The sequence below is a fragment of the Juglans regia genome, chromosome 3, assembly GCF_001411555.2.
Source record: "Juglans regia cultivar Chandler chromosome 3, Walnut 2.0, whole genome shotgun sequence".
Lineage (NCBI taxonomy): Eukaryota > Viridiplantae > Streptophyta > Magnoliopsida > Fagales > Juglandaceae > Juglans > Juglans regia.
Window position 1 is genome coordinate 27,599,807 of NC_049903.1, and position 72,089 is coordinate 27,671,895.

Consider the following 72,089-nt stretch of genomic DNA (forward strand, 5'->3'; position numbering starts at 1 on the left):
CTTTTCAATAAAATCATTGTGCATGCTGTTAAGCATGGTAAAGTGAGTGCATCGATCTTTTTTTGTCCAAACCTGATATGCTTCTATATCACGAAGATGTTAGAAAGTATTTCTTTCCTTAGATTGTATCTTAAGGTGGGACTAATTTTCTAGGATCTCTTGTTCATTAAGCAGATATTAAATCTTCCGATGTCACATGTCATAATTGGTCCCATCCAGTTTTTTTTATTTAGTAAAGTCAACAATTATGTTCTTAGTAACTATTATTATTACATTCATTACGTGAAATTGATATTAGCATACATTTATTTTTATTCCCGAATTTAACTAGACCAAAGAATTCAATCCTACATAGTAAGATTGAGAATTTCATGAAAATGTAATAATCATTTCCCATTATATAAGTCAAAATACCACATCTAATTAATTTTGAATAAAATTTACAGAGGAATCTTAAAAAACTCATAACCCAAGCAGATATAATTCATTCATCAAGTATGAAAAATAAATAATTATTGCACTAAACACATTGTACATAAGCTCCACCTAAAACCCCATTGGTAATTTGATGTATCGTGTTAAGGTGATCTTAAAGTATATCGATAGACATAAAAAAAAAAAATCATTTTACACAGCCTGAATAATAAACTTACATTCCCGATATTACATTTCTAAACAAAATATTACTACAAGTCTTGTACAAAAATAATAAATAAATATAGATGATACGTAAGCGATATACTTATAAGTTATACTTTATCTATCTACATAAGAATAAATATATTTAATTTACACATGAGCCCAACAAATTACCAATATCAACTCTATCCAATTTTGTTTTTCAAAAAATACCAATGAATTCAAACATTTAATCATAGTGGTATGTATGATGGTTCAATGGATAGAAGACCTATATGCTCGACTAATTAGAAGAGTTTAATATGTTATCAAATCTTAGGACACATTCAATATGAAAATGCATTTAACAATAACAATTCAATATATGTATCCACAAATAATAATCTGTATAAATGTTTATGTAGTACTAAAAACTTGATTTAAGAAAGTATGAAAAGCATCCCAAAAATAACTTTTATTATCATCATTCTTTTTTAAGCATTTTACTAAAATTGATTTTTAAAAAATATTCTCTACCCTTGGTCTAATATATATATATATATATATATATATATATATATATACATATATGAATTTTGTAGACCAACCCAAGAGTACATGTGCCACACCTCAAAAAAGATGGACACCAAAATTTGCCGCACATGCCCCCATCTACATCTTGTGCATGTGGGCATCATTTTCTCTCAAAAGAGTATCTTGCCTCTATTTCACTCATCATGATGGAGAGTGTATATCACCTTCGCCATTTCCAACATTTTCGAGTGTCAAAACACAAAGTTTCTTCATCCAAATGTGTATATGTGTTTATATCATGAGAAAAAAGGATCATAAGTGCAAGGGTGAATCAAACACTCTAAGCTTAAAAGTGGGACTGGTAAAAAACATATTACCATTCATCGCCTTCTTCCATCACCAATTTTTCTAGTTTTTTCCAAATTCGTCCACCCATTTTCAATTGGTTATAATTTATTCATATTAAATCCAAATCAAGCGTATGATATGTCAATTTAAAGCTCATGAACCCAGATTTCGAACCATATAAAATTTATTTTCAGAAAATAATATTTTGATTGATTAAGAATAGGCTCAAAGTAACGCTCCAAGCATGAAATTTATAATTAGGGTTTCGTATTTCTCCATTTCCATGCAACAAAATTTCACCAAATTTGAATATGATACTCAAATACAAGAAATATTGAGAAATGTTAGTGAGGTCAACATCTCATTATATGTTGTATTGTGCAGCCCATGGTACAAAATTAATCAAATGGTATTTGGGTTGAAAGTTTTTTATAGAAAGAATTGGACAATCAACTAACGAAAGGGTTAAGGACATCTTCAATTGGTTGTATGATAAATATGTTCATTTTTATTGAGTAATGTTGGGATCCTAATTTTCTATCATTTACTATCACGCTTCTACTACTGAAGACATGTTGAAAAAAAAAAAAAGCAGGGTTTAAAGATTGTCTAATATCCTTATTTTCATCGTAACCTCATAGTTCACCTTTAACATTGGGAGGCATATATTAAATCCATTATAAAACTCATTGCCTTCTAACACCCTCGAGACTTTATTTGTTCACAATTAGATAACGAGCAAACCAATTAACATTCAAGATTCAATAGATTTTATGAAGAGTTGTTTTGAGTATGATGAAAGCGATAAGCGCTTGTCACTCGCAATTAACTATTTCTATTTTTTAATATTTGTTATAAATCTTATATTTTAACTCAAATTGTTTTTTATTGTAAGGATGTATTTGAAAAAAAAAAAGATACTTAATTTACTTTAGCCGAACCATATTGAAAGAAATTAGTTTTATTGGAGGTAAATACACCAAGCTCAAGACGCACCTGACCCAATCCACCTATAAAGTATTCACCAAGATGCAAGTAGGAAAAATAAGGAAGTGAATAGAAAAAGGGATAAAAAGTGACATAAAACTGATTTTCTCATCTACCATTGACTGGGCCACAATAAAAGGGATTTGATTGGTTGAAAAAGAGGACTTATGGGTGACTTATGCTGAAGGAAAGAGCTTCTTCAACCTTACGAGGCAAGGTACCATTCTTTTTATCTTCTCTCGGCTAAAAGGGTCTTCAATCTTATTGTACAGTGAGGTATGAGAAACCATAAAAGACTATAAAATATTTATTTCATAATGAATTTTTCCTCTAAACAACCCGTGGATGTAGGCCCTGTGCTAAACTACGTAAATTTGTGTGTCACATTCTCTATTTATATTTTCTATATTTTTTATCTATTTACTGGTATTGATGTACGTAGGGGTACCGTACCAACACCCCGAACCACCATCGTGGGCTTCAGACAACATTGATCAGGCCTGGGTCACCACCGCGGGTCAGGAATGATTATTTCTCTTGTTTCGGCTTATTGGACGATTTTATGCACCAACATGTTTGTTAATTTAAGTTATTATATGTATTTCTTAATTCAAATTCTTTTATTGTGAGGTATCAAACATGTGTTTTTTTTTAGGTTCTTATTTGGGAATCAATATTAAAAATTTCACGAGATGTTCGGGGAATGAGATGAGATGAGAAATCTATGAATAAGAGTGAAATGATTTGTAAATAATAGTGAAATAGTTTGAGTTATGGTGTTTTATGAGATTCTGGGAAAGGAGAGAGAAAAAATTGAAGAAAATATTAAAATATTATTAGAATATATATTTTTAATATTATTTTTATGGGTTAATTACATTTTGCCCTTCGAACTTTCACTCAATTCACAATGTGCTTCGAAACTAATAATTGCTTCAAAGTGGACTTGCTTACTTTCAAAACTTATCAATCTCTCATTCCGTTTACCAGCAGCATCAAATCTAATGGTAACTGCCTCCACGTGCTGCTTATGTTCATAACATTCACTACAAAGATGTAATTTTTATCTAATTTATTATCATTGACCATATAAAATAATATATGCTATTAATTAATAATAAATCATAAATTATGTGATAATTTATGTCATTATATGTAAATAATTAATACATCATATATGAATAATCATATATAAAATTATTTGATACCTAAGTTTCAAGCAAGTATGAATAATCTATGTACACAATAAAATTATTTGATATTCATTAACCATATATAAAATGCATGATATTATTAATAATTATGCATATTAAAGAGTAAAGTCTAAATTAGTAAGTAGCAACATCAACAATATAATTATAGTAAAATATTTTTTTAATGAGTTAGTTACATAATCCACATTAATAATTCAATTAATTTTAATTTAGTAATTTAAATAATTTTTTATTAATTTATTTGAAAAACAAAAAGATAAAAAAATAATAATAATTAGGCCGAAACGGACCGATCGGACCGGACTAACGTCGGTCTGGAGAAAATGATGGATAGTTACTATTTACTAACTTAGACTTTACTCTTTAGCATGCATAATTATTAATCATATCATGCATTTTATATATGGTTAATGAATATCAAATAATTTCATTGTGTACATAGATTATTCATACTTGCTTGTAACTTAGGTATGAAATAATTTTATATATGGTTATTCATGTATGATTTATTATTAATTGATAGTATATATTATTTTATATTTTATATGGTCAATGATAATAAATTAGAAGAAAATTATATTTTTACAGTGAATGTTATGAACATGAGCAGCACGCAGAGACAGTTTTTGTTAGATTTAATGCTGTTGATAGATGTAAGAGGGGGATTGGTAAGTTTTGAAAGTAAGCAGGTCCACTTTGATGTAATTATTAGTTTAGTGGCACATTATGAATTGAGTGAAAGCTCGAAGGGCAAAATGTAATTAACCTTATTTTTATTTTGAGATTTGAAAATTTTGAACTGTTTTTGTATTTTATTTGAAATTTTGAAAAAGTTGTTATAATTAAGTAATGATTAGATAAAAAAGTTAAAAATCTGAAATTGAAAAATATTTATATTTGAGTGATATTTGAGAATGAAACAAGATAAGATTAAATTAGATGATATAGGATGAAATGAAACCATTTCATGTTTCAAACAGCCCCTTAGAGTAGAAATTTAGGGATTTGGATTGAAGTTTGGTTGGGTTGAAGACTTGGAAGTTGAATAAGCATATGGGAATGGATGTTAGTTACTTTTGGGTTGAAGACTCTTGTTAAGTTAAAAGCTTTGGTTTGGACAATGATATTCTTAATTCTAATTACTTCTATATCTTTTTAGAAGACTTTTATACATTTTTGTTAATATTATTGAAATCATAATTGCTTTTTTATATGTATCATAGTTTTTTTTTTTGTAGCTATTATATGTAATTAGGTATCTATTCTTCTAAATTCATTCAGTTATATCTATTCTTCTAAATTCATTCAGTTACATTAAATTATTAAAATTGTACAACAAATAAATTAAAAATAAAAAAAAAGTATGGGTGATGAATTGGGCTAAAAAGGCCTTAAAATGGGAAAACGGGCCTTTCAAGGCCCAAAACCATACTATCCAATTCTAGTGGACAGGAATGGGGCGGTTGGACTTCCTCACTTGATCATTGGGATGGGATCAACCAACCTGCTGATGCTGCGCGGGTGGTGTGTAGCACTCCTAACACATGTAATTGGGGGTGACAATATGATACGATTAATTAGATTTGAGTTTGATATAAATGGACTTGAATCAAAACGAGTTCCTCTGATAAAATGCGATTAATAAATGAGTCAATTACAGGTTAACCTGCTAAGCTGAAAATTAACCGGTATAACACAAATAAATTATATTTTAAAATTTTATAAATATTTAGTCTTATATGTCTTTTTTGTTGTTGAGAATATGCAATATTAATATTAGTATTTGACTACTTATCTCTCAAACTCTTAAACTTTTTTTGGTCAATATGTAATTTATTTTATGAAAATATTAATTGTCTTATATATTATTGGCTTAGATATTGATAATAAAATATTTTATCATGAATCCAATTGTAATTGTGAATGATTTATATAATTAGCCTGATATTATATATAAAATTATATTAATTTTGTTTAAAAATAAATATACGGGCTAGCTCAACCCATTTATTTGAAATGGGTTAAACGAGTTGAATTGGATTAAACGAATTAAAATAAGCTAAATGGTCGTGTTCAGATTAATCCAATAAAATTTAATTATTAAATGGGTAAAACAGGTCATACCATGTCTAATACTCATGACTTGACACGACAGAAACATGATCAATGAACACGAACTACCACTCCTACTCGTCACATACAAATAAAAAATTCAACTTAAATAAAAAAATAAAAATAAAAAGAATTAGACTTAATTGAAATTGCAAACTAAAAATAAAAAACCTTAAATATTAAGCAAACCAAATATTGAAAAATATTAAAAAAACTTACAACATAATAAAATTAGGAAAAAATTATAATTATAATTAAAACATAGGAAAAATAAATTGTTTACCCTTTAGAGGTCGCCCTCGTGTGTGGCCACCTCTTGGACAAAACCAAATCACGGTTGGCCAATATTAGTTTGATTTGATAAGAAGAATATTGGTTATTTTTTGTTTTATTGATTTCAATTTTTTTTTTAATTTTTATGTGCTTTTTATTTTTTTTTTAAATTTGATTTATTTTTTTTTTTAGTTTTATATTTTTTTGCTAACTGAGCATGTTGTTGGTTAGGTATTTTTTAAGAGTAATAGTATACGTATAATACTTTTATAACTCTTTATATGATTATATTTGAAAATAATGATATTTTTATAATATTTTTTATAACTCTTTATATGATTATATTTTAAAATAATGATATTTTTAATTATGTAAAAGATATGTGTTTATCTTTTTCTAATTTTTTCTATGCAGTGAAAGAATACCATGTATATATGACATGTGTTTGTTCATGATTCATTATTAATTGGGAAATGGATATCAATTTAGCAATTAATAAATTAAGTTAATAATAATTGATGATAATAATTTTAAGTTAATAATAATTTTAGAGTACAATATGTGATATTTTAATTTGAGTAATATTATTTATTATTTTAATTTTTATTATCCTCTCATCATCTCATAATGTGATATTAAATGATAAGTTTATAAGAGAAATATAATAAATAATTTATAATTACCTAATATCATATTATATGATGATGGAAAGATAATAAAAATTAGAATAATAAATAGTATTACTCTTTAATTTTATTACATAATTTTATATTATTAAAAATTAATTATTATATAAAAATATATAAAATGCGATCGGACGAGAATATCGGCAATTCAACGTTACCTTAAGCAAAAGAGAGAAAAGAAGAGAAAGGAAAAGAGGAAAACGGTATTTATCGGTAACCGGTAATGGTAGGCGGTCCAACCCTCACCCCTTATTTCTGCAAAGAACGGACCCAACCGCTGTATTTCTGTCTGCTTCTCTGTACAAGACCCAACCTATTCTCTCTCTTTCTCTCTCTTGCGCTCTCTGTTATTTCATCTACGGCTGTTCTTCCATCGGCGCCGACCTTTTTTCGGTATTTCTTTGATCAAGGTATGCTTTTCCGACAAAACTTTCTTCTCTTTGAATTTTCTGTATTTTCTCGATCGATCATCGTTTGACAGTTTTACGTCAATATGGACGTTTCTCCCTGTATAGATGTTTTTTTTATCCGATCGTGCAAAGCACTTGATGGTTTTGTGTTTTTACCTTTTGATCTCCCTATAGATGGTTTTATTGCGCTATTTCCGGCTTTTGGTCGTCAATATTTGCTCCTTTTGTCGTTATGGCTGTTTGGAGAAAGTTTTATTATTTGCAATATTGCTTTTTGGGTGCTTTAAAAATCTTGGGTGTTGCTTCTTTTGGAAGCCAAGTCTGAATTTGACATGAAGAAATTTTGGGTTGCGCTCTTCTCTTTGGTAATCTATCATTGTTTTTTTTTTTTTTTTTTATATATTAATTTTTTATGCATTAAAAGCTGGACGCTTGATCATTACTGATGATGAGATCATCGGCTGCATTTCCCAGCTACTTTTTTTTTCGGTGGAGATTGTTTTGTATTGCATACTGCCCCACCATCACTTGTGTTCTTGCTAATATTATCCTGGTAACATTGTAACATATTCATTATATATGGGGTAGATATCTCATATGCCATAGATACGAAGGCCTCGCCCTTTTCCCTATTGGGTCGTTTGTTATCATGTCTTTGCCTTCCGAGTCACATAAAAAAATGGTAAAAATCTAAAATAAACGTCTTTGTTTTTCAAATTTATTATAAAACTGAACCTGTTGTGTATCAGGCTTATATGGAACTGAACTCCTTAATACAGTTCCTATGCCATCTTCCTTGTTTCAATGCATGCCTCTTTCCTAATTTATTGAACATGGGTAGTATGCAGTTATTTGACACTAACTTCACCATCAGATGCATCGATTATGGTGGTCTTGCTGCTTGAATTGCACTTCTCATTTTTCAATGGAGTAAACTCACCAGAATTTATATGGCTTTCATGTTCAGGGGACAATATTTAATTGGTGGAAAGTTATAACCTAAGTAATTATGATCTGAAGCTTAATCATATCTATGATGACTCTTGTTACAAGAGCTGTTTGTTGCATAGAGGAATTGTTAGATATAGCTATCGTGCTAGTTTTCTGTGGATTACCCTAGCATCAACTACTAGGTTCAGATGGTTTTTATGATGCAGGTTTGGGGTGTGATCTATCATTACTTCTCACTTGTATTGAGTATGAACTTGAAAAAGGATTTTATTCAGTATGGAAGTTTTGGAATGATGCCCTGTTTGCACTAGCAGGTGAGAAGTTTTTTATTATTACAAGATCTCTCCATCTCTGAATGAGACATACCCTTCTCCATGCTTTCTTACATTTTGAGGTTGATTGGATCATTTTATTTTCACAGCATCCTTGACCTTAACTTCCTAGTTATCTTATAATATATTTGGCAATATTTCAAATCTTTATTTCTTGGATTTTACAGCTTCTAAGCTCCATAGGGATTTTGATTTAGCTAGCACTAAGATTGTCATATTTAGGATGTGGAAGTTGTCGGGTGGCTTAGATTTTGTGGCTTCAGTTTTCATTCTGAACTGCGATTGGTTTGCAGGCACTTTTTAAATTGGGCAACTGGAGAGCGGGTTTGAACTGAGGTCCTGATTTCTCTTAAGGGTTTAGTAGCATGATCTGCTGCTACATTGAAGTGCTATAATCCAGTATTCATGTAGGCAGAACAAAGTATATGGCGCTAACTGCAGAATTGGTTAGTTGTTGTTCTATCGGAATTCTTTTTTAGAACGGGTCATTATGCCTCAGGATTCAGCCTTTGTTGACTTAAATGACCTAGGGGATGTCACTGCACGGGAGTGTACTTACTGGCATTTGGGCCATCATCACATGCCATTTCTTTTATGCTTATTTGGTGGTGCTGAGGGGATTATACATAGCTTCTTCTGTGGATCAATATTAGTTTTTGTTTCCTGGCAGTTTATCCAGTAGTCGGAATCACATGAATCAACTGGATGATTCGGGTCAATGGATTTAGTGACATCTGAGCTGTTTGCTAAGAATTAGGTGGTCAAATCTTACAAATTGTACTAAGTGCCTCGAGTGAAGCACAAATGTTACCAGCAGCATTTGGTTACTTATGCTGTTTTTGAATATAAGGCTTTGTTTCCAGTTTAATATATTTTTTCAGGAGGGAGGAAAACTACAATGTTGAGACTTGTTACGATATAGTTGTTGAGATGGAGGAAAGGGGATTCTCTTGGCAGGGAGGCTGATTACTCAATTGGTGAAAAGGGTTGCTCAGTTTCTGACAAATATTCTTTGTAGCTTGATTCCAAATGGCATTGCCTGAGTTTTGATCATCGAGTCTATCTCATTAACCTGTTAGGTTTTTATTTTTTCTGATCAGGACCTCTCTGAGGGAGAGTATTATGAATGTGTTTGAATCTCTATTTATTTGGATGTCCTTTTATAAGGTACTTGTAAGCCTTGTAATGCGTGTTATCATATATTGTAAAGAATGTGTTTCATAAGAATCCATAATTTTTTATGAGACTTGTTGTAGTATAAAAAGGATTGCACCTGGAAGTAATGTGTAAAAATTTCGTTTATGCCTAATATATATGTATGGGTTGTGTAATTTTACAGCAGCGCAACCTATAAAAGAATATTTACAGCAGTGTTGTGTAATTGTTTTAATGATGTTTAATGAAATGATGTAAAGTTTCAAATGAAAAACTTATGAAGTTGGGATTTTTATCTTCCAAATGATGGAATATTTTCTATACTTTAAAGATATTCTCCAAATTTGCTTAACATGCTGTTGTCCTCATTAAGGAGCTAAGAAAGAAACCTTAAATCAATTTTGCAGCTCAAAATTAAGCATGTGGGAATTAAATGCATGCAACCGTTATAACCGCAAGGGGTTGGCCCAAGTGGTGAAGGCCTTGGTCTTGGGGTATAACTCCCTTCAAGGTCCAATGTTCAACATCTCATGGGTGCAAACAATCCTTTGGGGCCACATTCCTGGTGAAAAGTCAACGATTTAACCAGTTTAGTGTAGGGAAACTTCGGAGGGTGCGGTGCATGGGACTGGGGTTTACTCTACAGGGGTGGGTCCGAAGTGCCTTGCCTTGGAGAGGTTCCCCGACATAAAAAAAAAAAGAAGCATGCAACCGTTAAAGAAATTTTTTCACTAACTGTGACGAAAATTAGGGTCTCTTCTATTCAATGGTTTTCTCATCTACTTCCTTCTCTCTCACTAGTAAATTTGATTTTCTTTTTGAAATGAGGATTTTAAGCAAGAGGCTGAGAGCTTCAGAAGTTTTAAGTAATTTGATTTTCTTTTTGAAATGAGGATTTTAAGCAAGAGGCTGAGAGCTTCAGAAGTTTTAAGTGCCTCTTCTATGGTTCTACCACACTTGTTTCTGCTCTACTTTATGACTTCAATTTTACTTGTCTAGTAGGAGGCTGAGTCATAAGTTTTAACGAGTCAACTGAAGTAATTTAACTGCTACAGATAAGGCCTCTACTTTCTTATTTGGCCTAGCTAATGAAATTGCAATCATGTCTTCACATGATTGGTATGCCTTGTTGACAACTTCATAAGCTTTATAAGTCAATTGAAGTAACTGACTGCTATATGTTATGACTCGGATTCCTCATTTGGTCTGTATTGAAGTTGGGATCTCCTTGCATGACTGGTATGCCTTCCTTTGTTGGGAATATTCTTATTTTTAGGCAAGCATGAATTTCAAGCTGGTGGTGATTGATTTACACTGTTGGGAAGGGTATCATCTAATTTTCTATTGCATTCTCGCTGGTTGTTCAACTGTTTATCACTAATTATCTTATGTTATAGACTTGATCATTACAAAAATTGTATAGTGGTTTTCTAAAGTTGGTAGCGAGGAGTATGATGGATAGTGGTTTATTCTAGATTTACAGCTGATTATGGGTTTCAGGGGAGGTTTCTCAGTCTTTCTAGAACCCGTCATTGAGCCACCGAGCAGTTGATGAGATTCATCTATCTTAGTTATGGCATCAGTCAACTTGACTTCGTGTTTACAGTTGCTACTAATACAGCTCTGTTCACTGTCTCTGTTAAGGTATATATCTATGTGCCTTGTTGATATTAGTTAGTTTGACCACTGTTGGATCTCGTTGTTTTGATGTCATGGGTGAATAAGAGTTGAAATTAATTCTTGGGAAAGTTTGATCTCTTGGATTTTCTTAAATCATTAGGGCAACTCATCCCAAATAATTCTTGGGTGATCTGAAATTAACCCTTGAGTATTTTATTCCATCATTTCCATCCCAATATGTTTTAGAAAGAAGAGTTTTGGGGTTGAATTTCAGATTTAGTTCAATTTCTCATTTACCCCTATATTAATTTAAGTTGATCCTTTGGTTCCTTGATTACTCTTCAGAAGGTGGATAGGAAGAGCTCTCTTTTTTCTTCCACCGGTGTACCTTTACCAACTTCTATGCCCTTTTGTGGGGGATTACTCTTTTCAGGTCCAGGAAAAAGAAAAGGTTCTGCCAATTATTTCTAGGATAAAGAAAGTTCATACATGATGACTGTTACCCCTCTTACACCTGCTAAGTGGATCCTCTGATCCAAACCCAGGTAATGTCCTTCCTATGAGTAGTTTTTCCCCTATTCCTTCCACCGTTTCCGAGCATTAATTATTATAATATCCTATTGCTATTTGTGAGGGGTAAAGTGTGTAGTGAGCATTAATTTCACTTCCAAATTTAATTTATTAATCTTGTTTCCTTGTCATGCCTTTACTTTTAGCGTCTCCTTTTTTATAGCAAAGAAAAAAATTTCTCCTTTTTGTCTCTTTGCCTCAATTTGTCAGGAGACGAACGCATGGGGTGATTGACTTAACAATTGGGAGACTGGGGCTGCCAAGTATATTTTCATTGTTTCTATTCCGGTTATTATAGAAGCTTAAATGCACAAAGCATCCTAGTTTATGATGCGTTGCTTGCAGCATAAACTTTTTACATTCTTTGCTGCTTGAAATACTGTGGAGATCTGGTGAGTCACGATGTGAAACTTATTAGCCTGGCTGTCTGGGTCAAGCTACAATAAGTTCTTACTTTGTTTTGTACCAAATACTTGATTTACTTTGTAACATCTTGGGATTTTGCAGTTGCTATATGAAGAGTATAGCAGAATCCGGGTGGGAAAATCTGTTCCCATCACCACATATTACCATGTCCGTTGATTCTTTGAGCTAACTTGTTACTTTAGTTGATTGTGATTTATGTAACTGTATTATTGAGTGCTGTATTGATCCTTCTTTTGTTAGGTGGGATTTATGCTCAATTTAATCTCTCTCTCTCTCTCTCTCTCACACACACACACGCGCGCGCGCGCACACACATTTTTAATGACTACTTGAATTGTGGCATTTGTTTGTTCTCAAGACCTTGGTCCTTACTGGTAAACAGATCTATAATTTCTTGTGGCCTGAGAACTTACCTCCCATGTGTCCAAGATCTATAGGGGTGGGTGGAAAGGGTGAAAGCTAACAAAATAATGCATGAAAAACCTTGGGATTATACATGTTGACATTGACATTGAGAAAACTGGAGTTGGTTGCGTGCGCGAAAGACTAGAGGAAGGTTGGAATTGACACCATTTTAGTTATCTATTGCTTACTTTAGATAGAAATGTCACAGGTGAAACCTGTAGAGCAGGATCATAATGCGAAATTGATAGTATTGATAGAAGGTTCTGTGGATGATGCTATAATAAATTATGGATCTTTTTGGAAGTTTAAAAGTTCCATATCAAATAGGTGCCAGTCCATATCATGCAGACAAGGCTGATCTAACTGAACTCATATAACCCGTCTCTGTAGGTTCTTTAATTCTATTGTGCTGCTATTCCATTTCTAATTATAAGTTCCTATTAATAGTTCCAATCAATAGTTTTTTTTTTTTTTTAATTTAGAAGTCCTTCCCCACTTGTGAAAACATGATGGATCTCAATTTTATATTAGAAGGCCAGAGGCCAAAGGGCATGATTCATTGGACTGACACATGCGAGACCTTATATTTTATACACCTTAATTAATAACCCAAACTCGTGATTTTGAAATTGAATCAGAGACTTTTAATTATGGTTATGTGTGGTCACATATGTATGACCTGGCAGCTATAGCACCCTCGTTGGGGTACTAATGGTTGAAAACAGTTGCAGTCCAAAAAACTATCTTCGAAGTCCACTAGTCAAAATAAAATAACGATAAACAATAAATATTCTAATGATGCTCTATGAAAATGGAATGTGAGAGAATTTGTAAATGCGATGCTAATCATCCTTGGACCAAGTGTCATCACGCTCTTCTATAACCAGGGTGGAGGAAGGATCATGGGTTTAATCCAATGGGATGCATGAGATGTGTATTTTACTATTCTAAACAAAGAAAATGTAAATGTGATACTTATCAAAAAAAGAAAAAAATGTATTTGTGATGACGAAAAAGGGGCTCCACCTTTTTTTTTAATTAATTTGGCATGGATGCGTACATGACTTTCACCCTTTATTAAATTCTTTAGTAATTTTCAGTACTCTACTAATGTTTAGAATACTTTTCTTCATGTGCAGGTTGTTTTCTGGCAGATTCCGGTTTAAGCACTTAATCTTTGTAGCTTTTTGGTGCTTGTTATGGGGCATAGACATTTATTCAGCACATCCCAATCATTAGAGAACGAGCATGATCAGAACTGGAACCATATACATGCCGAGCAACATTTTGTGAATCTTGGTATTGTGACTTTGAATGCCTTGCACAATTGTTTTTAGGGACTAAGATCAATAATGTGATCATTTAATGTGCAAGATAATGGTTATGAGATGTTCCTTGACTGCTTTGGGCACCACATACCCCTAAATTTCCTTCTGTTTATATTACTTATTCTCTGGTTTATAATATCTCAGATTTAGCATAGAGTAATGAATGAGATTCCATATTATGTAGAAGGGAGAAGTTCTTGCAGTTTATAATTATTTCAAGGGGAAGATGCAATCTCGGAGCATGGAGGAGGATTTTCTGCTGCCTCGAATGTCCACGAAGACCCAAAAATTACACAGATCATCACGATGGAAGTTATTGACGCACAGACAACTTCGCCGATGCCAATGGCGACGTCTGCGAGTAGTGGAAAGGTTGGGAGTTCCACCTTAGAGGAAGGGGAAATTTCGGGACAAAAAGGCGAGGATGCTCAGGTTACTGTGGGCGAGCCTTTGCCTTCTAATTAGACACAGATAGTGTCGACTGAAGTGAAGGAAGTTATGGGTGGGCCAAACGAGAGGTTTTTGGGGCCGGAAGTGGAGAACATGGTCTCATTTTTGGCGGGAGGGGACTTTGTCGATGGATAGGAGATGGGTACCAATCAGTTGGATCTTGTTATGGATTCCATGTGCAGTGAGGAAGAGAATATGGGGAGCCCGTCACTCTTATAGATGCTCCCACCGCTAATAGCACCTTAGGCATCAGATTGGGTACTAAAAAAAGTAAAGGAGCTTCATGGTTGGGTGAGAATTTCCTGTGATGGGTATGAAGACCAATTCATGGCCCTTCTAGTAGCCATGGAAGCTGGTAGATCCACAATAATGAAGTCAGCTGTTAAAAAGGAGAGAGAGTTGAAACGGTTGCAATGCTCCATTAACTATGATAATAAGGAGGGTGCTTCAGGGAGAGATAGAACAAAAGGGAGGGATGTTTCTTCTGTTAATGAAGCCTAAAATAATGTCTTGGAATGTGAGAGGGATCAATGAAGTAAATAAAAGACTATATATTAGTCAGACTGTTCATCCGGGTTCCGGACCGGATTTCCGGGTATACCCGGCCCGGAACCCGGCTTCAAACCCGGGCCGGGTTTCGGCCCGGATACACCCGGGTTATGACCCTGGCCGGAACCCGGGTTTCTACAACCCGGAAATCCGGGTTCCAGCTTCAACCCGGGTTTTTTTTTTTAAATTTATTTATTTTTAATAAAGGACATATTATTTTAAATACAGTATGTTCCAACTTCAACCAAATTTTTTTTTTTCTACAGTATCTATTTTTTTCAAAAAAAAATATAAAGCTCAAAAAGTTTTCTTGGTGAAACTATCGGCTATCTTAAGCCTTACTCTGCTACTCAATTGGAGAATTCATGGAGAAACACATATCAAGGTAAAACCACACTCTACACCCACAAAATAAGAAGACCCTAAAACCGAAACTAATTGTTTGGAGAGCCAACAATCGTCTCGGCAGATGAAACTAATTTTAAGTCAATGTAGTTTGTGAATTAACAAACTAATCCAAATACTGCACATTGTACTGGTTATAAACTAATTTATATTTAAAGCATGGATTTAAGTGATAAATTCCTACAATGCACTTAATAACTAATTCCTTCATCATTAGCTTCGGACGGTCAAAGGTTTATTCAAACCCAGATCAAGCCGAGTCCTAGAATCGGGCTCTCTCCAAAGTAAACTTGCCAGAGATTAACCAAACCCAGAAGCCCGCTTATGGAAAACTCAACAATATATAGTTTCTAATAATCCAAACCCAGAAATCCAATGGAGAGAGAGAGAGAGGGAGATAGAGATAGAGAGAGTGAGAGAGAGACAGACTCACGGGGTCACGGTGACGGCGACGAAGATGCGGCGGCGGCGATGGGGTCGCGGCGAGAAGGCACGGATTTAGGGTTTCTCCTTTCGCAAGCGGCAAGCGTAACGAGAGAGAGAGAGATAGCGAGAGAGACAGACTCGGGGAAGGGGGGGGATTGTGGTTTTCGTTTAGACCTGGGTACCGGGTTTAAAACCCGGTACCCGGATTTGTAACCCGTATCCGGGCCGGATGGATCCGGGTTTTTCAACCCGGATTTCGGCCCGGATTTTTCCGGGTTCCGGACCGGGCCGGGAAAAAACCCGGCCCAGTTGAACAGTCCTATATATTAGATCCCTCCTCCAAAGTTGGAAAGTAGACATTGTTTGCCTACAAGAAACTAAATTGGCAGTTATTTCTCTTCGCATCATTAGGAGCTTGTGGAGCTGTTTGCAAGTGGGATGGCATTACTTACCATCCAATGGAGCATCCGGGGGTATATTAGTTATGTGGGACAAAAGAGTGGTGGAAAATAAGGAAAATTTCATGGGGAATTATGTGGTGGCATGTTCGTTTAAGAATGTCATGGATGGCTATCAGTGGGCTTTTGTAGGCATATATAGGCCTAATCTTGATCGGTCTCGAAGCTTACTTTGGGATGAGTTGGCCGGTATTAGTAGTATTTGGGACTTACCTTGGTGTATTGGAGGTGATTTCAATGTCACCCGTTTTCCGAGTGAGAGATCGGGTGGAGTGGGCTTCAACCAACCCATGGTAGAATTTTCTAACTTCATTTCTGAGCAGAATTTACAGGATATACCTCTTGCAGGTGGTTCCTTCACTTGGTCTAACAACCGAGATCTTCCATCTTGGCATCTTGGTCAAGGATAGACAGATTTCTAATTTCACCGGATTGGGAGGCACACTATCCGAAGCTTATTCAGAAGAGACTACCCAGGTTGTGTTCAGATCATTTCCCTATTCTATTGAATTGTGGGGGCATTAGAAGTGGCTCAAGGCACTTCAAATTTGAGAACATGTGGTTGAAGTCAGAGGGTTTTTTGGACAGAATAAGCCAATGGTGGTCTTCCTACCACTTCCATGGAACTGCTAGTCACAAGATGGCTTGCAAATTAAAGTCGTTGAAAAAGGATTTAAAGGAGTGGAATACACAAGAGTTCGGTAATGTGGAAAGCCAGAAATCTGTTCTAATGGAGGAGCTTAAGGCTTTGGAAGGTGTGGAAGAGGTGAGGCTTTTTTCTGAAACCGAGCGGGCTCGCAAATCCCAAGTGGTTGCAGACATTGAATGGTTGTCTCTATTGGAAGAAATATCATTGCGTCAGAAATCACGAGCTTTATGGTTGAAGGAAGGGGATAGAAGCACCAAGTTCTTTCACCAAGTGGCCAATTCACATAGGCGGAACAATGCGATAGATACCTTATTGATAGACAGGGTGGTCTCATCCAACCATACCGAGATCTCAAACCACATTGTTCATTTCTATGGTACGTTGCTTTTGGAACAATTTGAGTGGAGGCCGAGACTTGACGGGATGGCCTTTGATGTTAGGTAGGTCCGATCGGTGATCAAGGGTATGGCGAGTGATAAAGCTCCAGGTCTGGCTGGTTTCTCCATGGCTTTTTTTTTCAGATGTGTTGGGATGTGCTTAGAGATGATATCATGGGGGTTTTTAAGGAATTTCATAGAAGCGGGTGGTTTGAGAAAAGTCTTAATGCTACTCTCTTAGCACTCATTCCCAAAAAGCCAGGCGTGGAAGAAGTGAAAGATTTCTGTCCCATTAGTTTGGTGAGTGGTATGTACAAAATTTTATCTAAAGTATTGGCAAACAGATTGAGTAAGGTGATGGAAAAATTGATTTCGAAGCCTCAAAATGCATTTGTTCAAGGTAGGCAAATCCTTGATTCGGTACTGATAGCCAATGAATGTCTGGAGAGTCGAGTTAAATCGGGAGAGCCTGGACTCCTTTGTAAGTTAGACATGGAGAAAGCTTACGATCACGTCAATTGGAGTTTCTTAATTTATATGTTGGAGAGATGTGGCTTTTGTTCTAAATGGTGTTCTTGGATCCTTCATTGTATTTCCACAACCTGTTTTTCTGTATTGGTGAATGGGACGTCCAAAGGTTTTTTTAAAAGCTCCCGAGGTTTGCGACAAGGAGACCCCCTTTCTCCTCTTCTATTTGTTTTTGTGATGGAAGAGTTCAACAAGATGATTTCAGGGGCGGTAGAGGGAGGGTTCATATCAGGATTCTCAGTAGGAGAGGCAAGTTCAGGTTCGCTTAACATTTCCCACCTATTGTTTGCTGACGATACTCTAATCTTTTGTGAAGCCAGACATGAGCAAATTCGAGCTGTGAGAGCTCTTTTATTATGCTTTGAAGCTGTGTCAGGTTTGAAGGTGAATTTGGCTAACTCAGAGATAGTGCCAGTGGGACATGTACCCAATGTGGAGAGTCTGGCGTCCATCCTGGAGTGCAAGATATCTCAGTTGCCTATGAAATATCTTGGTCTTCTGCTGGGGGCGGCGTTCAAATCGAAAGCTATTTGGGATGATATAATAGAAAAAATGGAAAGGAAACTAGCTGGTTGGAAGATGATGTACTTATCTAAAGGGGGCCGGTTAACTCTCATAAAAAGTATTCTTTCTAACTTACCAACATACTTCCTTTCACTATTTCCACTTCCCGCCAAGGTGGCTCATCGCATGGAGAAAATTCAACGTGATTTCCTGTGGGGAGGGATCAAGGAAGAGTTTAAATTTCACTTGGTGAAATGGGCCACAATTTGCTCCCCCATTAAGGAAGGAGGATTGGGTATACGGAATTTGAGATCATTCAACCAAGCCTTGCTTGGCAAATGGTTATGGAGATATCACCATGAACGGGAGGCCTTGTGGCGAACCGTCATTGCCTTGAAGCACGGGGAATCATGGGGAGGGTGGTGTTCCAATGAGGTGAGTGGACCCCACGGAGTAGGGCTTTGGAAACATATCAGAAGAGGATGGGACATCTATGCAGCACACACTTGCTTCAAAGTCGGCAACAGTGTTAAGGTAAAATTTTGGCATGACTTATGGTGTGGTGATCGGGCACTCAAGGATGTTTATCCAGGAGTTTACAGCTTAGCAAGACGGAAAGAAGCATCCATTGCTGATCTAGTTAGCTTTTCCAATGGCTCCTCCCAATGGAACCTTACTTTCAATAGAAATGCACAAAACTGGGAGATGGATGACATTTCGGCCTTTTTTGACCTTGTGTACTCCACTCGGGTGTCGGGGGAAGGAGAAGACAAGTTATATTGGTGTCCCTCTAAGAAAGGAGCTTTTACGGCCCGTTCTTTTTATCATTCCTTAAATGTGCACAACTTAGTCCCGTTCCCATGGAAGAGCATTTGGAAGACAAAGGCACCTCTAAAGGCAGCTTTCTTTGTTTGGACAGCCTCTTGGGGAAAGATTCTTACTGTAGATAACCTGAGGAAACGCGGCATCATAGCTATGAATTGGTGTTACATGTGTAAGAAGAGTGGTGAGTCCATAGACCATCTCTTACTATATTGTGAGATTGCCATGTCCTTATGGACTGAAGTCTTAGCACGGGTGGGGTTAGCATGGGTGATGCCGGAAAATGTACGTGAGTTTTTAGCCTCTTGGAGAGGTATTAGGGGCAACTCTCAAATTGCATCCATATGGAAGATGTTACCTATTTGTCTATGGTGGTGCATTTGGAGGGAGCGGAACGCAAGATGCTTTGAAGATCAAGAGAGATCAACGGAAGAGCTTAGAACTTTGTTTTTCAATACTTTACTCCATTGGTCAATTGTAATTGATTTTCAGGGCAGGTCTTTTCACGATTTCCTTGTATCCCTAAGTATATGTCTCGTGTACTTGGGCATCCTTTGTATCACTTTTGATCAATAAAATTTTGTTTACCGATAAAAAAAAAATTATTTCAAGGGGTTTCAATTGTGACTTAGACTTTTCATTTTGGAGCATAATCCTATAGGTGGTTTGCCTTTCCTTTGGTTTTTACAAATATTTGAGTCAATTCACAGCATTAAGTGCGGGACTTGAGTAATGCCACCTACAATGGAATGGCCTAATGAGGATATTAGAGATTTAAATTTTCTTTTTTTTTCGGGGGTGGGAGGGGGTTGTAACACTTCATATTCAATATGAGAGGATGTTGAATGGGATCTCAAATTACTTGTGAAGGAGTTCTCGTGGCATAAAATGATTACATGGGCTTCAATTGTAACTTTGCTAGGTCTTTTGATGTTGGGCCCAGATGTGGTTTGGGATTTTTTTTTCTTGTTATATGTTTTACCCAGGTAAGTGGGTGGAATTTTTTGCTTGGGGGCTTCTTATACTACTACCATGGCGTAATGGTTTGGATGCCCTGTCCTTGGGCCAAAGGGGAGTCGGTCACATTTTTGCCACTTTGCTCTTCAGAAATTGGAAACCTTTTGATAGCAAAGTTGCAAACCTACGAGGGTGGGGCTTTTTGCTCGGGGCTTCCTATACTACTACCATGGCCTAAGTTTATCAGGATATGCATTGTAGTGGCCTCATAGTTGCATTTGAAGCATGGAAAATTTCTTAAACAAACATTTAATGGGTAGAAAACTGCTAATGAGAATTGAAAGATGTTATTCTTTTATATGGTGCTGACAATGGTTCTACTTAGTGTATAACCTCTGCTCTTGTGCCTATTCTAATTCTGGACTTTTTATTGCAGCTGGGGCTGGCACATCAGACAATGGTTCATTCTTTTATCCTGTGGAAAATATGTCTCTAGATGGAACACATTTTGCTTCTCACTGGAGCCCTCCACCACGGTCAACTGCAAATCCTTCCTCAAGTCACAATGCAGAAGTACTACCTTATCAGCCAGATGCATCAGGCCCATCTCATGATCCTTTTGTGCATCTGCCAACTGCTGGAATGTTCTCTACAGTTCCGGATTCTTATGCACAACATGCATCTTCTTCTAATTATGAGTGGCCGACATTCCATGGCGTTGAGGGCAGTTTTGTTGATCTTACAGTGCCAAGCGGAAGGGGGCCTCACAAGCGAAAAAGTCCTGGAATTCCTTCAGTCTGTGAGAGAGGCAGTACAAGCAGATACTACAATGCTGGAAGTTCTCCCGATCTTCCATCATCTTCAGAACTGCGGCTGGAGAAATCAAGTATTGATTCTCAGTACATGCCTTGGGATCACATTACCATGAATCCCATTTATAGAGGCAGTGGCCTTTCAATTAGGGGTGAGGGTTCTTTGAGGAATGTCAGAAGCCGGTCTGCACTTGATTTGGAATCAAACCTCACTAGGACCCATCTGTCGACCAACCCTTCCTATTCTGTAAGCCACCCCATTGACCATTCCAGCCCTGTGGATGTTTTGGTTCAGGGTTCTAGTGCTTTGACACGGGATCGGAGTCTAATTAACATGTCTCCTGCACCTGGAAGGGTTATAGTTTCTGGTAAGTTTTATGTTGTTGGATGTCTTTGTTTTATGTTGTTGGATGTCTTTGTTTCTATCCAGTTTGCCATTGTTTCTAAGAGATTCCTAGTTGTAAATGGCAGATACGAGCAGCTTCAACCATGAGACAGATCAATTCCTTGTTGGAAGCAGTTCTGGAAACCCTTCTGCTGAGATTGGGGGATATCATCATAATTTTATTACAAGCAGAAATCCTGTTGCTCCTCAAAATTTTCATGCTAATTCAACCCAGTCTGTGAGGGGTGTTCGTAGTAGTAGCTTTAGTCAAAGATCTAGCCCGGCTTTCAGGGCTTCTTCAAGCAGCTTACGCCTGGGGCATGCGGCACCTTCTGATGGAGGACTACAGTTGGTGGCCGAAAGTTACTCCCCAAGACATCCAAGGCCATTGCCCACCATAGGGTGGCGTAATGGTGACCGCAATGGGAGGTCGAGGATATCTACTGGAAGATATAGGTCACTGCCTAATGAAGCAGGTGTCCATGATCGGTTTTCATCTGAGGTTCGTCTTTTATCTGATATAGGACTATGCCACAGTTGGGAGAGGGGTACCACTCCTCTACATCAATCGAACACTTTTTAATGTCGTTTTATTAAGCTATTGAGAGTCATTTTAGGAGACAATTGGTCGAGTTGGAATACTTATAGCTATTGTTATAAATATATCCTTTGGCTATGGCATATATAGGTACAATGATGTATAACTGATATCACTGAGTCTCTTATTTCTATTGTACTCCTAGTTGGAATCCTTAATATCTGAGAAATAATTGTTGTTCATTTCATACTGTCATTACTTGCTGAATGCTGTAATTTATTATCACTTTGCAGGGTTTTATGATTGTGGATCGCTCAACTTGGTATGGGCCCAGAAATATGTTTGATCAGCATAGAGACATGATGCTAGACATAGACAACATGAGCTATGAGGTTATTAATGCAGTTTCTTTTTCTTCTAATCTTTTCTTCCTGTTATAGTCGGGCTTAAGATTTTTCTTCTTTTTGAAATTTTGTCTCGTGCAGGACCTTCTTGCACTGGGGGAAAGGATTGGGAATGTGAGCACAGGTCTGTCTGAAGACTTAATATCAAAATGTTTGATAGAAACAATTTATTGTTCATCGGATCAGACCCAAGAGGAAGAAACTTGTGTGATCTGCCTGGTAAGTATTTTTTTTTTCCCTATTTGAAACAGGGAAACCAACTGGGGTTCCAAATGCTCTGGTTTTCGATTTGGGAATATATTGATTTGAACAATGATGTCATACACCCACCCTTATTTAGTGTTGAGCATTCTAGTTAATGTTGCTGATTACTTCTCTGGACTAGTGTGTCTAGAAACTCTGACCAGCTGAATCCGACTTCCTGTAAGAGCATTCTCATCCCAGTTGCTAAATTGGCTCCTTGGGTATTTTATTGGCAAAAGAACTCTACGTACATTCATGCTACATCCCTAGCTACAAAATGGAGAACACTTTAGCTTCGCTACAGTTACTCTCCAAATCAACTGTATCAAAGTTGATCTTACTTTTTCTTTTTCTTTTTGATTGCTTCTTTACTTCTATTTAAAGGTTTTTTTGTTTGGTTCTAATAGTTTGTTTTATATATTTAATATCAAACTACGACACCTGAATGATTATATCACAGTAATTTTGTTTATTACTGGGCATCGGGGAAAAATAGAAGAAAGGCATTTAAAGAACAATCACCCCTCAACTGCATTCATAGATATCACCCCTTGTTATATTTAAACGTCTTTTACATGGATAAAAAACAACCTCAGCCCTTTTTGTTCTGTTATAAAAATATGATTATTGAATGATGAATAAAGAAAAGAATATTTAAGTAATGTAGAGAAAGAATAGAGGGAGATGTATGATGCTTTGAAAATGGAGGAGGCCTTCTTTATTTAAAATTTAGCTGAACTTTTGAAGAGGTCAAACTGAATGGCTCTAATTGAATCTATTTGGAATCTACAGGAAGAGTACAGGGATAGGGATGGTGTTGGGACTCTGAAAGCTTGCGGCCATGACTACCATGTTAGCTGCATCAAGAAATGGTTGTCTATGAAGAATTCATGCCCAGTATGCAAAGCTTCTGCTCTGGCTGATAATATGAAGGACAAATAACTGAGTAATGTCTCATGTTGTTTAATATATTCTCATTCTTGTATATAAATATATTTATATTTATATTTATATATATATTCGGAGATAATCCCTCAAAAAGGGGAGACATTTGCTCTACCAGCCGATGCCAATTCATTGTTGGTCTTCCATCTTGATCATGAGGAGCCTTTAAATGTTATTTTGGTTTTTGGACTTTCATTCAATGAAAAGTTACAGTCTTCTTATCTCCTCCCTAGTCGACTCTTGCTTTTTCATATTTGGCCAAATGATGGAACGAGCCCTTCCATTTGGTGTCAGAGTACGGATACGTGGTCATTCTATATAATCAAGAATTTTACATGTAGTAACTTTTACGTAATCTTTTGTGTATTTTATTAATGTGATTGGATGTGTCATTTTTATAATATAAAATAAATTACCAAGAATACTCTTATACCATTTATACTTTGGGATTCCCTAAGATTTCTTCTATGATTCATGTTACCTAGACTATCATTTTAGGTATATTACAATCTCAATCCCAACATAGGAATTCATTAAATATTTTTGGTAATTTAAGGCTCAATATGTTAAAAGTTTACAGGGACGTTTGGATGTTAGACCTTTTCAAAGATTTTAGAACTTTTTAAGATAGGTTTTGTGGAGTTGTATGTCGTGGAATCCTTAAAGATATACCTGTATTAAAAAAAGTTGTTGAGATAGGTTTTGTGGAGTTTTATGAAAGTTGTGGAATCCTTAAAATATGAGTAACACTAAAGCCACCATTGGGGCTCCCACTCAGAGCTCTTGGTAGTATATTTTGTGTTGTTTTTTTTTTTTGCTTTTTTTTTTTACATATATTTTTTAAACACTTTTAAATATTTTTAAAAAATAAAAAAAAATTTACATCATTAAAAAATATCAACAGGAGCCCTCAGCGGGATTTGCGGGAAGACGAGTATTGATTTAAAGATATATTTGTATTAAAAAATGTTGTTGCGAAATGTTTTATTGGGATTTTAAAAGGTCAAGTACAAGTCTAAAGTATGCAAGTTTTTTTCAAATTTTTTATAAAAGAAAAAATATTCTCATCATACATACATCACACATTTAATAAAAAAAATAAAAATAAAAATTATGTACGGTATATAATATGAGAATGATAAGTAAAATTTTTCATTTCAAAATAAATATTTTTACTATAAGTCGATGTGCAAAACACTCTTAATACTATTGACATTGCATGATTTAATTAGGAAGATATTTGAATTTTAAATTTTTCAAATTTTGTCATATGAAGTGTTCACCCACCAACTTATAAATATAATTTTCTTCTTAAATACTACAATAATTGTGATCAAGAAAAAGAGGAGGACCGAGTCCGAGTGTGGGTTCTCTTGCCACCCCGTTCAAGTTCTTGGGATGGGGGTGGAGCCTCACGGGGAATGCTACATCCTTCCCAACTGTGCTTTCCTCATAAATTATTCCGAGTTAGGCAATTTGGAAATTTGGATTCGGAGAGGTCGTATCATTTAATTATTATAATTTTTTTAAAATTTTATATAAAATATAATAAATAATTTAATTTTTAAAATTTTAAAATAATAAAATATTTTAAAAAAATAATATTCTAACAATATTTTATTTAAATTTTAACTTTCATTTCAATTCATCTTATCTCAACTCACTATTCAAACTTTACCTTAATTTTGAAGTTACTAAAAAATTGTTGACTCAACATTTGTTTATTGGGATAAATTTCACCGGGCTGAAAGAGTCTATTTATTTCTTTGATAAATTTCATTTAATTTATTCTTTATATATAATTTTCTATTTTTATTTGTTCATTATTTTTGAGCAATGTCTGTAAAAATCCCAATTATACATGTTGTCTTTTTGTAAAACAGTGAATCCATTGTAAAAATATATAACAAAATTATTATTATTATTTTTTACATAGAGGCTACACAAAACTTACACAACTTAAGGCCTGATTGAGATTTCATTAGGAGTCTTAAAAAGTGTTTAAAATTCTTAAATAACCTTAAAAACTATTCAATATAAAAAATAAGTTGTTTGGATGTTACATATACAAGTATTTTTTAATTTTAAATAAGATAAAAAAATATGTTTAAAGAAAAACATCATTTGATGCTTTTCCTCAAACGTGTTTTTTCATATAATCCGGAATGTACTTTAAATTTTAAAAAAATGTCAATAGGCAAAAATACCTATACACCTTTAAGATAATTACAACTTTTACATTTTTAAGAATACGATTATAATCTTTAGAAAATCAAATAATCGTCATTTCTTTAAAGATTATGATCATATCCTTAAAAATTTAAAAATCAAATAATCGTCATTTCTACCTCAAAAAATATATTTTTAATTTATTTCAAACAAATATAACATATTTTAAAATACTTTAAATATATAGTAACCAAACTAAAAATATTTTTTTAATAATAAAACTTATTACTTAAGCTATAAGTTATAAATCCAAAAACTATATATATTATATTTCTCACCCAATCTCAAACATGCACTTAAACTTTATCTAACATTTACTTTTTTCTAATAGTTGGCATCATCATTTTTTGTCATTCAATTAACATATATAATTGGATGATGCTACTTTATCCCTAAAGCATTGGATGAGTGTAAAGCCTAAAGTTGCTCTATCCCTTTTGTGGAGGAGTGAGGGTCAGCTCTCGGCTATCCGAAGAACGGAATTACCACAAACGGAATCTACATCAGCAACTTACCTCCCCACGAGGTGAAATAGATGAGTGTAAAGCCTAAAGTTGCTCTATCCCTCTCACGGAAGAGTGCAGGTCAGCCCTCGGCTACATGAAGAACATGATCTCCAATAACAGAATGCCCAACGGATAGTGCCTTAGACCTTCACCGCATCCTGGCAAACCGGCTCAGGTTTGCGAATTCGCTAACAGGTTTGACTGGTGTGACATCTCCTACTTACCTTCCTGGGAGGATCAACGGGTGAGACTAGCCTTAGGGCGGCTCGACCTGCCTCAAGGCAAAGTGCGGGATCAGTCTTTTGGCTGCTCGACATTACTTTTGAGACGACATATCATGGCTGGACATCTTCTACATACCTTTCCAGGATGATCAACAAGCGAGACCTGCCTTAGGGTGGCCTGACCTGCCTTACGACGAAGTGCGGGTTCAATCTTTCGACTGCCCTACATTACTTATTGAGGCAGTATCTCCACCGGCAAACACCGAGTGTTCACACTCTCTTATTAACAACAACCACATCAGAAAGAGAAATTTCACCAACATCATAAAAAACCAAAACGCCGGAAGAAAGTATGCTTCTTGACAAGACATAGGGCGGATCCAGTTTTCCAATCTGCCCACCCCATCTTTATAAAAGCCAGTGGGTTGAGCTTGCCAGGCATTTGAATAGGCAAACAGATCGCTCGACTGCCTGGCCAACTGTCGTACGTGCTCCATGCTAGCGAACTCACCTCCCCCCGTAAGACCAAAGGGACCAGTCGCGATGAAGGTGGCCCAGCCCCCTTGGTGGAGGAGTGCGGGTTGGCCCTCGGCCACTTGACAAATTTATTGGCGGAATCTCCATTTACAAAAAAAAGCGAATGGAAACAAATGGAGGCTAAAAGCGACAGGAGCTAAAAGAAAGATGGCTAAGAAACAAAAATGATAGAAAAAGTGGGTTCAACCCCTTACCCGGTGAAAATGAAGCCGATCCTACAGGCCACTCAAACAATAAAAGTGGGTGATGAAAACGTCATCGTCTGCCAAAGAAATGCAGTATAAAGAAGTTGCCGACAGGTAAGGTCACTGGCCACGACCAAACGTTGGCGAGGTAAACAACGGGGAATTGCAAAAGAAGAAAGGCGGGAGGTACGAAAATAATACGACTAAACGCCGATAAAGTACAACCATAAAATCAATTTATTACTTTTGACGGATTACAACATAAGGTCGCAAAGCACCTAGGAACAAATTACATCATGAAGCCGGACTACAGCGAAAGGTCACATCGCAAGGCCGTGCAAAACCACTGAACTACAAAGAATGGTTCAGATTGAGAAGCTTATATATTCCACAAAACAACCTATAGTACCACCTACCCCATGCATACACGTATAAAAGAAAAGTCCTTGGCAGGGTCCGGGACCACAAATCTTATTGAGACCGACTCGTCGACCATGAACAACGACCACATAACCATAGAACCCCATCACAACAACCAAGTTTGATCGGGTCAATCTTCTGGGTGCGGTAGGTGTCAAGGGCATCCACCATTATGAAGTGTCGATAATGCCAGAAATTCTCTTAAGACGTCAACAGGGATGTAATGAGGCAATTAATGGAATATGCGTGAAAATCTCGCCCTCATAAATCAGGCTTGATTCTAGCATAATCACTGCCAAGCTTCTGAGATGGCCCATCGACCAGGGAATATGGTGGCGAAATTGAGGCATAATAAGCAAAAGGGCGAGGACGAAAACAGGAGGTCTGGGACTCCTATAGTAGGCAATTGGTGAGGAAATCCCCCCAGAGAACCGCCACCAAGGCCACTCGAGATCATACCCTCCTCGAGCATGTTGCGTCACTTCAAGGACACCTCATATGGAGAAAAGTCGCTCACGCTCATGGCCCGAAGGTCACACTGGGGATTCTGAAGGAGGAAGGTTTTCATCTACTTTAGGCCTTTGTCATAACCAAACCTTAATGCATCGTCACGAACCCCCCGGACATAAGACAATTCGTTGTGCAGGCTGCGAACGATTGCTTCCCGACCCTCAAGCACCAGCTGGTTCATGGACAGGGCGGCCTCCACATCTTGTCTCTGCTGCCTTTCCCCTTCAAGGTCTGTCTCTTTGCCGCCAGTGAGTTGTTGGCCTATCTGGCCTTAGATTCAAGCCATCTGATCGACCGGCCATCTGTGTCCCACTGCTGACGAAGCTCTAGAATGGTTGCTTGCAATCTCTTTAGTTCCGATTGACACTGGTCTAGGTATCATTGCAGCGTGTCCCTAGCCTCAATGCGAAGTTGGCCGACTTCCCCTTGGGACTTGACCAGATCGGCTAGGGCTCTTTCAGCCCCCTCCCTCCACTCCCACTCAAAGGCCATGCTCTCCGCAGTCGCCTTAACTAGAGAATGAAGGTTTCGGCTCTCTCTCACTAGCTCTGCCAGGCTATCCACAAAGAAGGCAGTCAGACGCTCCAACCCCTGCAACGAAAGACGGGTTTAAAAAAGAAAAAGAGAGAGAGAGAGAGAGAGAGAGAGAGAAAGCAGAGTGGCAGGAGAATAAAGTCTACCCTGGTAAGTAGCCTCCGGCCTTCCCCTCCACTCTACAAGCACGATCGGCATGGCCTTGCCGTGCGGTCATAGGTAGGTCCTCGAGAACCTCCCTGACGGCTTCCCCACTACCATCTGGAACACTAATGGCTCCCTCACCAGGGACATCGCCTACTGTACTCGCGACACCACTAGAAAAGGTCGCTTCAGCTGCAAAAGGTTTGTCAACAAAAGCTCTTTGGGCCAATGACGCGGCACAACACGGAATAACGAATGACGCTGACCCTACGAACGCTCTCAAGGGTCTAGGAAGACGAAGCACCAACACAGATGACCCTCCAGAAGGAAGGGCGACAACACTATCTGAGTCAGTCGGAGGGGGAGAGGCACTGCGAGGTCTTTTTCCCTTCCCCACAATCGGCGAGCTCACAGGACGACTAGGAACATGGGCGGTCATTCGACTCATGGGAATCCCCTCATTAGAACGCTGGCTAGCGGGGGGAACTAGGTATCGACGAAGACTTTCATCTAACAAAGGGCCTCTGAATGCACGTCATTTGGATGCGCCACCACCTAGGACATGACGATCCCAAGTCTCGCCTGCTTACGGGGGCTCTGTTTGGGACGGCAGATCGAGGTGTCAGAAATAGTACCCCAGTTAGCACGAACAAAAACCAACTGCCTAACGGCCTACCTAGTTGGATACTCCCACCCGTCGACTGGCAAAAAGAACTTGCAGTTGTATCTCTTCACCACCTTATGCGGCCTCTTTATTCGAACCAGCTTTCGAATGGGCTGGAAACTGAAGATATGCCAACCATTCCACACTAAAGTATGGGTAATAAAGAATTCACGGGCGATTAGGTCCGAGTAGTCCAACCTGGCCTCCTCCAAGGCATGATGTTAGATGACACAACACGATATCAAAATCCTCCATGCTAGGGGGAGAATCTGAGCAGGCGCCAACACAAAGAAAGCCAGTACTTCATGTACGGGTCGGGGAACTAGCAACCTAAGGCCGCATGAGAAAATTGCAGGATATGTTGCAACTCTAGTACCATAGCCCTCCTCATCCACCGCTCTGCTAGTGGGAGTATAGACTTCAAGCTCCAACTTTGGAGGAATACCGTAGGTCGCTTTCAGTTCCTACAATTCTTTTGGAGTAACTGTCGATCGCCATAAAAATCCTGCGAAAGCATTCGTAAGAGAGTTGTCTTGGGCGGCACAAGTTGAACGATGCTAGAGGGCGCCGCACGAGCACTAGAGCGTGAGGTTTTCTTTGGGGCCATGAAGAGTAGGAGAGACTTGCGAAACACTTCAAAAGAAATGCAAGAAAGTGAAGACTATGGAGAAACAGAGCAAAATCGGAGGTTATGATGGGCCTCTCAACTAAAGAGGAAGTACTCAAAACATAGCAAAATCGGAGGTTATGATGGGCCTCTCAACTGAAGAGGAAGTACTCATATATATATATAGCCAGGTGAAAGATCCCCTAATCGAGGCATCATAACTCCACATATCTCACACGTGTCCCACTTATATACCATAATCCCTCGATTAATGCAACTGCTATAAAGTGTATCCTTTTAGAATGACGTGTGAGTTAATGATTGCAAAATAAGAGATGTGGTGAGGAAGCTGGAGAGGCGATGTTCAAAGCAGAGGCATGGCTGACATTGTGCGGCCTGCAGGCATAACACAAACGAACGCTCAACATGCGCCCAGGTGGGCTGAGAACTTAATCAAGCCTAAGGTCTAAGGATATGAAAGAAAATTCCTCCCAGATTTGTCCGGAAAGAATTAGCGAGATAACTGTGAGGGGAATTTTTTCCTCAAAAAAGGCCAATAGGATCTTAGCCCAGAGACCCAGCCCAATGAGATCCTTATCCAAGCAAGAAGGGAACTGACAACCAGGGAGAGGCGTCGCTTGGACGATAAGATAACTCAACCTGACACGATGGCAGCCTCCCTTGAGATAGAATGTGTACAGGATACACAGGAAATGCGGGGAGCCCTTGATTCATCAACATCAAAGCATCAACGACTCACATGAAACAGACTAAGGCTTAGGGACCCGCCCCACATTAATAGTGCTGCTAATCAAGTCACACTCCGCCATTATGAAGTGGTGACAGAGTCACACTATATTTAAAGGTTCTGACAAAATGAACAGTACGAGGAACCCGGACTGCATAGTAGCAGGCACAATCAACACTTCAAATTTGCGGTATAAATAGCTGATCCCAAGTACGAGAAAACTCTTAGATCCCTAGACTTTCTTACTTATTTACTAAACTCTGAGAGCATTTACTGACTTTGACATCGGAGGCTCCTCGACCCTGAGGTCGCTCCCTCAAAGTCGCATTGCATTCTCGTCTGCGCAGGGCTCACTGTAGAAGAACTAAGTTGTTGAACCTTGGCCCAAAACTGTGCGAAACACGACATTTACACCCATATTTAACAGATGTGCCTATTTATATATATATATATATATTTTTTTTTTTTCTTAATGGTTAAGTAAGTGAGTATTAGTGAATTTATATATATTTTTATTTTTTTTAATGATTAAGGATGTTTTAAAAATGCTTAAAGAAAAGAAAAGAAAATTTATTTTTACTATCTCATTTAGGTGAGGTTTGGATAGTGAGATGAGATGAGATGCTTTTAGATAAAAGTTGAATAAAATATTATTAGAATATTTTTTTTTAATATTATTATTAGTTTTAGATTAAAAAAAATTAAATTATTTATTATATTTTATATAAAAATTTGTAAAAGAGAAGTGCTTCTCCCACATAAGGTGGATGGTGGCCACTGATTGCACTTTTTTATTTTTATTTTTTTACTTAACTTTTAAGTAATTATTTTAAAATGAATTTATATTTTTTATTTTATTAAAATATTTAATAAATTTAAAAAAATGTTTGGAAAACAAAAGAAAAAGATAATTTTTTTTGTTTATTTAGTGGTTGTTTTGGTGGACTTTTTTTGTGAGAATAATATTATTTTTTGTAAAAATTATAATAATAAAATAAAATAAAATGATATAATTTTATTATACAAACCTAATTTAATATGATCCTAATATTGTCCTTTTAAAAAATGTAAATTAAATATACATTTAAAAAAAATTAAATTCATTTCAAGAATTATAATATAATTATTTTTGTGAGAGTCTTGCAAAAAAGTAATCCGAATCATTTCATCAAATAGTATATTTTATTTTTTTATTTTATTTTATTTTTATATTTTTTCAATCATCATAAATATTTAAAAAAAATAAAAAATTTATAATATAATTAAAAAACATTTTTTTAATTATTAAATAATAATAAAAAAAAAATTCGAGATCGAAAACATTTTCTGTGATCATCAATTTAGGCTTCGTTTGGTTCCTTAACTACTCTCAACTCATCTCAATTCATCATTACAATTTTTTTAAATCCCAATACAAAATATAATAAATAATTTAATTTTTTCAAATTTCAAAATAATAATAATATTAAAAAATAATATTCTACCAATATTTTATCATCTCAACTCAACTCAACTCAACTCACTTCAACATCCAAACACAACCTTAGTAGGTAGAAAAGACAGAGCAGAAGCGTCGACAGCCACAAAATTTATTGGAAATCCCTGGAGAGATCGAGAGGTCAGGACTCAGGAGAGACATTTTATCCTTCTTCTCGTAATTTCCGGATCATTTCGTTGTACGCAATACGCATCGCCTTACGTCATTGAGTCGTCTAAGCTCTTCTATATATACTCTTCCTCTCCCTCTTCCTCCTCATTCCTCTTACCATAAACTCTCTCTCTCTCTCTCTCTCTCTCTCATAATTTCATTCACTGCGACGCTACTTTAGAATTTCTGAAACATGCAGATCTTCGTCAAAACCCTCACCGGCAAGACCATCACTCTCGAGGTCGAGAGCTCCGACACCATTGACAACGTTAAGGCCAAGATCCAGGACAAGGAAGGTATTCCTCCGGATCAGCAGCGTTTGATCTTCGCCGGGAAGCAGTTGGAGGACGGTCGCACCCTTGCCGACTACAATATTCAGAAGGAGTCCACGCTCCATCTCGTCCTCCGTCTCCGTGGTGGGATGCAGATCTTCGTCAAAACCCTCACCGGGAAGACCATCACCCTCGAGGTCGAGAGTTCCGACACCATCGATAACGTTAAGGCCAAGATCCAGGACAAGGAAGGTATCCCTCCGGATCAGCAGCGTTTGATCTTCGCCGGGAAGCAGTTGGAGGACGGTCGCACCCTTGCCGACTACAATATCCAGAAGGAGTCCACGCTCCATCTCGTCCTCCGTCTCCGTGGTGGGATGCAGATCTTCGTCAAAACCCTCACCGGGAAGACCATCACCCTCGAGGTCGAGAGTTCCGACACCATCGATAACGTTAAGGCCAAGATCCAGGACAAGGAAGGTATCCCTCCGGATCAGCAGCGTTTGATCTTCGCCGGGAAGCAGTTGGAGGACGGTCGCACCCTTGCCGACTACAATATCCAGAAGGAGTCCACGCTCCATCTCGTCCTCCGTCTCCGTGGTGGGATGCAGATCTTCGTCAAAACCCTCACCGGGAAGACCATCACCCTCGAGGTCGAGAGTTCCGACACCATCGACAACGTCAAGGCCAAGATCCAGGACAAGGAAGGTATCCCTCCCGATCAGCAGCGTCTGATCTTCGCCGGCAAGCAATTGGAGGATGGTCGCACCCTTGCCGACTATAACATTCAGAAGGAGTCCACCCTCCATCTCGTCCTACGTCTCCGCGGTGGCATGCAGATCTTCGTCAAAACCCTCACCGGGAAGACCATCACCCTCGAGGTCGAGAGTTCCGATACCATCGACAACGTAAAGGCCAAGATCCAAGACAAGGAAGGCATTCCTCCTGATCAGCAGAGGCTCATCTTCGCCGGGAAGCAATTGGAGGATGGGCGTACCCTCGCCGATTACAACATACAGAAGGAGTCGACTTTGCACCTGGTGCTCCGATTGAGGGGAGGGATGCAGATCTTTGTTAAGACCTTGACAGGAAAAACCATCACTCTGGAGGTGGAGAGCTCGGACACCATCGACAACGTGAAGGCTAAGATTCAGGACAAGGAAGGCATTCCTCCGGACCAGCAAAGGCTCATCTTTGCCGGGAAGCAATTGGAGGATGGGCGTACCCTAGCTGATTACAACATTCAAAAGGAGTCAACCCTCCACCTCGTCCTTCGCCTCCGTGGTGGTGATTTCTAGATGCTTTTTCTTTATGGTGATATTATGTCGGCTGTGTCTCGCCTGCCTTTCTGTTGGAAGTATTTTTCAGTGTATTTGTTCGGTCCCTTGGTTGTTCTCCTTAAATAAGTAAGAACATTAGTAGTTAAATCGAGTCTTTGGACAAATGTAATTCCCTTTTCCATACCTAAATGAAAAATAGTGACTTAGTTTGTTCAAATTCCTGCGTTCATCTTGATTTAATTCCTGGAAATGGATAAGACTCTTGATTTTTCAATTGAATATGATATCAAGGAGCACAATGCTGTGTGTGTCTTGTATTTATCCACCAGATTGTCGTTAAGTTTTAAGGGTCGCAGGAAATTGCTCGACTTTAGACTAACTATTCATGGATGAGATGCTGCTGAGATTTGGAGATTGAGAGATTCATCTTAAGTTCTCAATCTAATTGTCCAGATTGAGAGACCTGGTCCTTCCTGGTAGATAATATCTCATTCAGAAGCGCTATGCTTACTTGTCTTCAAGCTCGCCAAGCTCTTCCAATTGTTTCTCTTTAAACTTCCTGCTTCTGTGGAAACCAGAGATTCATGTGATTTTTATTTATGCATTATTCAATTGGTTATTTCTTTTGCTGAATTCAAATGTTCTATTATGTTTTGTTCAAGATTTCTGCACGGTGCATTCACTAGAAAAATACAATCAAAAGGGTAAAAAGCTGTGTGCAACTCCTTGTTCAAAGTGTTGCCACTTGAATTTCAAGTGCCATTCACGCCATGTTTCTCTCGACGGCCACATAAAGTGATTGGTAGGGTTTGGAATGCTTCATGTTGATTCAGTAAGGTATTTGGTGGATCTGCTCTCCAATCTCCATGTTGGTTTTGAAGCAACATATGAATAGCAAATTAAATACTGGGTTGAGATGTTCTGGAGCCTAAAAGCTTTCTCTGTTTATAGAGGGGAGGAGTTTTCAAACGATGTCTTAATGGCTATTTGGATGGGTCTGTTTTTTTCAATTTCTATCCGATCTTTAAAAGCCAGTATTAGCTTTGAATATTTTTTGTTCATGAGAATCTTATTGACTGAGGCATATTATGATCAATATACGTGTTTGGGCGGCTGGAAATTTAGGAGCATGGTTTGAAACTTGGACTGGTCAGGGTAGATGAATTTATACTCTTAACGATTCTAGATCTTCTCGACATACTTGGAACAAAACTTCAAATTCAAAGGAAGAAGTTAGAATTGGTCAAATGACAAGACCAAGTTATTGTTGTTAATTGATTCGTGGTAGTGGGTTCCAGAGTCACTAGGATTCAAGATTCTCATTCTTGGTCTATTGGTAGTTTCAAGCGAGAGTTTGTACACTTGCTCTGCTCTTTCTTGTGTCTTTTTCATTTCTTTTGTTTTATTTTCTGTTTCTTGCTCTAACATAATAAAATTTGGCCTGCTCTGATTTAAATAATGTCCATTGAGAACTGTGGTGGACAGAGTCATCAATTCAAGGGAAGAAAAGATTTAGGTTTTAGAGACCTTCATTTTCAGAAGATGTGCTGTAGTCAAGATTGTTAAAACTTTGGAGGTGCGTGGTTTCTTTCCTCAAAAGCTCCAGCTGAATTTTCTCACTTTTAAGATTGAACAATGTTATTCATATCATCACCTCTTCAGCACCATCAAAAGCTTCACAAATCAGTGAAACATATCATAAATAATTGAGAAACGAGATTAGAAGTCACTGTTGATATTAATAGGTGACCCTTGAGAGTCGCATTTACATTTGCAAATCCCTGAAAATTTGTGCCTCTTATTTCTCCTTGTCCTTTTCCTTTCTTTTACTCAAACCATCAATGCTTTAATTCACCCAGTCTTTGCTGAATGAGAAATCCTTTGAGGGAATTTCAATTTCAATATGATCACGTGCATGGTTTGTATTATTCTTAGACCATTTTAGATCATCATGGAGTACTTGGGCAGGTGACTGGGGAGCACCCATCTCGCAATCTCCATTGTTGAAATTGGACATCCTTGGTGATGTATGAATGCTGTCTGGATCAGCTTGGTAGTGACGCAGAAGATGGACAGGGGACATTGAGTGCAATGGCGTGGTTGGCGTACTGTTTGATTGCCGGTTTTGTTTTACGTTCTTCTTTGCTGTCTGATGCCATTTTCTTAGTGCATTTGCCACCCTATCGTTGAAGATTGTTGGCTTCATACTCGAACCCATCTGTCATTTTGTATGTTCTTTAAGCCAATGAAAAAAAGAATACTCGCATTCAACATGGAATAGTCGACTGGGAGACTGTTCTATTCATTATTATTCAATATTGGTTCATTAATTTTTTATTATTATTCACAGAATACTTGAGATTATCTCACTATTCAAACACAACTTAAAGGTATGAAGTTATAGTCCTACCTGTGTTACCAAGGCATATAGAGGAAGAGTGACATAGCTGCATAGTATCTGTATGAGCACCCTGCTCAAATGGTAATATTACTGGCATTAGTTAATCACCCAGCCTATAGCACTCATGTCATTTGCACACAATCATGTGGTTAGGAAACTCACTCACCCCATAGATATTCTGATTATGAAATCTTCCATCTTGTCATGGAAGCAAGACTTTATGCCAAATTCATACTGCTAAACAAAAATAAGAAAATAATACAAGTCAATTTGAGGGATTTCTTTTCTTATATCTGAAAATTACTGATCAGTGACTGAATGGTTTACCCAAGTCCAGGCAAAGAAGGCCAGCTGAAAGGCATTCTGCAAGAACAAAAGAAAAATAAAAGTGTATGGAAAATAATATGAAATTGATTGGTGGAATTACAGAAATCTGTGTGACATATAGAGATACCTGAAAGAGAACGAAGTGGATGAGATAAAGAATGAGGCGAGGGCGATTGAACCAGAAAAGATCATCCCCAGGTTGTACCACTGGGTTTCCTTTGACTACCTCTCCTCTGTCTTGAATTCTCAGACCCATCTTGGTTATGATGACCTGTAGCTTTGTCCCCACCAATAGAATTATCTGCAAATGCCACGTCAGCCATGCATTAGCTGGACCCTCCAAAACAGAAGTACTACGAGCGTATAAAAACCATGGGACCAAGATCATATCATGCTTACAAACAGTGGGAGGAAGGGCAACCATAGATAGGAATACCAGCCTGTGTGCAAAGTGAATATTATTAGGAATACGACATTTAAAAAAAAAAATGTTAAATAAAAAGCAGAGTAATACAAGTGAGATGATAAGGATCTTTGTAATTGTCAAATAAAAGCTTACCATGAGTATTAAATAATAGAAACACTACCGCAAAAAGCCAGATTGTTGGGCTGCAAGTGTTGGATCAGAGGCATGAAATAAGTCTTATAATATGTATATAAAATCAACATATATAAACGAGCACCACTGCAGAAGGAAAAAAAGAAGAGGTTCAAGAGCCAATTAGAGTCACACACCTGATCCCAACAACAACTTTGAAATCCTCTTCAAGCGATCTTTTGATGTAGTTTTGGAAATTGAACTTTGTTTGACTCTGAGGTGCCAGATGTGCCTGTGGTTAAATTTGATCCCATTATTAAAACATCGGGCTTGAGTACTTCTTTTATATATATTCCGTTTGGATGTTGAGTTGAGTTCTTTATGAATAGTAGTGAGTTTTATGAGATCCACCTAAAATGAATTTAAATGTATTTAGATGTTAAGATGAGTTTAGATGTATTTATGAGAAGTTAAAAAAGATTTTAGATCTCACGTGTAAAGAGGTTTTGAGTTGAGATCAATTTTGTGATTTGTGATTTAAGAATTGAGTGTTAGAATGTTAGACTCAGTTTAAAATTAAACTGAACTAAGTTGATCTCAGTTCAGTTTAAGTTCCAAACAGGGCTTAATGTGTTCATCATAAGTACTGCTGTATATAACATATATATAATGAAAGTCGATCTGTTTATCAAAATTATATATAGAGAAAGTTAAGAGTTACAATATAAATAAACTATTTTATTGAAATTAAATAGTTCATGATCAAGTTTGAATTCCCTCGAATAATAAAAGAGTTATTCACGAACATAAAATGTAATATAAAACCAATTTTGACTTGTGACAATCAATATTCTATCACCCACTGTTCAATTCAACTCAACTCAATTTAATTGCCTGTCTATTTTGTTAACTGCAAGAGGGGAAGACACAGCTTACAATAATGAATCCATGGCGCAGGGTCAAGTAATCGACCTTGGGCACTGATCTGACAAACTGTCTGAAGAAACAAACCTGCAAAGTTCATATATGGTGTACGTACGCGGTTTGCAATATATGAGTATTCTGAGTAACAATAATATTACTAGATTTGAGATCCTCTTTAACTTTATATTCAAATAAGATGATCCATGCAATTATTTGAGGTCTATCCAAATAAATGTTGTAAGACTTATATATCATGTCTATATGCTTATTAAAAAACTCCTAAAGATCATCTTTAAACAGTACTTACTATCCATAGGAGAGCGGATGAGCGACTCCAGAAGCTCAAGTGCCTTCGTCCAAAGGATGTATCTCTGGCAAATCTAAATCTCTCCGGGTCTGCATATTGCAAGTACACAAACCCACCCCACAAATATTACTTTCAGATATTTGACTGTGTCAATATCGATCCAATCCTGATAATTATATATATATATATATTTGCTCAAGAAAAAGTTAATACGTACACGATATTTCTGATCTCTTGTCTTATTCTATTAATGAATATTTGCATAATGCATGATATAATTTGACAGTTTATAATATTCCAGCAAAATTATAAGCATGTGAGACAGACATTTGATTCGTTAGGAATAAAATATTCAAGAACAATACTACTTTTTTAATTATAATAGGATTTAATTAATTTGTTAGCTAGGGAAATTTAAAATATAGAATCAAGGCCGAGATCATCTAGCAAATTCGAAGAGCTATACGTAAAGACGTATAGTTGCTTGCTTGCTTGGTCCCATGATTATGCGTATGGAAAAGCTATAATACCATGTGAGAATTGGTAGTCGACTGTTCTTGTTTCCATTTCCCACTTCTTCCACTTACTCATCTGCAAACGGCCACACGTACGTACAATTAGTTGATCAGCAGACTTAATGTTGTTTTGATAATGAGAGAGAGAGAGAGAGAGATTTCAGATTGATACCTTTGCTCTGCCGAAAGCTAGAGTGGTTATACAATAAAGCACATGGAAGACTGCAAGCACAAAGATGAAGATATGGAGTTGGTGAATGCCATCGGCCGACACCAACGCAACTTTATCCTGCCAAATATATATATATATATATATATATATTCACCATGAAACTCACGTCAAATTTGACGTTACATATTACAGATCGAAAGTTAATGATCATGAATTATAATAAACTCAACATGCCTTCTCTGCGCATTTGTCATAGTATCCTGCAGCGGCCAAAGCACGTCGAGTACTAGTAGTACTACTACTACTACCTAAATCTGAAATACTTAGAAGTCTTCTATGGCCATTATTGTCGTCAGAATTACTACTGTTATTTTCCTTCTTGTTTAATTCTCTCCCTTGCTCTTTGTTGCATGGATGCCATGTTGCCCCGACAGCCTTTGATATACATATATTCGAAATGGGTCCTTGCCCTACTGTCAGCAGCAAGGATATGAATCCCAACAGCATAAGCTCTGAGAAATTAAGAGATCATGAAAACCCAGACATATATAAAAAAGAAGCAAAAACTATATGTTTTGTAAGCGATCATCAAATTATTAACCTGATTTTATCTTCTCAAGTGCTTCGTAAAGAGCTCGCTTGTTTCTCTTTGTCAACAACTGCATGCAGGCCGGGCATGCACAGACCAAAACCTCATTGTGATATATAGATTATAAGATATCCCATACAATTACCCAACTTAATTATAAAGCATATACATCTATCTAACTCGTACGTAATTAGCTAGAAGATCATAACCTTTACCTTTGCAACTAAGTGAATGACATGTTCAATGAGGATAGAAACTACAACCAGCACAAAACACACAACTGCCACTGCCCAAGTTGGCGTTTCTTCCAGAGATCGCTCCCCCTTGGCCCCTCCTCCTGCCATTTATATTATAATATTTGCTTCGATTTCTAGTCTTTTAAGGGAAGCTGCCACTCACTGTAAGCAGAGGAAATTAAGAACAAAAGGATATATATTGCTTAAGCAATGTTGATCTGAAGTCGTGTGTATATAACAGTATGGTTATTTAAGCAAAAAACAAAAGGGTCACCCGCTGGGAAAGAGAGAGGAAGCTGGCTATTTCAACACTTGAAATCAACTTGCCGTCCTACAGATGTGATCAAGACTAGTTTTTAGAGTAAGCAAGGCGGGGGAGTTGGCCAGGAGAGACTTTGACTTGGGACGTGTTTTAAGGAAATGGAGAAGATAGAGATCACTGGGTTTGATTCATAGGAATTATATGATCTATGGCTAAGATTAAAAATTTCTCTTCCCACTCACTCATCATGTATTAACAATTACCCAGATCAGAAGCATTCTCTTGTGTTGGACTATGAACACTAAATGTAATAAATGTTTGACCGTGTACATAACGCATGCAATTTGTCAAACCCGCGTCTATATGATTATATATAGGTTAATTTATTATATCCTTTTTAATATGGTGGATGTACAGTGATTTTAATCACTCCAAAAATTAAGATTTGAGTATACGCGAATTAGGTAATGAACAGAATCTCTTGACCATGATACGGAGAATTTCTTACTCTTAATTATAAGAGTTTAATTGGTTTTAATTTTAATATCGAGTAGTGATTTTAGAATATAAGTTAGATATATATCGTTTGGGCTTTTCTTAAATCATTATGAATAACATTAACGGCTTGTTTAGATAGTGAGATAAGATGCGATGATTTTAGATAAGTTGAATAAAATATTATTTTTTAATATTATTATTGTTTTGAGATTTAAAAAAATTGAATTATTTATTATATTTTATATAAGAGTTTGAAAAAATTATAATGATAAGATGAGATGAGATGAGATAAAATGAGTTGAAAGTGTTTGATCTGTATCCAAACAGGGTCTAAAACTATTATATATATATATATATATATATATATATATATATCCAATCAAAAGTGTGAGACTTGAATTGTTACATCTATAATGAAATAACCACTAAAATATGGGGAGGTTATGACACCCCTTGAGAAGGAGAAGTTATATTAAGTCACATGATTAATATTAATTAATTTTCAATTTTGCTGATTTAAAAAATCTTATTCGTCGTTGTGGGTATTGAATTAAAATTCAAAGCAAATAATATTACAAATAATATTAGATCATGTGTACAACAGAAATTGAAATACTAATACTAATACAAATAACCAATATATATATATATATATATATATATATATATATTTATATATATCATGCATGCATACATGTGATATATATTGAACTAGTCTACCTAGCTAGCTAGCGCATATTAAGGAATTGATCTTAATTTGGACCATAGTTAATGTTACTTACACAATGTTCCAATTGAAAAGGCCAAATTAATCAGTGATTAAATTATAGGCCAAGCAATCCATGTGTGTGTATATATATATATATATATATATATATATACACACGCTTTATAATTGATCATTTTAATACTATGCCGGTGGCCACCCGTGAACTTTTTAATAAACCATGCATATTATATACTTAATTTGCTTGCTTTAAATCCGTTAAAGTTAACGCATTGCTTTAAGAGTATTGCTACACAACCTCCACTACACTCCACACTCCATACTTTTTTAAATTTTTTAAATTTTTCATATTTTTTTTAAATTTTTTTTTGAGTTTATTCTTTTTAAATTATTTCAAAATTTTTATTCATTATTCATATAATAAATATTTAATAAAAGAAAAAAATAATAAAAATTAAAAATAATGTAGAGTGTGGAGTGTTAGGAGGTTGTGAAGATTTTTTGTTGCTTTAAATCCGTTTGTTAACAGTGAATGTTCTTCAATACAGTGTCAGCGAATTGCGGGGGTTCTATTTCATTTTAATTTTAGTCCACTAAAAATTATTATTGCGATATAAATATATCATTATTTTATTTAAATCTCTATGTTATCCCCCTACTGCCCACGAAATATCAAAGTTACCCTTCAACGAGCGGAGAAATCGAGGGGCCTAAAGACATGGTCAAGACAATTGTTGAACATAATTACATATACATTTTAGATTGAAAATAGCTAATGAATAATTGCAATCATTTCAAATAATTAAACTAAAACAGAAAAAGTCTTTCAAAGATTCAAATCATTCTTCATCTCAAAAGTCTAAATTAAAAAATAAATAAATTTTATTATTTATATTTGGCATAAAATATTTAAATAAATTAATAAGTATAAAATTAAGATTTGAATTCACAATTTTTTTTATTTAAAATTATATAAAATAGTCATTTATTTCAATGAAGTGTGCAACTTCAGCACAAGGACTAACAACTATTCAATAAATATATGTTATTGATAAACGGTAAAAATATTTTTAAGGTTGTTCGCTCTTTCATAATTATGTTTAAGTCTTAATGTTTTGCATATTCTGTTAATTTTTTTTATTTCAATTTTATAACTTATACCCTATATATTTAACTCTGTGGGGTCGATTAGTGCAACACGAATCTAAAAAAATCTCAAAAATAATTCAGACGAAGCTAATTATACTTGGAACAAGTATAAGAGTTCGTTCATATAACGGTATTTTTAATAATTAACATTCTTATATTTTCTTTTATATCATATATGTCTGCATTAATCACAATTCTTAATTCTAATGAAGGATTACCTCTTTCATCACGTCCGAAAAGTATATTTACAATCAATCATGTTATTCCTGAGGCCACTTCATTGCAAGAGTGGTAATTGTAACAAATAAGTCATTCTTTGTTAATACATTTATATTATATTCTTAAAATATAAGTTTCATGCTACTTGAATAATAAAATCACCATATTTTTATTCCTTATGTTCCATTTATTTTATGAATTTTAAGGGAGGTGATTAATGATTTATTACTTGAAAGTATTATTACAAAATCCTTACAATACCCATCAGCATCTCTGTCTCTGTTGGAATTCGAGAAATAATCAAGAATTTTGATGTTACTGAGTTGATAAAAATTTTGCAACCAATTAAGGTAAAATCATATTCTTACTAACAAATTAAAATATTTATACAATCACTTCATCTAAAAATGTGTTTATAGTATAATGTAGAAAACAAAATTTTAGATAAAGGCAAATATAATGGTGGTTGACTTGCACCAGTTATTTTTTTACATGTCATCTATTGACTGTAAAAAAGGAGCTGGGCATGATTATAATGATAGCTTCTTTTATTACAATTGTAAAAACCAAAACATTTCCCAACCATAGTATGTATCTTTCAAAAAAAAAAAATTTTAAATTTACGTAACAGATTTAATGTATAATCTTTATTAACTCAAACTTAAAATTATTTGTCAATCAAATTTATAGTTCTTGAGCATATGTCAAACTCGATGATGGTACATGAAGACTATCTGTTGTTATGTTTGGTGAAGTTGTAGAAGAAGCATTCAGTTGTTCAGCAGTTGAGTTTATGAATCATACTGGCGATGTATGTTTTCTTAATTTCCATTACTTTATTGATGTGACTAAAAAAGTCTATCTTAAAATTTTTTACACACTTACTACATTATCTATAAGTAAAATGATTTTTATATTCAAATTGACTTTTATTTACATCATTAATACTAATTTCATTTAATACTAATTTCATTATAAACATTGCATTACAAAATTTGTGTTATTTTACAGGAACATTTGTCATATATAAAAAATATTGCAACACAAGCTTCACAAAAGGAATTGATGATTCAACTTTATGTTGACCCTGACCGACTCAACCAACAGCAGCACAAGAATTTCAACGTCGTCTCTATTGATCTTGTACATGATTACACAAAATGATGAATTATAGTACAAACATCAAACAACACATGTTTTGAACTACTGTTTTTGTTGAACTTTTATTAAACTTATCACAGGAAGCTTTGTTAAAATTATGGATATTATAAACATGTATTGGATTGTATGATATTTTGAACTAATGTTTTTATTTTCTTCACTATACCTTAAATTATTAAGTGAAATCAATCAATTTTATAAGACATATATGATTTTTTACAAATAACTATTTCATTAAACTAGGCAACAAACGTGCTTTGCACGTTGCTCCCGCCTAGTATATATATATACACTAAACCTGGCCTCTAGTTTCAATGTGATATGATAAGCTGGACTAAATAAAAATTTTCTTACCTAAGGATCATGCCATAATTGAAAATCAAGGAAAAATTGCAAGTATGTATATAATTTATACAAGTACGTGTGTGTATATATGTATATTATATCTTCCCCACTACAACATTTTGGGCCTTCTGCCACCATTTTTTTCCCCGCAGTTAAAAACTTGCCGCAAATAGATACATGATTTATTCACAATATTGAAGTCTCTAGAAGCTGTGGATGAATATGTCAAAAATACTCACAGACATTGCAAAAACATAATTACGCAAATAACATGGTGCGTATAATTCATTTGCGGCACTTTTTTACATCTGTTGTAACGACATACAACAGCCGCAAGTATGATCTCCTTTATAAAGTTCACTGCACCTTTGTGTGACGAGAAGCTTTTGCCGTTATAACTAGGTTATATGAATAGGCTGAAACTTGCTACCTGCAGGATTTTTCTCATCTCTTCTCATCAGCCTCCCTATTATACTATTATCATTTGGGCAAAACCCACGAATAGCAGTATTGGGAAATTTCAACTCCTATTTTGCACATCAAAAAATCATCGCTGCCGTAGTATGGTTGAGGACCAGCAACCACGAAATTGTCAAGTACTGCATACGGTGTTGATTGTTGCTCAGTTGGTGGCTTCGATTTTCTGGCCGATTCGCTGCAGTTTCGGGCGATGTGGCAACTAGCCGTCACCGCTCATGCCATACAAATCATGAGGGACTTTTTGAGGTGTGGTAAACAATAGAAGTATTAGCATGCTTGTGCTGTCATCAGCCAAGGGGAGTGGTAAGAATCGATGCTAAATGTATTCAATCTTACTTTATTTTCCCATTTTCGCCCCTATTTTTCCTTTTACCTTTGTTTCAGTTTTGCTGAGATGTATGATGAGGGGATAAGCCAAGGTTATTATTCGTAGATTTATAGCACCAATAACTGTGCATATGCATTTTATTAATGTAAGACCTCTATGTAATTCTAGATTTTTTTGTTTTTTTGAAATGAACATCATACTACACTTGCATTAAATGACCAAATGTGTTTTGTCCCTTTGGACATGCATTTCTATTACATAAGGACCTGCCTCCATCCATATACAATTATACATTCATCACCATAAATTGAATGCATGTTTTATAATAGAGTGGGCTACACAGTTAGCCTCTCTATATTGAAACTTAGCATGCCAGAATAGGTCTTCTTAAGCACATTCTTTTAATGTCCTCAATCCCCTGACCATACCATAAGTTGTTCTCTCCATTTGCATTGACCATATTAATAACATATTGTGAGTATCACCCTCAAATGTGACTTGTGAGAAGCCAAGATCTTCTCACAATTCCATGTCCCTCCTCAAGGCATAAGCCTCTGCAACACTTGGGTGAAAAGCACCCTTGAGATGTTAGATGAAAACCATTTGGGACCCTTCATGACACTTGAATTATACAAAGGGCGAGTTTATTACTATTCTAAATTGAAACAACATTTAATTGGATTCTGGGTTGTGGTTGCTAGTGATCCCTTGGATTGTCATTTTCTATTGCTTATGCTGCATTTTCTATAGATGTTGTCCATTTCACTATCTTTATAATTTTATCTAATTAAGCCTCTTCATTTGGCATTATCTATGGAGGGGTGGTTGAGTTGTACTTGACCCAACCTGGTTTGGCTAGTGTGTAAATTGATTATAGAATTGGAATGCTAAAACAAAGATATTAAATATATGCAGATTCCATATGTGGATGTGACAATACCAGAGTTGGTGTAATTCACTCATGATGACAGACTTGGTGTAAGTTCTCATATATGCTATAATTTCGAGTTTTTTGCTATTGTTAAAATGCACTACAAAATGTTCCTACTACTATATATCTGTTTAGGGTAATTGAGGTGTAATTTGACTTTGTTGTTTGGTCATTGTATGAATAACTATATATGTCACCAAGTGTTGGGTTAGCAAAAAGGGTTTGTATGCATTAGATGGGATATGAGTTGCAGTCTAGTTTTAATCTAATTAATGAACCTAGAAGAGTATAAATGCCTTTATACCTACTTCTATTCAAAACTGTTTGGAAACAGTTTGTGTTGCAGCAAACATGATAAACTTCCTATAGCTGCAGCAAAACTGTATTCAACAGGTGGGTGTAACATGTATAAAGCAATCTACATGTAGGTGAATTATTTTGTCTGTTTTTCAAAGTGGTTGGATGTTTGATGTGATAACTGACACTAGACTCATGATACTTTGTTTTCCATTAATCTTTTTTAGGAGTAGCTCGTAAGGTTAGGTTGTAAACCACACCTTAAGACCAGAATAACAAATCTGCATGTTTTTATATGGTTATCATGTGTATTTGGGGGGAAGTTAAACTGGTGGAATGTTATGATAAACTCAATAAGGTAGTATGGACATATTTAATTAGACATGATAATATGGGTAGCTTATATTGGCAGCCTATATGGGCTTCCTCCCTTTGATTGATTAAATGTAGTAATGTACCCATATATATATATATATATATATATATATATAACATTTTTTTTATTGGCTATAGATTTATTGTGGTACTTAAGAGCACCTAAAATGTATGGATGAAGAGGTTTTCTTTGCCCATGGTGGGTACATGAATTGGAACAATACAAGTACTAAACTGCTTGTGCTGTGATCAGCCAAGGGGAGTGGTAAGAATCGATGCGAAATAGTATCAATCTGACTTCATTTCTCCATTTCCGCCCCTATTTTTTCTTTTACCTCTGTTTGTTTCGGTTTTGCTAAGATGTATCATGAGGGGATAACCTTAGGTTTAATAATTGTAGATTTATATCACCAATAACTCTGTATATGCATTTTATTAATGAAGCACCTCTATGCAATTTTTTGATTGAAATCGCAAGTGCACGAATCGTAGCAAGTAATAAAGTGAATGAGTAAGAGTATCATCCCACAATGATTGAAAAATTACAAATAAGTACCAAAATTTATTAAACTATAATCTATTTGATAATTCAAATGAGAATGAATTGTTGAACTAGAGAGTTTAAAATAACTTAATTAAATAAGCAAGTTGAGATCAAGGAAACAAGATTCTAGGGTTTCCAATTCACCATAGGTGATCCTATGTGAATTTCCTACATGTTCTAATTGCAATTATTTCCTATTGTTGATAATCGGGTCTCTAATTTATTCATTAATCTTTCTCAAGCATTAACAAAATATCCCAACAAGCAAATTTTCTACATCTCTGTGAAAACTCTAAACTTGTCAAAATTCATTAAGAACAAGAAACCCTCATAAAGATTACACAAGTCCATAAATATCTCTATCCTACGGATTCCTTGTGGTATCTCAAACATAGGCTGAAACAATTTTCACTTCTCAGTCTCAAATTGAATCCCAAATCATGTAAATGTTGATCAATCATTCACAAGCATTAAGTCTAGAATGAAATACTCAACAATATGAAACAACTACTAAATTAGTCCAATTAAAGGAAGATTCATATAATCATAGTTAGGCTATATCGTAGCCCTAGAAAATGGAAATTAGCTCATGGTAAAACTGAATAAAAACATAATCAAAGAGTTTAACATCAAAAAATTGAAAGAAATTCAGAATAAAGAAAAAACTCAAAAACGAGTCTCCTCCTTGATGTCCTGCTCCCTTTGATTGCTCCAGAAAAGGAATCCCCCAAAAAAACCATGAAAAACCCAGCCTCTGGTTCTCTCCAAAGTGATAGATTCCTCCTCCCCCTTGTTCGACCAAGCATATCCAATACATGATGCGTGGTCATGCATCATGTATTGGGGTGGGTCCTGCAGTAGTCTAGCACTGCGTTTCAACAATGTCTATTGATTCATAGGTCACATTCCTCCACTTTTGCCACTATCCGCTATTTTTTAACTCTCATATCCATAATTAATATGCTCATTGTGTCGTGAATCATATTAACTTCTATGCTGAAAATATAACTTGGAACTTTGTTTTACCAAGGTTTAAATGGATAAAGCTTGGATGCATATTGAAAATAGATTGCGGTCCAATGAATATGCCAAAATGTAAATCAATTCTTAGCCATGAGTCAAGCCAATGTTAGTACTAGTGATTCAATTAGGTGTCCTTGTCGAAGATGTCTTAATCATTTTTTCCACCCAATTAGTGTGGTGAAAGATCATCTTTTTTTTTATGGGGATTGATACTAATTATACTCAATGGATATTCCATGAAGAAGATGATCATTTCATTGCTAACCGTTCTTTTGATGAGGATGAAGGACCCGATTTCGATGACTACATTGATAAAGTACATGAGATGTTAGATGACATTCGTATGGGATCCTTCATGGATAGTACAACTAGTTTAAATGCTAGTGGTAGTGAATGTGATAACGCACTACCCAACATTGACACTCCAAGACACCAAACGTTTGAGCAGTGTTTAGAGAATGCACGACGTCCACTCTACCCATCATGTACAAACTTCTCAAAGCTATCATTTATGGTGAAGTTGCTCCACATCAAGACAGTCGGGTGTTGGAGTGACAAGTCATTTAACATGGTGCTAAAGCTTTTGAAATCTGCATTCCCGAATGTTCTCTTGCCTGACATGTCTAATACCTGGTCCTAGATCACTAGGAAATGATATCGATGTCTTCTTGTGTCCTTTAGTTGATGAATTGAAAGAATTATAGGAGGATGGTATTGAAACATATGATGCAGTTAGTTCATTACTTTTCCGATCACATGCATCATTACTCTGGACTATCAATGACTTTCCTGCATATGCAAATCTTTCTGAGTGGAGCATGAAGGGAAAGTTGGTGTGTCCTACATGTAATGCAGAAATTGATTCTATATGGTTGGTGTTTGGGCATAAACATTGTTATATGGGTCATCGTCAATGGTTGGACGTGAACCTCCTTTGGAGAAGAAAAAAAAGTGCTTTTGATGGTAAGAAAGAACATCGGCTTCAACTAGTAAAAGTTATAGCCGAAGCTACACTTGAACAAGTAAGCATGGTTTCTAACGTGCAATTCGGAAAAGATTCACGAAAGAGGAAACGAGCACCGCATGAATTAAATTGGACAAAAAAGAGCATCTTTTACGATCTTTCGTGCTTGGCAAACTTGGAGTTACATCATAACCTAGACGTATTGCATATTGAGAAAAACATATGCGATAGTGTATTGGGAACATTGCTGAGTATTGATGGATAGAGTAAGGACACTGCAAATGCACGTCGAGATTTGGAAGTTCTCGGATTGAGGAAGGAATTACATTTACGTCATGATGGTGACCGTTGCCGAATGAATCTTGCATGTTACACCCTAAACCGTAATGAGAGAATATCTTTTTGTGAGTGGTTGTCACAAGTTAAGATATCCGGATGGTTTTGCCTCAAACATCGGTCGATGTCTGAACATTAGCAAAGGCAAAATTGTAGGCATGAAAAGTCATGATTGCTACATTTTCTTTCAAATGTTGCTTTCAGTCGTGATTGGGGGTTACCTACAGCCTTACATCCGGTTAGCTTTGATCGAGTTAAGTATATTTTTCAAAGAACTGTGTGCACGAACATTGACTTTTGAATCGTTGTGGTGGCTTCAGGCAGATATTTCTATCATCCTTTGTAAACTTGAGATGATATTCTCACCTGTATTTTTTGATATAATGGTGCATCTCGCAATTCACTTGCCAGACGAGGCATTACTTCCAAGATCAGTGCAATATATATGGATGTATCCTTTTGAGATGTATATGGGAAAGTTCAAGCATTATGTTCGGAACAAGATCCGTCTTGAGGGTTCAATTACTGAAGTATATGTTCATGTTAAGTGCTTGACATTTTGCTCAATGTATCTACATGACATTGAGACAAGATATCACCGTGTTGAAAGAAACGTCAACATTCCAAAACAATCTAATGTGGAATATTTCTCGGTATTCTCGCAAAAGGTGTGTCCGCTAGGGGCATCCAATACTCACATGTTAGCTGAAAAACTATTTGCAAAAGCCCACTGATATGTCCTCAATAATTGTGGCGAGATTGAGCTTTACCTCGAGTAAGTAGTTAAGCTTTGAAGTTACTGACCTACGAATCCAATTTATTGCTCAATGTATAACATAACACTCTACTTTGTAGTGAGCATTATAACATGATCAAGAGGGAAGGCACAATTAACATTGCGCGTAGGCACCAAGCTCAATTTCTTGGGTGGTTCAGGAAACATGTAAGTATTTTTTTATTGATAATTTTTGTTTTCGATTGCATTGACATTCAATGTGAAGGTAAGGTTGGTGTGAATGATTGGAACCAAGGTGGGTCTAGTCTTAAATATATATTGCAAGTTCCATATAAGTCAATTACAAGTTCAAGGGCTTAAAGGATGAAAATTTAGTTTTGATTCATTCGATAAGCAGTGGAAAGGGCAACAACATGACTTAAAGGCTTTGGGCACTTGAAGACTTTCAATTTATTTAATTCATTTAAATAGCTTATTTATTAGTTTAGAATAATTGAGATTATTACTAGAAGAACGTAAGGGGGCCTATGCAAGGACAAGTTGGGAAATTTATTATTTTATTGAACCGGGGTTTCAAGAGGTTACTGTAGCATTACTATAGCCGCGACACTGTAGTCGCGATACTATTCATGCAGGGGTGTTTTGGGTAAAATGGACTTTATTTTAGCTAGGGTTTTAATTAAGTTTTGGTTTAAATACTCTTTGTAGCCTTATTTTCAGAAGTTTATGAAATTTGATGAATTTATTCATTGTGAATTGAGTTTATCTCCTCTTTGTTCTTAATTGAACTTTTAAACTTATCAAAGGTAAATCACAACTTTTGTGACGTTCCTCCTTTGTAATCTGGGTTCTTGAGACGGGTTTTTCAACGGGTCTAGATTTTAATATAATCTAGATTCTTGAAACGGGTTCTCATCGGGTCTAGGTTCTTCATCCATTGCCTTGATTTTGGCTTTCTTGGGGAGTTTTCAAATTGATTGTGGGTTTAAGGGAATCCATTCCCGCGGGTTCATATAATTTGGTATTCAAAGCAAGATTTCCAATCAGGTATGATTCTATTGTATCTTTAATTTTAATTCTAGGGATTCATTGTTCTAGGGTTCCATAAAAAAAAAATAGAGGCAAAAAGTAAGTTGCTGAAATTCTGAGAGTTTTGGGTTTAGCTGAAATTTGCATCACCTAGGATTTCAAAATTCTAGGGTTTCTTGCATCTCTAAGTTTGTCAATTGGTTGGTGTGTCGTTCCATTGATTCTTTTCAAGTCATTATCAATTGTGTGCTTGAATTCAATTGCTTGATTTTCACAATTGAGTATTGCTGTTTGTGATTGAATTAGAGAAGAGAAAAAGAAAAGAAAAGAAAGGAAATGAAAAGAAAATAAAAGAAAATAAAATAAAAGAAAGGAAAATAAAAGAAAGGAAAAAAAAATTCGAAAAAAAGAAGAAGAAGAAGAAGATGAAGAAAAAGATAAGAAAATGTAGCATATTCAAAGGTTGCTACATACTTACAACAAAGAGAAGGAAAATATTTGTTGATTGAACTTTTATCATCATATGAGCTAAATATATCTTTCTAGTTGGTATATTGTTTTATAATACTCTTTCGCTCGTATAAATTCCTTGAGTCTCATGTCATTTTATTCCTTCATTGTTTCTTGGATCTATATTACTGGTTGGAATAATACAAGGTTGTATTGTCTTGATTTAGTTTAACTAGTTCTTAAAGAACTTAAGCAAGAAAACTATTGAGGTAAAAGGCAAGAGAGTGTGAGACTATTATCGGGAAAAAGCCAATTAAGAGTGAAACACGAGTGGAGTGCCATTATTCGAGTGTAAACACGTAAGGTAATGTGTGAGATTTTTCACTAACATTCTTTTTGTGCAGCACATTATGATGTCTCATAGGAGTAACTCATCACCAAAGGGGATGGTAGATAACTCATTCTTTCTGTTGCAAGCTATGCAACAACAGTTTGAGAAGTTGAACTTGGTGTTGGGTGAAGTGAGGGATAGGATGGATCATCAAGATGCAGTAATTAGAAATCTTCATGGCAGGAGAGATAGGAGGCATCCTGAGTTTAGTGTTGAAAATGGGTATGAGAATGAAGAGTATGGTGATTCTCTTGTTACCAGGCATGCACTCAATACAAAAATTAAGATGGATGATATAAAGCAGCAGAGTGAGAACATTTTTCATACTAGATGCTACATCAACAACAAGGCATGTAGTATGATCATTGATTTGAGGAGTTGTATTAATTTGGCTAGCACTACTTTAGTTGAGAAATTGAATTTACGTACCTTGAAACACCCTAGACCATATATATTGTAGTGGTTGAGTGATTGTGGGGAGGTTAGGGTAAATAAGCAAGTGCTAGTTTCTTTTTCAATTGGAAAAACCAGGATATGGTCATTTGTGATGTAGTGCCTATGCATGCTGATCATATTTTGTTGGGGAAGCCATGACAGTATGATAGGAAGGTGATCCATGATGGGTTAAGGAACATGTACAGTTTTGAAAAGGATGGAAAAACAATCAAACTTGCTCCTTTAACTCCAACACATGTCCATGGGGATCAATTGAAATTGAAAAGTGAGGTTGCTCATAAAAGAAAGAGTGAAAATGAGAGTGATCAAAAAAGAAAATGTGAAAAGGATATTGAGTAAACAAGCAAGAGTGAAAGTGAGAATGTGCTGAAAAGCAAGAGTGAAGATGAGATTTAGAAGAAAAGAAATAGTGAAACCGAAATGGAGAAAGAGAGAAAAATGAGAGAGAAAAAAGAAGAGGGCGAGAATAAGACCTCAAGCACTAGAGAGAATGAGTTGAAAAATAATTGTGAGGTTGAGAGTACAAAAAAAGATGAAGAAAAAGAGTGTAACAGAAAAAAAGAGAGTGAAAAGAAAAAGAGAGTGGAAAGAAAAGAGAGTGTGAAGAAAGTGAGAGAAAAACAGAGAGAAAAGTGTGTTTTTATGCTGAGGTAAGTCTTAATCCTAACGAACTTGACGTATGTTTGCCTAGTATTGTTGTCTCTTTGTTGCAGGGATATGAGGTCGTGTTTCCAAGTGGTGTATTTAGTGGATTGCCATCTATTAGGGAGATAGGGCACTACATTGATTTTGTGCCAGATGTGACAATTCCTAACCGACCTTTCTTGGAAAAACATGAGTCATTGACACACTTAAAGGGACAAGGTAAGTTGTTGACTAGAATGCTTGCTAAGCGGGAGGATTGTATTGAGACTTTTCCTCATGTATTCAAATACACACAAGGTATGAAAAATTTTGTGGTTGATGCTTTAGCAAGAAGGTATGTCTTTGTCTTCATTTTAGATGCAAAATTGTTGAGACTTGAATATGATAAGGAATTGCATGCTAATGATGATGACTTTGCTAGTGTGTATGGAACATGTGAGAAAGCATCTTTTGGTAAGTTCTATAAACTAGATTGGTACTTGTTTAGAAAGAATAGATTTTGTGTGCCTACTAGTTTTATGCGTAAGTTGCTTGTGTGTGATGGACATGCTGGTTTGTTGGGTAACCTTGGTGTAAGGAAAACTTTTGTTGTGTTGCATGAACGTTTTTGGGAATATCATTTGCCATTCAATGACGTGTTGCATGGACGTTGGTGGAAGTATCATTTTTCATTCATTGATGTGGTGCATGAACGTTTGTGGGAGTATCATTTGCCTTTCATTGAAGTGTTATATAAACGTTTGTGAAAGTATCATTTGCCATTCATTAACATGTTGCATGAACGTTTGTGGGAGTATTGCATGCCATTCATTGAGTTTTCATATAATTGGAGTAGTCATGTTGGTGTCAAGAAAACTTTGGACACTTTACATGAATATTTATGTTGGTCTAAGATGAAGAAATATGTCAATCGCATTTGTGGCAGGTGGATTACATGCAAAAAGGCCAAATTTAAGCTTTTGCCACATGGGTTGTATACACCCTTACCTGTTCCAAGTGAGTTATGGGTAGACATATCTATGGACTTTGTTTTGGGGCTGCCTAGGAAAGAAAGGAGTAGAGATTCTATTTTTGTGGTTATGGATGGATTTATAGAGTTTGCATATAATAGGACCATGCATACTACCACTTTATATTCTTCTTTTGAAATTGTTTATAGACTTAATCCATTTACTCCTTTAGATTTAATGCCTTTATCTGTTGACAAGAGGAGTAGCTTCGATGGATTTTTTCAAAATTTTGAACAAATTAAATGATAATGTTACTAACATTTTTCCCTTTGATCCAGGTGGAGATTCGAGGTCGAATCCTTTTGAGGAGAGGGGGAATGATGGAAACCAAGGTGGACCTAGTTTTAAAGATATGTTGCAAGTTCCAGATGAGTCAATTACAAGTTCAAGGGCTTAAAGGATGGAGATTCAGTTTTGATTCATTTGATAAGTAATGGAAATGGCAACAACATGACTTAAAGGCTTTGGGCACTTGAAGGTTTTCAATTGATTTAATTCATTTAAATGGCTTATTTATTAGTTTAGAATAATTGAGATTATTACGGGAAGAACGTAAGGGGGCCTATGCAAGGGCATGTTGGGAAAGTTATTATTTTATTGAACTAGGGTTTCAAGAGGTTACTGTAGCATTACTGTAGCCGCGACACTGTTCATCCAGGGGTGTTTTGGGTAAAAAGGACTTTATTTTAGCTAGGGTTTATGAAATTTGATGAATTTATTCATTGAGTTGAGTTTATCTCCTCTTTGTTCTTAATTGAACTTTTGAACTTACCAAAGGTAAATCACAACCTTTGTGGCGTTCTTCCTTTGTAATCTGGGTTCTTGAGATGGGTTCTTCAACTGGTCTAGATTTTAATATAATCTAGGTTCTTAAAACGGGTTCTCATCGGGTCTAGGTTCTCCATCCATTGACTTGATTTTGGCTTTCTTGGAGAGTTTTCAAATTGATTGTGGGTTCAAGGCATTCCGTTCCCACGGGTTCATATCAGCGTGGTATTCAAATTCCGTACTGGTTCATCTCGAAGTTATAACATGATTCCTAACTACAGTTGTTATTGTCTTACCTGTTAGATTTGAGAGATGCATATGATGAATTCATCCAGTGTTGCCGATGATATATATGCACTCGCGGTCAGTCCTGACAAGTGGGTTGCATTGTAAGCTGGGTGTATAATGAATGGAATCTGGTTTCATCGCGTGGATCGTTAACGTAATTGTCGAACACAAAACAATGGAGTGGTTGTCCATGGAGAGCATCAATCAAAGCCCGTTGATTTCTATGGAGAGTTGAATGATATTTTAGAATTATGCTATATGGGATGGCATAAGGTGTATTTGTTTTAATGTGATTGATGAGATGTTGGTGATAGGAGAAGAGAGATACATGTTGGAGACCATCTAACGAGTGTGAATACCGCGAGAACATGGTACAACGACGAGCCCTTTGCACTTGCATGCCAAGCTCAGTAGGTGTTTTACTTAAAGGACATTAGTGTGGCGGGTAGTTGGTATGTGGTTCATAAGATAACTAATACAACATTCCTCTAGTTTAGTCGGTTGAGTGTGAGGATGATGATGTGGATTCTGCTGAGGGTGATGCTTACCAGGCAGATGAAACTATTGATAGAAACATGTCGTCTACCCAATGCTGTGTGACCCAAACTTGATGAATCCATTGAATATGGTAGATGAAGAACCTTTGCTGGTTAACCATTCGACCATGTCAGATCATCAAACATCTGAACTACTTGACCATGAGGCCTTACTTGAGGATGATGGTTGTGATGATGAGCTGGGAGTTGACAATGCAGATGTCAACAGTGACGGCAATAACTCAGACCATGTTGATCTTGACGATGATGCTACCTCAGAGTCAAGTGATAGTATGGGCTAGCGTAATCAATTTGTTTTGGCTATGTTCCAGTTCATAGGGTTGTTGACATGTTTTATTAATGTCACAAATAGACACCTCCCATTTGATATAACAATGGTAAGGTCCTTTTTTTTTAGACTCAAATACTTGACAAGCACATCTATTGCAGTACTCTCCATTTGATGACATGCAATCCAGGTAATATTGTTGGTCAGGCATAAACATATACATGGCATATGTCTGTTACTACATGTAATATATTTAGCCATCACAATAGATGCATGAAATAATGTTTTGACCTTTGTTTTCATGGCGTATATGCAGATGATCGCGGTTGTGCTGGTTGAGAGCACTTCTCATTATTTCCGCTGGAGTTGCATTCTAGGCTTAATTTGTAGGGTGTGAATGCCAACAACCATATAATATCTTACACCTTTAACCCTAGATCTTGTTAAGTAATCGTAGACTTTATGTGGTGGTATGCGTGGTAATGTATGATGTCCTATTTCTATTGACTGATATAATTCACTTTATTTCCATTAATTTGATTTGATTCTCATATAATTAAGATTGAACGGACTTTAAATAATCCTAAAATCCTTATACCACATTTGGTTACTACCTCTCCCTCTACATGCATATGTCCTATGAAAACTAATACTTAAAGGGGTATAAGTGAAGTCTATTGAACATCCACATCAATATTAAAAAGCACGGACCCAACGTTGGGGCAATATGTATTTATTATCAGCAAATAAATTCAATCCAAGTAAATGGGTAATAGGAATTGTGGACTAATTATATTATGCTTACTTGATAGGGTTACGTCTATTTAAAAGTTTAATTAATACATCTTTAATTGAAATTAAAGGCCCCACTGATTGCATATAAGATTTGTAGCAAAGGTGTTGAGTTTGAACTTGTCCTCTTCAATATAAAACCAATATGGAGTGAATGTCTTTTTTTTTACACAATTTGACAGCAAGTGCTTGCGGAATATGACGTATCCACTAGACAAATATTGTAAAAAATGTCTATGACATCTTGCATGATGATTTTGATGTTCCTAGCTCTCGCAAGGGGGGTTTAGATGGATAAATCAATTGCTAAATTTGTTTCATGAAGCATAATGATGAGAAGGTCTTCACATGAACGTGCAAATTAATACATGCATTATGTATTGATTCATCTGTCAAAATTGCTTCTTAACTTATATAGTCTATTTGCTTATCATATCCACCTATTTCTAATAATAATTTGCAAATCATATATACTCTTCACATGATGGTAGCTTTGGCTCTATATGGTCGGGGACATTCTACTTTATTCTCCCATTAAAAAAATTTTGAGCCTTTACTAATATGTTGTATGATAATTCAATAACATGGCAAAATTATGGTACACATATATGTAAATATTGACACGTGTTAATATTTGTTAATGATATATACCAAATGTGGGGAAAAAACAAAATAGGATATGTGGATGTTTATAAGTGTTAAGACAGTGTCCAGGAGATGAAATAAAATCATCTGGATAATTCCACAGGTGGGAAGACACCTAAAATAGGTTGGATGCAGTAAAATGGTATGAGAGTATTGTTTGCAATTCTATATATCAGAGATAAAAAAATCTGTTCTTTGACTGCAAACACCTAAGTACTAATATCCCATCTACTTCTGAAAAATAAAGAAAGCCAGTGCAAAATAGCCACTTTGCTCAATCCACAGGTAGATGGGAGACAAGGTGAGTCTCTGGGAATGAGAATCAGAGATGAAACTCCAGCAAGCTGCTTTCCAGATCAGTGGGTGCAAGCAAGGATATTTGCGCATCACCTTCGACCGTACACCCCATGAAGACTAGTGTGGTTTGATATTCAACTATTTGCTCTCACTCTCTCTCTCTCTCATATGTGATACTATTATGCTCTCACTCTATTTTCTTTGTCTGATTTTTTTTCCTAACATAGATGGTCATGCATATTACTGCATCTCTCTGTATTGGCTGCACTCTTGTGCTTTTTTTTTTCCTCTACTTGACTTGGTTGATTATTCATTGAGCTAGGCTAACAGGTTGGTTTTGTTGGGTTAATGAATTCTTTTTAATTAATTTTTTTTGTTCTACATACTCACACATGCATGCAGGGTTTAACATGGCCTGGACTTGTGTTTGAGCATTTACTGAACTTATTTGAATTTATAAATATGGATTATGAAGTAAGCAACTTCTAGTTTGAAATTTATAAGTGGAAGTACATTGTGTAGTGAATGGTTGAACATAGGGTTGTATGTTCATGTTGATAGATGAACTACAATAGTCTTTCGAATGAACTACAGTGCTGGAAATAAGTCTAATGTACTTGTAGTAGGTAAGCAACACAGTTTCAGTCAATTTTTTCTTAACCCATCTAAAGTCTGGTTACCTACATGTATCTTGCATGCAAGTAATGCATGTTACTTAATGAATCATATTGCTTGGTTGCTCTCTTGTGTTTTTTTTTCCCTCTACCTAACTTGGATGATTATTCATTGGGCTCGGCTAACAGGCTGGTGTAGTTGGGTTCATGAATTCTTTTTAATTAAACCTTTTTATTTTGTTCTATGTACTTATGCATGCATGCAGGGTTTAACATGGCCTGGACTTGTGTTTGAGCATTTACTGAACTTATTTGAATTTGCAAATATGGGTTATGAAGTAAGCAACTTCTAGTCTGAAATTTATAAGTGGAAGTACATTTTGTTGTGAATGGTTGAACATAGGGTTGTATGTGCATGTTGATTGTTGAACTACAATAGCCTTTTGAATGAATTCTAGAGCTGGAAATTAGTATAATGTCCATGTAGTAGGTAAGCAACACAGATTCAGCCAATCTTTTCTCAACCTATCTAAAGTCTGGTTGCCTACATGTATGTTGCATGCGAGTAATGCATGTTACTTGATGAATCATATTGCCTGGTTGTTTGATTGTGATTTTTTCCTCTACCTGACCTGGTTGATTATTTATTGGATTCGGCTAACAGGTTGGTGTAGTTGTGTTAATAAATTTTTTTGTTCTATCTACTCACACATGAATCGGGGTTTAACATGTAGTGGGAACTTGTGTTTGAGCATTGACTGAACTTATTTGAATTTGCAAATATGGTTTATGAAGTGAGCAACTTCTAGTCTAAAATTTAAAAGTGGAAGTACATTGTGTTGTGAATGTTTGAACTGAGGGCCATATGTGCATGTTGATAGCTGAACTACAATAGCCTTTTGAATGAACTCTAGAGCAAGAAATAAGTCTAATATATATCCATGTAATAGGTAAGCATCACATATACTGTATTTTTTGCTTTATATAAAATTCTCAAAGTACATCATCCATGAATGCACATGTTGAGTCTCTTAGAGGTTTAAGTTGTCTGAACTGCTTGCAATATAAATTAGAAGTATGCAGTGAGTAACTTTTACTGAGGGTGACTTTAAACAACTAGGTGCCATGTTTGTTATGGCAGTTTGTAGTTAGTTGAAATTCAGCATGTTGATAGACAAGCATAGGCATTCATAGGGGCAACATATTCATGAATCACAAATATGTTAACATAGGTGTGGGGGATGCACTGCATTTGGACATGAAAATGGATGATTAAAGTATTAACTTGTTTAGTAGGACAATTCCATCTTGTATTGACAATGGTGAGGTAGGTTAGAGGAAGACTCAATGGAAGAGGTGGACGCGGTGGCCATGCTTCATCATTTAGGTGGGCCTCAAGGATTTGTCATGGGCTTCCACTGCTGTGTGATGTAGGAGTTACAGAATAAAGTGAATCATCAGATGGTTCAACTCAACCACCAAATGTGGGTGTGGAGGAGGCCAAGGGAGAAGCTAATGAGCCTCTAAGGACTTTAATTGATGAACGTAAGCTGATTCTTGACCCTTTTGCCCCTTCGTAGTTTTTGCTCAACTTATATTAGAGGACGATAAATGTCTAATTGATCTAATGGTATTGGGGGCTCAGAAGATATAGATCAACCCCCTCAGAAACGTGGCTGGGGATCAGCGAAAGACATGCTATTTGAACACGTTTGTAAATTTGGCAAGATACCTTTGACTATCAAGGATGGACAAAGAGATCCATCGTGCCAGAATTACAACATATTTTCTGGACGAGTGACCACAACAGTGAGACTTCGTGCAAACATGCAACTTGCAAGCTGGAAAACAGTACCAAAAGAGGAGAAAGAAGAGCTGATTGACTATGTAAGCGTAAGACATTTGATAGCTTGGTTTTTTCTCAACCTATTTATTAATGTCACTATTTAATGCATTAAGAAACATACAATTTATAAAATTGTTTTGTCATAGGCTAACTTTATATTGGATTAGACACAAAGTTCTCATTGTGAGTGAATGACAAACGCACTTGCTCAGAAATACAATGCATTCTACTATTTCTTACGGAAGCAATACCTAGGGTATGAGACGCATTAAGCGGCAATTTTTGGTGGGACAACCTGGGTGGAAAAGGCCGTATGGGAGTACTTATGTGCAATGTGGTCTAGTGAAGGCTTCAAGGTATATGTTAGTGTGTCTAAGTTATACACAGTTTGATGATACATATCAACAAGCCCACTGGTATCCATGCTAGTGAATGTTGTGCCCAACATAAGTTTTTGCTATTTGTTTAATGTTTGCATTCATTAAACCACAGAGAATGTCAAAGAAATAGAAAAAATATGAAGAAACAACAGGTCAACGGCCGAAAGCCTTTCGTTAGGATTATGGAGGAAATTGTAAGATGTAGAATTCTTCCATTCATTTATTCAACTAACTGTAAACTATGACTTATGAATGTGATTGGAGTAACTAACAACACTATTCCTTGATGGTAAAGAATGAAGAAGGCTAGAAGTTGATAGCTTTTTATAAAGAGGTGCATTGGTCAAGAAAGAAATCATTGGCATGACAGAACACAACTACGTAAGTCATTCATCCCATATCAGTTGATGTAGCCCATTTACAGAACCGTAACAATTTTTTTTTTACTGGTTTGATACATATATTTTAACCGGCCTTATGCATTGTGAATAAATGGTTATGCTTGAGTGATTGGAGGAGACTGAGGTGGATACAAGGAACATTGATGAAGCTAGTAATGTAGTGTTCAAGGAGGTCTTAAGACATCAATCAGGATATGCAACAGGGTTAGGGCACTCTATTATTCCTGAACGATCTATTGCAATAAGGAACAATAGAGATTATATTATTCCTGAACGATCTATTGCAATAAGGAACAATAGGGATTATCAACGCATTGTTAAAGAGAACGAGAAAAATAAAAAGGAGGCAAATTTGTACAAGAGCCAGTTAGAGGCACTGAGAGTTGATCTACTAAAGACTATGAGAAGTCAATGAACACTTACATGGCTGATTTGGAGTGTCAAAGGGAGTCTCATAAGGAGAATCACTTTGATGCCTAGGCATCTTGACACTACATGCTAGTCATCCCTGCTTTTGATTTTTTGAATAGGTTTTTAAATATACATGCAGTCAAGTTGATGGGGAAGAATATCATTTTGAACACTTTTGGTGAGCAACTTAGGATGTGGCTTGGTTAGAACCAATAATGAAGCATAAAGCACATGCACAGTTTTGGACAGGAGCACATGGGACATTTGTTGCAGACTTCTTCAATGGTATGCAATTCTATTTCCTGTTGCTATTCTGTATTTGTGGAGTGATTGCATATTTTTTTCACTAGAGAATGCGAGTGTTGTGATAGGTTAAAAATGACTGGTTGTTGGATATAGTATGGACTGAAATTGTCTCTGGTTTCTTATATGATTATCTGCATTGGATACATACCGAAGATAATTGGTGTAAATAAGTCTAGGGACCATGCATGAAGGCTGAAAGTTGTTTGTTAGTGATTATTAGATAGCATATATGCTGGTATAAGGACCTGTCTTGTATTTTGTATCCACTTTCCAAACATGAGGGTTGTGGTTAATATTTCCTACACTATATATATGATGCATGTTTCTATAACTAACAACAAGTGAGACTTTTGAGGGGAAATTTGGTGCTAAAGCCACAATGAGCCCAGCTGAGAGGTCAAAGTGCATTGGAGGAAGTGTGTTTTTGAGCAAAGATCACATAGGTGTATTAGCAGGGAAGCAGACTATTCCCCGTGCTGTAGTATTGACAGCAGATACTTGAACATTGTCTCTAGAAGTTGCCACATCCCCAAGCAAATTTATGTATTGTTATGTTGTTTATGTTGGATGCACCTAGATGTATTGGGTATATGTGGACCATGTTTGTTGAAAACAGAACACATATATAAAATATATGTGTACATATGCTAGTGATGTGTCTTGTATTGGACTTGTTGTAGAGCTTATCTCCATTGCAATCATAGCCTGATGCAGGTGATGCAGTAGCAACTTGCATGAAAATTCTTTTACTATATGGTGTTTACTTCTCATAATGTAAGTGACATTTAGATCATCAGGACCAATGGATCAATTAGGTCTATATTTTACACTACAAAATGATGGCCTCATATCAAAATAGATAGCAAATAAGTCATCAAAGATGACTAGTATATATATATATATATATATATATATATATATATATGTAAGTGGAACGAAAACAGGGTTGATCAGGACAATGCAACCCAACAAACATGTAAATGAATTGTGGTATTGCTATTTTAACCGCAATGTATCATTATAGGAAAATAACTTGTAGTGGCGGCCTAGTAGGCTAGCCAATAGTAACAAATTCTCTTTATCTACGCCAACTAATTGTGGAAAATAAATAGAAATTCACTACACATTTTAGTTAAATTGATGAAGATGAACTGCGGAAATAGAAGCTGAGCAGCAAAAAAAGCTCATCAATTTTGGATATTTTCTATGAAAAATGTAGTCGATCAATAGCCAAAAGGCAGAAATTGCACTTTAGCAGCAAATGATAATCATCAACACAACTGATTTTCTGATGAACATCTTCATCAATACATCACAAAACTGGGAAATTATAGTAGCCGCAAAAGCTGGTATAGGAGAATATGCAGTTGCCAATAAAAGTATTTGCAAGGAACCGTTTTGCCAGAATAGATATTTTCTATAGATGTGTACTTGCAACTAAAGTGTTTTGTCGGTGGTAGTGACTTGTAACAATTATACATTTTCCACAACAAAAATCAGTGGTAGCTACTAGTTATGAGGATGTGGAGTTGCAGCAAATTATGAAGTGTGGCGGCATTTGTTGCCAATATATTCCATTTGTTGCAATGTATACTGGTTGTAAGTAGGAAATAACGAGAGAGCAAATTGAGGATTAACTTCATTTGTGGCAATGTTATGATGCAAGAATTTAGTATATTGTTCGTTGTTAAATTTGCAGGCAGGTGTATTTCTGACAAAAAATTTTAGAATTAGTAAAGAAACATTTTACCGTAATAAGCTACCATTTTCCACTATCTGGTGGTTTGCCGAAAGATGTCGCATAATTGGCATTTTTTTTATTTGCAAACATGCGGCAATTATTTTTTGCCAGTATTGATCAAATGTCGCGGTATTTCCAACCTATTGAAGCAAAATCCCTTGCAGCTATAAGTCATATATGTTGTAGTGCCCGGTCCATCCTCCTATCATTTGGTACCCCCTCACACATTTGAGCCTTGATTCCCGTCCCCAGAGAAGGGAAGGAGGTGATCATCATGATATATATATCCTCCTCCCTCATCGATGCTTCATATATGTCCTCCATTTCTAGATGACTAATTATAAAGACAACAAAACATACTTAGATACTCTATTAAAATGGTCTCGGCTTTCCTCTAAAACTTGCCTCAAATTTACATTAATTTCGAGAATCTCTTACTTCAAGCCTTTGTTGCTGTAGATTAATTAATAATAATAATAATAATAATATTTATGGGAAATCTTAATGATCAGATTTACTGGAGTCTATTAACTTGTTCTATGTCAAATCGGTACAAGTGAAACAAGATTGTGAAGCAAATGTAAGGAAAAGAAACCGTGAAGCCATGAAAGTTTGAGATTGATGATTTTATTAATTACCATATGGTCAGCTTCAGGCTGTACGCGGTATGTTTAATGGAAATGCAGTGTGTTTAATACCATGCGTGTGTCCCACGTTATATAAAGATAAAGATGAATAAGAAATATATACGATGGATCTTTTTAATAATTTTGTCCATTTATAATTGAGTGGTGCTACTTCTATAGAGAATTCTCACAGAAATAAACATACACTATGATGTAATGATATGATATGAATTTGTAAATTTTCTTTTGTAAGATATCTGTATATACCAATTATTATTTTTTATATAAATACTACTGTAACTTACGCATGAGAAATTTAAGCAACATATATAATAACAAAGGAGAAAAATGTTTGGTTCACTGGAAAATTTTACAAAAATAAAGTTTAACAATCTGATGTGATTTATTGTAATACATTTGTGAGATTTGAGAAGAAAACCTGTGGCACCTCGTCTCTCATGAAAGACTAGGTGAGGTACCATGGTGCTAAGGATATTGACCAATTGGTCAACATCTAGAAGAATGATTAGGCATATAGTAATCCAGAGAAAAGTACACGTGTATCGAATTCAATTTAAGACAACACAGTGGAAATATAAATAAAACATGTTGTAATAACAACATAAGTATGCATGTACTAGAAATTAAACTTCATGCAAAAGGGGTGTCTCGCCCTTCATAACCTCAAAGCGTTACATCGTTCAGGATACATAGGGTTAGTTGCCATAAGCGGCCGACTAAGTTACGAATGAGCAATCAGCTCAGTTATGATCATCCTATAAAAAGGCACTGAGTAGCTAAAGCAAACGTTGGTGCTAAATGGGGTCCTAGTCTCCTTAGTCAAGACTCGAGTTGGATTGACTCTTCTTCTTTAGGCGTGCTAATGGGGCCTGAATCTGCATCAAAGTCTATGATCTTGAGAATAAAACCATAGGTAGGTTTGGAAGGTTTGACAAGACCGTTAATAAAAGATAATACTATCAAAGATGCTATGAAAATATTTCATGTAAATATTGGAGAAACACATATGTGCATGTGGAGGTATCACCCTTTCTCTTGTAAATTCCTACATCCTCAAAACCTGGCGATGAATCACCATCTCGGTGAAAACATATATATACATAGGCATGACAATGAATCAACCTCTTGGGATGTAGCCCTCTCTTTATGCAAAATAGATAAAAGCTCAATAGTACTATTATGGCGAGGAGTTACCCATCACCATATAATAGAAACCTGTAAAGACCAGTATTGGGTCAAGTATCGTTCTTTGCTCATAGGCATCCATTCCCAACATTGCTCATAGACTCTTGCTCATAAGCACATACATACTTATAGGCACACACCGAAACTTGTTACCTTGGAGGTGCTACTGTACCCAGGCGCAATCGACTCCAAGACACCAACACGTTATATGTCGGGAGATTCCATATCCCGACTATAAGGTGAGGCCAAGTATCACATCATTCCAAGCAGTCGCATTCTCAAGCTCTTTAGTGAATAAGGTCTCAAAAGTGATATCTTGTCCCACGTCTAGGTCCTTTAGAGGACTAGGGCATGGTCCCTACACCCTATGGTCTGCCAACTCCTCAGTTTTCCTTTGAACAAGGGTTTTCCACGTGGCGTCAGACCATACTTCTGGGTCCTAACGACAGGACTTGTCGAACCTTCACTTTTAATTGCAGAGCACTTCGGATGTGACCTTTCAGATGGAGTGTTATCCCGAGAAGTTTCCATGACTGGTCGTGTCAATAGTTGTCTGTAGTTCCTCTTTGGCGAGTAATTATTTCTTTCCTGGGGTGGTAAGTGCATAACTTGCCCGAGCTCATCCGTCCCACCAGCTTCTTATTCTCGTCCTCAGGGGAGATGACTTATCTCGCTCATCTGCCATGGCTAAGTTCCTCATCTCTACCTCGTTCTAGGATACTCTCACAGATGTTGGAGTAGCTGCACTCGGTGTCTCCTGTTGCTAGTTCCTAAGACCATTGGAGTGCTTCTCATCCTTGCCTTTCCTTCTAGTCCACGAATGGTCTGTCCCCTTTCACATTAGGGGAACCCTCACATCCTCCCCTCCTTATAAAGAATCTTGTCCTCGAGATTAAGTGAGGATCCTCCCTTGCTTGGTTCTCTTAAGGGAGGTGAGTTCTGATGGGTAATCTGTCAATGACTCTAGTAGCTTTTGATCGTAGATGAGACTTTCCCTCAATTGTGTCAGCAGTTTGACCTTCATCATTTGAGGTCGAGACATGAGATGACTCCTCATGTCTCCTCTGTCTTTTTCCTGGCACATGAGACACTTTCTGGCGAACTTGTTAGTATGCTAGCATCTCGTCTATGGAACTCAAGCCATGATACCAGCTGAAGTGGGGCGCCCACATATCGTGTACAACATTTCGATCCATATCGCAATGACGAGAGATTGAGAGAAAACTTGGACTTCTTGGAAGAAAGGCGGGAGGAAGCAGTAAGCCAAGCAGCAGCTAACAAATGAAGAGTTGAACAATATTTTAACAAATGGGTCCGGCCTCACAACTTTAAAGTGGGAGACATGGTTTTGAAACAAGCGGGAGTTATTACTCAGGATGAAGGCAAACTAGGTCCCAAATGGGAAGGGCCGTATTTGGTAACAACGACTTGAAGATCTGGTTCTTATCCACTTAAGAACCATGAAGGACACGAGTTGCCACACCCATGGAATGCCAAGCACCTAAAGAAGTACTTTGTATGAAAAATCCGAGCTAGGCTCAAACAATGTAAGGTTGTAATTAGTTAAATTTTATGGACTAATTTCAAATGTTGAATTATTGTGTCTCGTACAAATAGCTTAAATCAAACAAGTTCGGTATCTAGATTGGCCACGAAGTATAAAGCACAGGAACCGAGCCATGAGCTCTGACCTACTAACAGCTATTCTCAACGTGGTCTCACTGACTTGCAGAGCTTTGTGCAAGGATGCGAAACAATGCATTGGTGAGGGAGTAGGGCCATCGAGCTTTGCCAACCTATAAGTGACAATCCATGAACTATAAAAGCACAGGAACCGAGCCATGAGCTCTGACCTGCTAACAGCTATTCTCAACGCAAGTCTCAATGACTTGCCGAGTTTTGTGCAAGGATGCTGCAAACGATGAGTTGATGAGGGAGCAGGGCCCTCGGGCTTTGCCAACCTATAAGTACCAATCCACGAAGTATATAGCACAGGAACCGAGCCATGAGCTTTGACCTGCTAACATCTATTCTCAACTCAAGTCTCAATGACTTGCTGCGCTTCGTGCAAGCATGCTGCAAACTTTGCGTTGGTGAGGGAGTAAGGTCCTCGGGCTTTGCCAACCTATAAGTATCAATCCACGAAGAATAAAGCACAGGAATCGAGCCATGAGCCTGATCTGCTAAGAGCTATTCTCAACGCGGTCTCAATGACTCGCCAAGTTTCATGCAAGGATGCGAAACGATGCGTTGGTGAGGGAGCAGGGCCCTTAAGCTCTGCCAACCTATAAGTACCAATCCACGAAGTATAAAGCACAGAAACTGAGCTATGTGCTTTGACATGCTAACATCTCTTCTCAACGCGGTCTCAATGACTTGCCGAGTTTTGTGCAAGGATGCGAAACGATGCGTTGGTGAGGGAGCAAGGCCTTCAAGCTCTGCCAACCTAGAAGTGCAAATCCATGAAGTATAAAAAACAGGAATCGAGCCATGAGCTCTGATCTGCTAACAGCTATTCTCAACGCAAGTCTCAATGACTTGTCGAGCTTCGTGCAAGGATGTTGAAAACGATGCAAGCCTAGTCTCTAGATTGACCCCGAAGGAAGCAAAAGAGGAAACCAAACAGCCAAGTACACAAAATTATTTTATTAATTGTACAATCCGGCCTTCGCAGAATACAAGCCCAGTTGCTTGACTAAATGAAGCAAAAGTTAAAGGAAAATGACAGCTTCATAAAACTCCACATTAGTGGACTTTTCACAGCTCGGATTCAAAAGCCAATATACGAGAACAGAACGAAAGCAGGGAATGGTGGAAACCGGTTTACAAAGCATCGTAAAGTCATTTTATTTCCCGAACAGGGTTGCAAACAGGGTTACAAGAAGAATATTACATCGTCAAGAGCTACAAAAATAGAAAGAAAAGTCTCGTCCAGATAAAAGCAAAATGATCAGTAGTGTAATATCTCCATCAGGGAGGAAGGCGTTCAGTGGAATCCCTGTTTTGGCCAGACAGAACAGGGGGATCAGCAGAGTGATTTCACCAGTAGGGAAGATGGACGCACAGTAGATGCAAGTTCGTCTGAGCAGAACTAAGATGGTCAGCAGTGCAGAACCATCCCTATGCAACACTGAACAGGACGATCAGCACTGCTGTATCTTCCTTCTCAGGAAAAGGGAAGTCTAGTGGCAACCCCACCCAGAATATCAGGAGAGCGAACTGGCCTCAGGGTTGAGCGGGGAGGATGTCCTGGAGAACAGACGGTAGAGAGACAAAAGGAATCAACTCAAAAGATTTGATTGCCACCTTGAATCGTATGTTCCTGTCCTCCACAGCCACCACCGTCGTGCCATTGTCCTGTTCGTGCTCCATACATGACTCGTAGGCAGTGAGTTCCTGTACAACACTTACGAGAGTTGGCCTTCGTAAGTAAGGGGGCAAGAACAAGCGAGGCACCATAAGCAAAAGGGCAAGGACAAGATGTATGGGTAGCTTGTTTCTTCTTTAATATTCAAACTGCCATAACCAGCCGTCCACGTGTCTCCCACAAGAGATCGCCCCCCTTAAAACATGCAAGAGAAGGAGAATGCCATGGGAGGTCGCCAAATTTGGGAAAATAGAGGGAGAAACGGAATCAGATGAATCCCCTAGAAAAGGTAAAAGCTCATTTTTATAGATAAGAATGGCGTTTGGCATCCCAGGGCACCATAACTCCTGAGATGTTCCCAATCGTCCATGTTACTCCAAGATCTCCCCAACCGTCCACATGTCTCCCACAAGAGATCGCTGTCCCTTGGGACTCGAAAACACAGAAATGGTAACCGACACGTCGCACGGGGCTCATAAAAGATTAATGGCAGAGTTAAATGCGGAGTTAAATGGGGAACAAAGTTAAATGCGGAGTTAATGGGGAGTTAATAACATATTCAACTCCCTAGGCAAATTAAGTGGCATTCAAAGCAGACTGGACCTGAGAGGACGTCAATAAAGTGATCTTGGGACCAACATAAAATTAGCAGAAAATCGAAGAGTTCATGTGCGAAAAGGTACTAAGCGAACCGACACATGTCCGGACAAACATGAAGAATTAACAAGAGTTTAGATCGGTGCAATGAAATGCCACTCGGAAATCACCTATACAAAGGTGATTGCTTGGTACCCATTCATATAAAAGAGAAGTCTTGGTTGATACGAAGAGTTGCCACTCGACAATCACCCATACAAGAGTACCTGCTCGATACCCATCTATGCGGAAGAGTCTCAGTCGTAACGATGCAATAACCCCAACGAGAAGAAGATGCCGCTTGGTAAACATCAAGCAAAGGAACCCGACCTCGGTCCCACTCAAACAAAAAAGAAACCAACTCGACCTTCATCAATCGAAGGATAATATGTTACAATCTCTATCAACAATGGATCAGGATGTATAGTTCAATGAAGGAAAACCAACAAATACAGCAGACGGTAAAAGAAGATAAAATAGAAGATATGTATAGAGCCAAAGGTACATTCATTTGTATTGTCAAAATTACATTGAAAATTCGTGCGGGTCTAGTAACACGAACGACAGAACGGAAGCTGAAATCTAAGAAGGAGCATTGCGGAAGGCTAAAGGCATGTCCTTTACACCCCACGTCAACATTTCCTCATAAGCAAATGTATTTGGGGGGAGCTCTCGAAGATTTAGAGTACGAAGATCGATCTCGGGATTTTCAAGAAGCACCTCCCGAAGACACTTGAGACCTTCCTTATACCCATTAATCCAGGCTTTATCTTGTAGGGTGGGAGCCTTTTTGAGCTGAGATTCAATATGGTCGGCGTGAAGCCGAGTCACCTTTACAGAAGAATCCATACGAGCAACTGCAGCTCGAGCAGAAGCCCTTATCTTATCTCCTTGTTTGGTGATCCCCAAATATTTGTGGAACATGCGGCATCGAACCTCGATGGCACGTTTCGTTTCCTTTGCCAACATTTCAACAGCTTCTTCGCTTTGCCTCAGCTCTTCCTGGGCGGACTCCAGCTCGCACTCCAGCCTCTGGACCTCGGCTTGGGCATCTCCCCTCTCAGTAAAAAGGAGATCAGGTTGGACTCGAAGATTCTCAATTTTTTTCTTTGCAGATTCTAAATCTTCAACCGTTGAGGATATCTTCATACGGATTATATCGATCTCCATGTCTTTCAGCTGAATCTTCTTGTCTTTAAGCTCGAGCTCCATGGCCATTACCTTCATCCTACGCTTCATCTTCTCAGCCTCCTTCCGTTGAGCATGGATCTTCTGAAGGCAGAGCGCGTTGTCCCTTCTCAGGGATATATTCTCCACCTCTAGAGCACAGAGGTCACCCAAAAGTCTCTCTCTTCGCAAGTTCATTAGCTTGTTAACGCCCTCTGAGTTCTTAAATCTTCTTCAAAAGCCTCCTACTCTTGACAAACCATCTCAGCTAGTTGATCGGCTGCCTGAAAAGCTAGCAAGGAACAAAATTTATTAGCAAAATATGAAAGATTGAAACGACAATAGAGGAGAAGTGCTTACATTGGCCAAAAAGGGGCCTGAACTTCAGAGCTTGTGCTTTAAAAGATTCTGCCTTTTTATAACCTGGCCCAGGCTCCTACGAATTTCCTTGCCTCGAAGAGGAAGAATGTTCTACTCATACTAACGGCAGCACAACTTCAGTAGGAATGTAAGGCAAGTCAGACTCCACCTCGCGTTGATAAGGAACTGAGAAATTGGTTGTTCCTCAGCTTGGGCCAAACTTTCACCCTGGGTAACCCCTAACCAAGGGGTGCTGCTCGCAGATGAAGAATTGTCCTCCACCTCCACTATGACTGCGTCTTCCTGGAACAAATGAGAACACTCGGCTTGAGAAGTGGTATTTCCCTGAGACGAATAAGTAGATCGGCATAAGACACAATAACAAGGAGAAAAGAAAGAAAAACAGTTCAAACGAAAATAAAAGAAGCGAATACTTGAAAGGTTGGAGGAGGAGGGAAAACTTTTGGGATCGCTGAGGGAACTGGCTCGACAATCTGTTCCAACACTGATGAGGAGATTGGAACTTCAGGAGGAATTGGTTCCATAGCCTCAGGCAGTTCAGCAGCTCCACAGAGCACAACTCCATGGCCTCAGGAGGAGTTAGCCCCTTGTCTTCGATAGGAGTAATCTCCGTGTCCAAAGGCAGAGCCGGAGTTGAGGCAGAGACTGTTGGAATGGGAATCGAAGGGCCGCTGAGGGAAGCTAGACCTGGGAGCTCCGAGGGCAAAATGGGGGAGTGAGTTAAATAGTTCCCGAAGGATGCCTCAACCTTGGCAAGCCTTTCCTCAAAGGGAGTTGGTGACTCACGCATGGGAACCACCTCCTGACCAAGAGATTCCTCGAAAGAGGGGAAAGTTCCCATCGCTGAACTAGGACCCTGAGGCACCGGGTGGTCAAAAGCTGAAGCAAAAAGAAAAGCAATGGCAACATCTTCCTCATCTCCCCTAGCGGGACTTGGAGAAAAAGGTGAAACACTATGATCTTCTACTTAAACGAACGTAACAAAAAGAAGGGATTTAGAAATCTCAAAAAATTACCCCTAGGAGGGTTGTTTTCTGAAGCAGTTCGGTGGGAGCTGCGGTCAGGATCAGCTCAGTCAGAACTATGGTCAGGAGCAGT

General features: G+C 36.8%; 3 protein-coding genes across 11 annotated transcripts; 2 read left to right on the plus strand and 1 right to left on the minus strand.

Moving 5' to 3' along the window:
* Window positions 1–7,042: 7,042 nt before the first annotated feature.
* Window positions 7,043–23,645, plus strand: LOC109011170 (probable E3 ubiquitin-protein ligase ZFP1). Of its 9 annotated transcripts, XM_035688956.1 has the most exons (13): window positions 7,043–7,182; window positions 8,340–8,447; window positions 8,759–8,911; window positions 11,121–11,264; window positions 11,674–11,785; window positions 12,021–12,202; window positions 12,318–12,383; window positions 13,781–13,940; window positions 20,531–21,274; window positions 21,378–21,793; window positions 22,123–22,221; window positions 22,315–22,452; window positions 23,269–23,645. In XM_035688956.1, the coding sequence occupies exons 8-13, from the start codon at window positions 13,841–13,843 to the stop codon at window positions 23,416–23,418; spliced, it is 1,647 nt and encodes a 548-aa protein (XP_035544849.1). In that variant the 5' UTR covers window positions 7,043–7,182; window positions 8,340–8,447; window positions 8,759–8,911; window positions 11,121–11,264; window positions 11,674–11,785; window positions 12,021–12,202; window positions 12,318–12,383; window positions 13,781–13,840; the 3' UTR covers window positions 23,419–23,645. The 9 variants fall into 9 exon arrangements, with proteins under 9 accessions (XP_035544849.1, XP_018847799.1, XP_018847801.1 ...); XM_018992254.2 differs by lacking the exons at window positions 12,021–12,202; window positions 12,318–12,383; XM_018992256.2 differs by lacking the exons at window positions 8,759–8,911; window positions 12,021–12,202; window positions 12,318–12,383.
* An 8,671-nt stretch (window positions 23,646–32,316) lies between these two features.
* On the plus strand, window positions 32,317–34,208 carry LOC109011172 (polyubiquitin). Its single transcript, XM_035688959.1, has one exon. It carries the CDS (start codon window positions 32,571–32,573, stop codon window positions 33,945–33,947), a length of 1,377 nt encoding a protein of 458 aa, XP_035544852.1. The 5' UTR covers window positions 32,317–32,570; the 3' UTR covers window positions 33,948–34,208.
* A 1,306-nt stretch (window positions 34,209–35,514) lies between these two features.
* LOC109011173 (MLO-like protein 6) lies at window positions 35,515–40,046 on the minus strand. Its single transcript, XM_018992265.2, has 15 exons — window positions 39,918–40,046; window positions 39,715–39,772; window positions 39,348–39,625; window positions 39,114–39,230; window positions 38,957–39,017; window positions 38,427–38,515; window positions 38,132–38,206; window positions 37,393–37,487; window positions 37,217–37,266; window positions 37,057–37,097; window positions 36,785–36,958; window positions 36,658–36,693; window positions 36,497–36,564; window positions 36,340–36,400; window positions 35,515–36,147 (listed from the first exon to the last, which is right to left on the minus strand). The coding sequence occupies exons 1-15, from the start codon at window positions 40,044–40,046 to the stop codon at window positions 35,776–35,778; spliced, it is 1,704 nt and encodes a 567-aa protein (XP_018847810.2). The 3' UTR covers window positions 35,515–35,775.
* Between the last annotated feature and the right edge of the window lie 32,043 nt (window positions 40,047–72,089).

Excerpts from the sequence above, each read along its gene's own strand:
- LOC109011172 (XM_035688959.1), top strand. The coding sequence starts at position 32,571 with ATGCAGATCTTCGTCAAAACCCTCACCGGCAAGACCATCACTCTCGAG.
- LOC109011170 (XM_035688956.1), top strand. The coding sequence starts at position 13,841 with ATGGGGCATAGACATTTATTCAGCACATCCCAATCATTAGAGAACGAG. Across the intron at positions 13,941-20,530 it reads GCAACATTTTGTGAATCTTG|CTGGGGCTGGCACATCAGAC; the intron begins GTATTGTGACTT and ends TTTTTATTGCAG. Across the intron at positions 22,222-22,314 it reads TAGACAACATGAGCTATGAG|GACCTTCTTGCACTGGGGGA; the intron begins GTTATTAATGCA and ends TGTCTCGTGCAG.
- LOC109011173 (XM_018992265.2), bottom strand. The coding sequence starts at position 40,046 with ATGGCAGGAGGAGGGGCCAAGGGGGAGCGATCTCTGGAAGAAACGCCA. Across the intron at positions 39,773-39,917 it reads TCATTCACTTAGTTGCAAAG|TTGTTGACAAAGAGAAACAA; the intron begins GTAAAGGTTATG and ends GCCTGCATGCAG. Across the intron at positions 36,959-37,056 it reads TGCCCTTCCTCCCACTGTTT|ATAATTCTATTGGTGGGGAC; the intron begins GTAAGCATGATA and ends TGGCATTTGCAG.